This window comes from Miscanthus floridulus, chromosome 4 (assembly GCF_019320115.1).
Source record: "Miscanthus floridulus cultivar M001 chromosome 4, ASM1932011v1, whole genome shotgun sequence".
NCBI classification, from domain to species: Eukaryota; Viridiplantae; Streptophyta; class Magnoliopsida; order Poales; family Poaceae; genus Miscanthus; species Miscanthus floridulus.
The window spans coordinates 4,710,057-4,782,145 of NC_089583.1; the positions used below are offsets into that span (position 1 = coordinate 4,710,057).

General features: G+C 43.4%; 6 non-coding genes and 1 pseudogene across 6 annotated transcripts; 4 read left to right on the forward strand and 3 right to left on the reverse strand.

The window, feature by feature from the left end:
* The first annotated feature begins 26,701 nt into the window (after positions 1–26,701).
* Positions 26,702–26,773, forward strand: TRNAN-GUU (transfer RNA asparagine (anticodon GUU)). Its single transcript has one exon. It is a non-coding gene; the product is annotated as a tRNA-Asn (tRNA).
* Positions 26,774–27,412: 639 nt separating this feature from the next.
* Positions 27,413–27,486, reverse strand: TRNAD-GUC (transfer RNA aspartic acid (anticodon GUC)). Its single transcript has one exon. It is a non-coding gene; the product is annotated as a tRNA-Asp (tRNA).
* Positions 27,487–28,217: 731 nt separating this feature from the next.
* On the forward strand, positions 28,218–28,291 carry TRNAM-CAU (transfer RNA methionine (anticodon CAU)). The gene has a single exon. It is a non-coding gene; the product is annotated as a tRNA-Met (tRNA).
* Positions 28,292–31,023: 2,732 nt separating this feature from the next.
* Positions 31,024–31,110, reverse strand: TRNAS-GGA (transfer RNA serine (anticodon GGA)). Its single transcript has one exon. It is a non-coding gene; the product is annotated as a tRNA-Ser (tRNA).
* A 10,550-nt stretch (positions 31,111–41,660) lies between these two features.
* Positions 41,661–41,735, forward strand: TRNAP-UGG (transfer RNA proline (anticodon UGG)). Its single transcript has one exon. It is a non-coding gene; the product is annotated as a tRNA-Pro (tRNA).
* Positions 41,736–58,056: 16,321 nt separating this feature from the next.
* LOC136549339 (uncharacterized) lies at positions 58,057–61,745 on the reverse strand (annotated as a pseudogene).
* On the forward strand, positions 58,174–58,260 carry TRNAS-UGA (transfer RNA serine (anticodon UGA)). Its single transcript has one exon. It is a non-coding gene; the product is annotated as a tRNA-Ser (tRNA).
* Positions 61,746–72,089: the final 10,344 nt, after the last annotated feature.

The following is a 72,089-nucleotide window of genomic DNA, read 5'->3' on the forward strand; positions in this document are numbered from 1 at the left end:
AGCTGAAAATGATCCAGCCCATCAACCGCCATATATTCATCACTATATGATATGCCATTATTCCAAGATGCAGTTTCAATAGAAGAATTTTTTCTATCTTCATAGATCAATGTTTGTTAACGAAATTTTATCCAAATATATTCATGTAGGGTCTTTTTTTTGAAGGATTTGTTGTAGGATATATAATGGTCAAATAGGAACTCAATTTTGATACCTAGTTTGTAAACTAAGCGTTTTTTAGTTTATCAAAAATATCACATGTGATGATGTTAGCAGTTTTGGTTGGACTTGCATGCATGGCTACAGACAAATGAAGGAAAACTTCAATGTTTCTTCATTTGTGAACTTTGAATATACAGATATAATATATTAATGTTGCTAAAGAAATATGAGCATTACATATTTTTTTCCGGGAAGACTATCTTCAAACTTTATATCATAGCATCAGAGATCGCCTGTAGAAGAAGAAAATAAATTCTTATCATTTCGGAAATAGTAATGGTTATATGAGCAATAAGACACATATACTTACATTTCATAATGACTTATACTTACATAGAATTCTCTCATATGATGAATGACTACATGGTTCACATGGTACATAGGATCACAACATCACGCACCGACACCGCCCCGGCCCGCCTCACGTCGTCGTCGTCGTCAGCACGCCGGCCCGCCTCACGTCATCGTCGTCAGCACACCGGCCACCGCGCCGACACGTATATATACGTCATTTGTATTCATATGCATTTCGTCCATGCGTTTCTATGTATACGGCGGAGCACCGCCGCCCTCGTTCACCCATGTGTACAGACATATATACGGCGGAGTGGAGCACCGCCACTCTTGTCACACCGCCCTATCTTGTGCCCTAATTCACCCTAGTACCGACATAGTTCGTCCTAGTGTGGCGAATTGCGTCCGTGACCGAGGGGCAAGATTTAATAATGCATATTGTTTGTAGATTTTACGCATGTAATAAGCAAAGATTTGATGTACTATATATTGGTTTTGTTTTTTGAAGCTAGATGGCCGACCCGAGAAATATGGATGAGGAGGAGTTGATGATGAATTTGATCAACACTGGCACTCAAGTTGCCGGCGATGATGGTGCTAAAAATAACGTGCAAGAGGATGCAGATGACGGGAGTCAGTACTTAGCTCTTGAACAAAATGAGCAACAACATATTGGCCAAGTATATATTTTTTATTATTAGCTATATATATTATAATATGTCTTATGTGTGCTCATGACATTAAAAATAATGTTTATGTTTTGTAGCCCTCTGGATCGACATCAACAACTACAACGAAGAGTAAAAATGTTCGAGGTCCCAAAAAGCCATTGGAGGGTCGCTTCATCATCTCGGAGTTCAATGTGGATACAGGAGAACCGGGGGGGCCGAATAAAATGAAATTTGTGCACCACTGTGGTTACCTTGTACGGGACTGGCTCCCGATTAGTACCCATGAATGGAAGAAGAAGACCAATGCTTCTCATATCAGTTTTGTCTCTGATCGTGACAAGGCGTTAATTTGGAATGATGTCTTGGTACATTTCACGCTCCAAACAGATGGTTATGATGATATAATAGATGGTGATGAATTGAAGGAGCGAGTTAGGGATTGGGCAATGAAGAAGATGGCCACCCAGTTTCAGACTTGGAAGAAACACCTATACACGACGTATGTCAAGAAGAACATAGCACCAGATTTTACTGTCCCAGGCCCGATCTCAAAGCAGAGGCCCTATTGGGATGAGTTTGTACAGTACAAGACTTCGGAAGAGGGTGTGAGTCGGGTGATAAAGAACCAACGTAATGCCCAACAGAAGACATACCACCATACCTTGGGATCAGGTGGCTACCCGACTGCCATTAAGAAGTGGAACAAAATGGAAGCAGACCTTCTTGCCAAGGGTATCAGACCAGAATCACTCGAGTGGAGAGAACGTGCAAAGAATTGGTTTTTCGCTCATGGGGGAACACTAGACCAGGAGACAGGGAAGTGCGTTTATGGCGCAAGACTGCAAGAAGCAGCAGAAAGATTGTTTTATGCTCAGAGAGCTACTGCTAGTGGTGCGTTCAGGCCCAACAGAGAGAAGGATGAGCTGACATACGCCATCGGGACTATTGAACATGGTGGCCGAACTAGAGGCAAAGGAAGTGTCTCGTGGGAGCATGGATTCCCTCAGGACAGACCTTCCTACAGAAGTCGCCAGAGAAAGAAGGAAGAAGAGGCACAGCGGCTCCAGAGGTTGGAGGAAGCGGTGCGTGAAGCACAGGAGCGGGAAAAAAAACCTTAAAGCGAGAATGCAGGAGGAAATCAAAAGGCAAGTGCAAATAGCAGTGAGTGCAAGCAAGCAGGCATCAGAGCCAGGAATCAACATTAGCCAATCTGTTCAGTTGAAAAGCAGCTGCGCTTCCACGGAGATACCAAATCAAGGGGACACAGGACTGCGCTTCCCTGTGGATGACGTCACTGAACCTTGTACAACGTGTGAGCTACACATTCCGAAGGAGAATTCCACAATCAAGGTGGCTATCGGTCTTGTTAATCCTATCGACCGAACCAAGACACCAAGGATTCATGGGAATATAATCCAAGAAGGATATGCTACCATCTCGGTAGATAAAGCTGAAAAAGGTTTTAGTGATTTGCCTCTTGACATTCCTGGAGGTGATGGCGAGAAGACTCTAAGAGAAGCAGAGAAGACATTCATTCTATGGCGCAAGCGCTACATCATCATTCCAGGGATGTCGGCTCCACCTCCTCCTGAACTACCTCACCATAGGTACGTGCGGATGAAAACACTACATCATTAATTTGTATTGGCTCAAATAATTAACAATCTGCTCATAATAATATGTCATTCCTTTTTTTGTAGCAGATCCTCCCCCAACCTAAATCCAATTGTTCAATCGCCAGATCATCATAGTGCTCTGTACGATGACATTGTGTTGGAAGACGAGGCTACATCCACACCATCTCCAAGGAGGTCTCCAACGCCGCAGCCGCCACCTCCAAGGAGGTCTCCAACGCCGCTGCCAACACCTCCAAGGAGGTCTCCAACGCCTCCCCCGCCCCCGCCTACCAAGAAGCCTAGCAAGAGGCCAGCCCCTCAAACGAAGAACCAGTCCCCGCCTGCAAAGAAAGCCACCGTGAAACCAAGGGCTATTCCCAAAATAATATCTGAAGAGAAGGAAGAAGGAACTGATGCATATAAAAAAGACATGTCTAGATTCTATGACAAACTTAAAATGAATCAAGAAGCAAGGAGAAACCCGGAGAAACCGTACTTCTTCGTAGCTCCGGATATTCTAAGAAAAAAGGTGACTTCTTACCAGCAACAACAGCGGGAATCTCGTAAGCCGTCCAAATCAACGTTATCAGACTATGACCGCACTCTCACCAAGTCAATTGAGGCGGTACAGAAAAAGAAGCGGGCAGGGAAAGGAGTTGCCCAACTCGGACAACAAGCGCACCAATCAATCCCCCCGCTAGTTGTTGGTAATGAATATGGTTCGAATTTAGGATTAATGCATCAGGCAAACATACCTCCGGATGTCGATTTGGATCACCTTGGTGAATTTCTTGATGAGACTGGTCTCGACCTTTACTAGATGTTTGGTGATGGAAACATTGAGAGTGCGGCGGAGGTTGATATTTGGAAGAAAAAATTTGTACTAGGCCAGAGTCTATACAACCCTCAAGCCTTATCTGATCTGGGGACGCAAATGTACCTGCTAAACAAGTGGTACATGCAGGCGTCTACCAGTGGAGACTTCTGCGTTGGTGTCAGAATTAGAGATGAACATTGGTTCAGTGGCGATGATGTTATGTATGTTGACTTTGCAGAATTTCATCAACTATGCCACCTGACCTCTCTGGACAAAGTTATCATTAGCTGCTATTGCCTGTAAGTAATAATTCTTTCGATCTATTATTAAACTCATCATATGTGTGTATATGCATATAAATTATCCTAACAAGTACTATATATATGCAGATTTACAATGACAGAGCTCAGAAAGGAAGGCTGCAATGAAATTGGTTTTGTTGATCCCCATATAGTATTCAAAGACCCAATTACTCCAAAGACTAATCGGAAGTCTGAGTCAGAGAGTAACATCATGAACTTCTTAGTGAACCAACGCCACAAGAAGGATATACTCTTTCCCTATAACTTCAAGTGAGTGTTAATCATGTCGATCATAGCCTTAATGGCTCATATGTTGATTCTAGTTAATTAATGAGTGTTATGCGTTATATCCTATAAACACATGCAGCAATCACTGGATATTGATGGACATCGATCTGGTGAAAAGTCACTTGATAATCTATGACTCGATGAGAAAACCACAACAAGACTACCAAGATATGGTAGATATTATCCAGAGGTAATTTCGGGATCTCTAGCAACTATATATACACACAAACATGATGATTAACTATATCTGATGACGTGGCAAATTTTTTATTGGGCAGTGTTTGGAAAACCTTTATTGAGAAGCAACACATGGAAAAATGCAAAGCGCCACTTAATATAATCCCTTTGAAAGTAAGTCCCCTGAATTGCATCATCTTTATTAATTAAACATATAGCTTTCACCGGATCACCAGATTGGATGACAAATCTTTTTCTCGTAAAGTGGTGTCTGAGGCAGGAACAGGGGAACAACTACTGTGGTTACTATGTTTGCAAGTTTATCAAGGTGCTCTCCCAAAGAACTCCTACAGAGAGACTCAAAGTACGTTAAAAATACACTATATATTCATTTAATTATTATTATTGATTGTGTTACTATGTCTTTATATATATATATGTACATATATTAATTTATTTTCCTTTAATTCAAACCTGTAGACTCGATGGTTGGAGGAAAAGGTCATACGGCAAGACCAAATCAAAGCAATTCAAGAGTCTATAGCCGGATTTTTTAATGAGCAGGTCATCGATTCCAAGGGCGAGTTCTACTTCGACCCAACACTGCCATTGAAGCCAAGCTAGAGGATGAGAGGAAACTTGTTATGTCACAACAACTATAATGCAATCTTTTGTAATATATGCACATGAAATAATATAATGTAAAATACACATATGCATGCATGCATGTAAATATATATATATGATGCATGCATGCATATATATATATATATATATATATATATATATATATATATATATATATATATATATATATTTCTATGCTTGAATTGTGTGATTTAATATGTTCATTGTGCTTGAACCGAAACATACTATATGCGCGTATAAATGTATAATTAGCAGCGTACAATACGACTTCGAAAACCTATTTTGAAAAGAAAACAAAAAAATGAAAAGAAAAGAAAAAAAGAAAAAAACCTTTAGTCCCGGTTCGTATTACCAACCGGGACTAAAGGTGCCGGCCATCGTGGCATGTCAGGAGGCACCTTTAGTCCCGGTTGGTGTTACCCACCGGGACTAAAGGTCCTCCTTTAGTCTCGGTTCCTGACCCGGGACTAAAGGACCCCCCTTTAGTCCCGGATGCTTGCTCCCGGGTGGGGAACCGGGACTAGTGGGGGTTTCCTACTGGGAGTAAAGCTCGGTTCTCTACCAGTGTTAGTCCTGCACATGCTGCCGTGTGGGCTACAAGTGTTGGAGTTGCAGGAACAGCTTTGCTGGCCTGGAAGGTTCTTGCTTCCTCTTTGCCTTCTATAGATGTATATTCTACTTTCTTTTGAAATTTACTAAGCTGTGAAGTAGATAGAAAGCTGACACTGGAACTAAACATGCAAAAAATTGGCAAGGTTTGTGCAGGCTAATGGCTTGGCAGCTGGGCTTGCAGCTTCTAATCTTGTTCTGTACGCATTTGTGTATATGCCGTTGAAGCAAATACACCCTGTTAATACATGGGTTGGGGCAGTCACTTTGTTTTAAGCACAGTGCACTTAATTACTCATTTTTTACTCTGTTTGCCCTGGTGGTGATTACCTTCTCTTTATTGTTCAACATGAAGTTCATTGGACTATCGCTGCAAACACTTGTCCTTTTTCCTGGATTGTATCACTTTGTAGAATTCCTCTTGTAAACATAAATTGGTCACAAGTTTTGAACCCTGCACCACTTTGACTAGTGCAGCAACCGAGAATCAAGTAGATTGTGCTAAACTTAGAGCCACCCTATGCTAGGATAAAAATATGCACAGACGTAACAACCTCATCTTTGTGAAAACTCTCGTACCTGTGAAAGTACTCCTTATTCATGTCATGTACTCATGTCTTTGTGAAAGTGCTAAGATGAATAACGTGTTAGACAATGATACATCTTTTTCATGTCTTTCATGTATTGCTCTGCACAACATATAAATCTGGTTAAAACATTGTTTTGGTTTTGATTTGCACAGTGCTGATGGATAGCCACAAGGAGAACGATGCAATAGCGGAGCTCAGCCGTGCGATATCCTTCAAAGCCGACCTGCACTTGCTGCATCGGCGAGCTTATTTCAATGTTTGAATTATTAGTTCTCGATGAAACAAGAAGAAACTTCTGACCTTCTTTGCCAATTTATTACATGTTAGACATATCTACTTGTACTACACATACTACCTCTATTTTTTGTTTTGTTAGCACTTGAGTGCTTGCTTGGTCTTTTTGTGATATAGATATATGTTTTGTTGTCATAATATGAGTATGTTTGTTATTATTGTGATTCTTGTACTATAGAAGATGTTTAGAAACTTTTGGCTAAACAATCTTGTTTGGGCCACAATATTACAGTCAAGTTTGCCAGGATACTTGATCATGTATTTTACTCGTCACAGGATGATTTGGGGAGCACGTGTTGGTAATTTGATATTTTTTTTGCGAAAAAAATATACTGTAGGGGCGGTTGGTACTATAGCCGCCCCTACAAATCGATTTGTAGGGGCGGCTGGTACTGTAGCCACCCCTACAAATTGATTTTATAGGGACGGCTGGTGTTACCAGCCCGGCTGATAACACCAGCCGTCTCTACAAATCGATTTGTAAGGGAGGTCTGGGAACCGCCCCTACAAATACTTGATTTGTAGAGACGGTATGATAGGGGCGGTTAACCGAGCCGCCTCTACAAATCATCGCCAGCCGCCCCTACAAAAGCTTTTTTAGTAGTGAGACCAGGGAGGCGCGCACGAGGCACGCGGGATCCTCCGGCGGGAAGCGGACCAGGATCTCACCGATGAGCTCAGGCATCAGATCCGGCAGCGCCGGCGGCGCCATGGCGCGCAGGTGGGTAATTGACCGAGCCGCTGCGAGAGTTTCAGTGGGTATATAACCTAGTTCTGCTCTGCAAACATTGAGAGAACGGATTAGAGAAAGAAACGCGGCTAGCTTTGTCATTGTCTTTGAGAAACCATATTGAAAAAAAGGAAAGAAACCATTTTTTTATTACGCAAGTATAGAACTGTTTCTCGATCGAGTTAGTTTTTGGCCACGTAAATCTAAATGAACGAATCTTTGAACATGAGACTATAAACACTGGTCAATTTGGCCATCTAGCACTACTGGATTCAGGTTTTTTGCCGAGTGCCTGAGGCACTCGGTAAAGGCCAGATTGCACTCGACAAAGCCTTTGTCGAGTGCGGCACTCGACAAATAACACACGGCAAAAAATTAATCGGCAAAACACTCTTTGCCGAGTGTCTTTTATCGGGCACTCGGCAAAGAAAAGCGACCGTCACGGCGCCGGTCCCGTTGACAGTCACTTTGCCGAGTGCCAACCCTGCAGGCACTCGGCAAAGATTTTTTATTTTTTTTTAATTTCTTTGCCGAGTGCCAACCCTTCGGGCACTCGACAAAGAGTTTTTATATTTTTTTTACAAAATTTCTTTGCCGAGTGCCAACCTTCAGGCACTCGGCAAAGATTTTTAATTTTTTTTAAATATCTTTGCCGAGTGCCCTCTGTACGGCACTCGAGAAAGATTTTTATTTTTTTTAATTTCTTTGCCGAGTGCCCTCTGTACGACACTCGGCAAAGATTTTAATTTTTTTAATTTCTTTGCCGAGTGCCATCTGTCCGGCACTCGGCAAAGTTTGAATTTTTTTTTTAAAAATAATTCTTTGCCGAGTGCCCTCTGTCCGGCACTCGGCAAAGTTTGAATTTTTTTTTAAATTGCTTTGCCGAGTGCCATGGTCACAGCACTCGGCAAAGCTGAAAAAATGGATTTCTGGACACCTATTTTTTCAGCTTTGCCGAGTGTTGTGACCATTGCACTCGGCAAATGGGTCCTTTGCCGAGTGCAACACTTGGCAAAGTGACCCAAAACTACAATTTTTTTTTTACATTCCATCATGACAAATAAATTCATACAAACATCTATCACATATATATCTCATCCATCCACACATCCATCCGCACATATCACATCCATCACAATATATATCACATATATAATAATAAGTGCTCAAGTTCATCCAAATAAATTCACAAATCCATCAAAGTCCACAAGTGCATCACAAGTATATCACAAAGTGAACAACAAATGAAAAAAATACAATGTGCACTCATCTCGGCCAAGGCGACTGTGGTGAAGGCCCAGCTCCATCATTCGGAGGTGCATGAGGTGGATTATTCGAGCCACCGCCAGATGGAGACTACACAAAGGAGAAAAAATTGCATATGAGACAAGATTATTTGGATAGCTAATCTAGGAAGGTAGAGGCCATAGAAGCAAAGCACAAGCGAAAGTAAAAAACTTTCACACTCAGTAACATGACTATCATTTTTTGAATCATTAAATTCCAGTATTCGTACCACATGCAGTTCAAAATTATATTTTTCGAAAAAATTCAAGTAAAAGAAATAAAGTAACTAAATATATAAAAAAGCCATAAAAAATCCCCAAATTCTAACTAGGAGTTCCTGGTGCCTTAAAAGGGCTGCACAAAAAATTTGGAGGCCAAAAATAAAACTTTGCCGAGTGCCGGGGCATGGCACTCTGCAAAGGGGGTCTTTGCCGAGTGCCACGAATAAGGCACTCGGCAAAGAGGGTTTTGAATTCTGTTTAAATTTCCTCTTTGCCAAGTGCCTTAACAGGGCACTCGGCAAAGACATTTTAAAAAAAATGTAAATCTTTGTCGAGTGCTAGAGCTGAGACACTCCGCAAAGAAATTAAAAAAAAATCTTTGCCGAGTGCCTAACAGCAGGCACTCGGCAAAGAAGGACATGGTCGAACACCGTTACGCGGGGCAGCCTTTGCCGAGTGTCGAGCTTTTGCCGAGAGTCTGACACTCGGCAAATAAGTCCTTTGCCGAGTGCCCTTCTTTGCCGAGTGCCCGGCACTCGGCAAAGAACTCTTTGCCGAGTGCGGCACTCGGCAAAGAAGGTCTTTGCCGAGTGCGGCACTCGGCAAAGAAGGTCTTTGCCGAGTGCCCGATTTTTGACACTCGACAAAGAATTTTGCACTCGGCAAAGCCTCTGTTTCTAGTAGTGTAGCTAATTTTAATGTGGTTTCTTATTTTAGTATAAAACATTATAAAAAACTAGCTTATTTTCTATGCATTCAAAATTAGTTTTATTTTAAATATGGAAATTACAAATCAAATTCCTATTTTTCTAAAAATACGATTGGTATTATATTTGAAGTTATTTGTATTTTACTAATTTGTATTCTTAGTGTTTTCAGGCCCAATACTCATGCTCGTTACTCATGTAAATCATCAATTTTATACTACTAGAATCATGCCCGTGCGTTGCACCGGAAAAATGATCACTACTACAGAAAAAGTTTACCGAGGCGGGCAAAAAGGATTAACCGAGGCAAGCATCGCAACCGCCTCGGTGCAAAGGTCATGGTAAATGGGACCTTTTCCGAGGCGGTTGGATGCCCGCCTCAATAAATCGAATAAAAAAACAAAAACAAGGAAAACCCGTGGATAAGCCCGCCGAGCCCTTCCATAAGCCGCCACCGCCGTAGCTAGCCAGATCTGCGTGTCGTTGATGATCCGGTCGCGCTCGACCTCGATGTACCGCCGGGGGACGCCACCGCCTGGATCCGTCGCCGGGGGACGCCACTGTATGGATCTACCGCCGGAGGATGGGCCCGCACTAGATCCGCCGCCCGGGGGCGCGGCTGACCTCGATCCACCGCTGGAGGAGCTCGCTGCGCCTTAGGATCACCGGATCCGCTCTGCCTTGGGCTCACCGGATCCGCTGCCGCCGTTGCCCTGGGAAAGACGACGCATCGCCACCGGATCTGGAGGGAGGAGGGCCACGCCACCGCCGCCACGAGGCACCGGATCTCCCACCTCGGATCCGGAGGGAAGAGGGCCACCGTTTCCATCGGATCCTGCCTCGAGTTCGCACCGGAGGGAGGAGGGGAGGGGAGGGGGCGCCGCCGGGAGGGGAAAGGGAGAGTGCGGCGGGATGGGGAGGGGGCGTCGCCAGGAGGGGAAGGGGAGAGGGAGAGGAGCCAGTGTGAGAGAGAGGGAGAGGGAGGCGCTATTCGTTGTGGGAGAGCGGCGCTCGGCGCGGCTGAGGGATGAGGCGCTATGTGAGAGAGAGAGAGGAGTGAATGAGAAAGCCTAACATCCTATATTTATATTGCTTCCAGCTATCGGGCCTCGCCTGGGCTTATTGGGCTCGGCCATATTAACTGAGACGGGCCTTATAAGAGGCCCGCCTTGGAAAATGGCCTGATTTTCCTAGGTGGGCCCCGCCTCGGTTAATAGATTTTAGGAGGAGGTTATTTTTAATCACCTCGGTTAATCCAGGCATTAACCGAGGCGGTTGAAATGTCTGCCTGCCTCCGAGACACTTTACCAAACGCTGCGCAAAAGAATTTGTGTAGTAGTGGATATCATTATAATTTATAGGTAACTGTGTGTTATACTATTATAAAAAACTACTCGCAACATTACTTTTGTAGCTAGATTCGTCCTTTTGATTCATGTTCAAATTAGAACATAATTCAAGTTTTGACATGATCACCTGAAATCAAATCAATCTAATTCGTAGTGTGACAACCGTGCTCATCACAACTACCTACGACTACAAGATCCTAAGGTGAACTTCTTTTAGTATGACATACTATTTGTCTGTGTGAGATAAAACAACTAAATAATCTGCTACGACAGTACAAAATTGAAAAGGAAACTATTTAACTAAATCCAATTTCACTACTAAAGCAATCTTAATGGAGGCGGGCGAAATGGGTTAATGGAGGCGGGCACTGCAGCCGCCTCCAATCAATGGTCACGGTTAATCGTGACATAACGGAGGCAGATGCCCTCCCCGCCACGGTTAATCGTTTAGCGGAGGCAGGCACTTTAAGGCAACCGCCTTCGTTAATGTTGATTAATGGAGGTTGTTGCCCAAAAATGCCCATCTCCGTTATTGTTTTAACCGAGGCGGTCGCTATAATGCGACCACCACAGATACAGGTTTAATGATGGCGGGCTATTTTTACTTTTCTGCCTCCGTTAATATTTTCCCATTTAAAAAAATAGCCTCGACAATTTAATTTGAATTTGAATTTGAATTTATTTTCACATATCAAACACATTAAAAGCAGAATCAAGACATATAAACACATACTACGCATATCAAGCACAAACATATAACACATTCATTGGTGTCCTCCATCGTCAACCAACATCATTCAAAGTTATTACACATATGCATGATGCCAAATGTTTACATGTGAAACTAAGATCACCCCGCTATCAACTTTTCTCGAAAAAGATGTCCGGCAAGATGTAATCCTTGATTTGTAACTTGGTGCTCCAGTTTCTGATCCTTTCGAACTTCAGATCCTGCGCTAAGTCGCTTTCCTCGTTGAAGAACATTAACCCTACATGCGCACTCTCTATGACCAACTTACATATGTCCTCTACTGTTTGTTTGAAGCGCTGGTCGACCTTCTCCTTTTTCCACCATCCTTGCGCTTTCTTGAGCTGCTGCCACCTACTACTGAATCTGTTGCACGTCCTCAGGTACTCGCAAGTGTAGAATCCACATAGAACTGATCCATAGGGTTGTTTGGCGCACTGCACGATATATAATACAAATCATTAGAGCATATATAGAGAGCAGTAGGAGGAGGACAATATAGTATAGTAGAAGGAGGAGGAGGAGGAGTATTAGTATAGGAGTAGAGTAGAGTATAGTAGTAGTTGTAGGAGTAGGAATAGGAGTAGTAGTTAGGAGTAATAGTAGTTGTGGTATAGGAGTAGAGTAGAGTAGTGGTATAGGAGTAGAGTAGAGTAGAGTAGAGTAGTAGGAGTAGTAGCAAAGAGCTGACAAGTAGTAGTAGTAGAGAGAATGCGCGATATAATAGCACAAACGACTTTTGATATACTTACCGGGAACTTGCGCCTAAGTTTCAGTTCCATGCCGTTCTTGATCTTCTTCTTCTTCTTAGATCTCCGATCATAGTAGTCGGGATCTTGCACATACTTCTTATAAGCGCTATACGAAAAAACACTAGTGTCTACGACAATTTGAACAAGTATGTTAACCGTAAATGAATAAGTTCCGTCACTTACTATCTCAATACGCTTTCAAAGTGCTTGTACCCTGCTCTGTTTGTTTCCCGCAGAGTCAAATATACAGGACTTTCCATCCTGAGGATAGATTATAAATATGCAATCCAGTGGCCCATGATGCCCTGGCTGCACCATTCACACAATACAGATTTGAAATGTTCAAATATGAGAAGTCATGATCCCAGTAGCTATATGTATGTTCCAAGTATCTTTTTTGACATACCCAAACTGGTGGGCTGCCATGACACACCCATTTCCCCGGACCTTCTTCATGGCTCTATAGTTGTACATTCCTGCCTGATACTTATATTCGATTTCCAAATCTTCCTGGAATTTCTTTCTCTCATCCAGGTTCAAGTTCACCAGGTCTTCATGAGAGTCTGGTATGTCGTAACCCGCGATAGTTCTCTCTTTAATAAGCATCGGAGAGAGATATATAATATCCTTGCCCAATTCTTGGCTTACATAGGCCTGCATCCTGCAAAGAAATTCATCATGGCATTGTTAGTTTGTTCCTAAAGTGCCTATAGCGATGCAGTGGTGTCAAAGTTGTAATTAACTTACAGGGCAAATAAGGTGACTTGGGTGACGTCGAGGTCCTTTTGCCGTAGTAGTCTATACATGTTGTGGAAATCTACAATGACTGCACCATCCATGGGTGTGTGGAAGTACTTCGCCGGAACCTTGACGACGAATGTTTGCAAACCCACTTTCGCCGCTTCCATGTACCAGAGATGGAACCTCCTTACCACCGACCGCTCTTCAAGGACGTTGCCCTAGGTCAACATGAACTTCCCATGCTCGCAGCTATCGGGGCAATCATCCGACAGGGGCCAAAATGATGGCGGTGTTTTCGGCCTACAACATCAGGGCTTAAGATGTTAGGGAGTGAAAAAAACATCTAGCATCTCCAAATAAATTATAGATTGACTATGCTTGCTAGTAGCATACCTTTCAAACATAGTTGAGTATGGGTGCTTGTCAGCTATTTGATAGGCCACCCAACTTGTCTTGGTGTGGTTCCAGGGTATGGCCTCCTCTTCATCAATAGGCTACCTCAGCGGGGCAGGACATTGGCTTGTGCCCTCGTTCGAACCACATGCAGGCGGTGGTGTCACATCGCCCGGTGCTGCCCCTGTGCCTCCCTATGGACTGTTGTTGCCGGGAGGCGGACTACCTCAAGGACTGCTACCTGGGCCGCTAGCACTGTCATTGTCGTCGCCGTTGTCATCGTCGTTGTTGTCGTCGTCACTCGGGGGAGACGGCTGTGAGCGAGCTGACACCGGCGTCGACACCTCCAAGATAATGTTGTAGCTAAGGTCAAGTGCTGTGTGAGCTGCTAAGGTCACCGAACAGGTTCATCCCATCGGTACTCAACGCGAACTTAACGTTCCGTGCCTCTTGCCAAACTCTGAGAACATGGCGTTCAAATCCTTCCATTGCTTGCCATCGGAAGGGTGCCGTAGCTTGCCATCATCCTTCATGCAATCACTAGATGCATGCCAGGACATCAGCTTGGCATCCTTGGGGTTCCCGAATATAGCCCGTAGACAATCAATGACAGGCAGGTACCACATCGATAGTGCAGGACTTTTCCTCTACATGTAACCCTCTTCTTCCTCGTCCTGTTGAGACGAGATCTGCTTCTTCTTCACCCCCTTCTTCTTGGCTCCCTTCTTCTTTGGCCCACCCAAGGAACCATCGTCTTTCGCATCCATACGACAACCAGCGTTCCTCTTATATTGACTCGCGCCGCAGTGCGGACAATTCTCCAACTTCTCATACTGCTAGCCCTGATAAAAGATACAGTGGTTAGGGCCGGCGTCGAACTTTCTAAGTTTCATCGCCACTGGACGGATCAACTTCTTCGCCCGATAGGTATTGGCGGGCACCTTGTTATCCATTGCGTATGTGTCAGCAAGGACACTTAAGAGCTCATTGAAGCTAGTGTCGAACCAGCCATGCCGAGCCTTCAACATCAGCATCTAGAGGTTAAAACACAGTGCTGTCCAATGCTTTAGATAGTCCTTATAGAGTGGGTCAATTGCTGCCTGCTTCATGTCTCTAAAATTCTCCAGGAACCTCAGGCTCCCAAACAAAATGTCATCTTCGTCGAGGCGATTAGCTATTTCCTCCAAAAGCTCTACACCCTCTGGGTCCCTCACAATAGCCTCCTCATCACCATCCCCACCACCGTTGTCATCAGCATCCATGTCTTGGAATAAATCCTGATCAAGTGAGATTGCACTTGCTGTCTGCGTGGGATCTCATGTTCATACAGTGAGAACATGGACATGTGGTTGTTGTCCGATTCAGACTCTCACGGTGAGCTTTCGCAGCCGTAACAAACTTCCTCACATGAACTAGGTACTGCAGTTCCATTCTCTTCATCCGGTACATCCATTCGGACCTGTTGTCCATACCTGCAAACCTTATTCCATAAGCAGTGACAAAAAGCATTATTACAAAGAAATAGCCGTAGAGAAGAGAATAGATCTAGAGTTAAAGAAATAGCAGTTTTCTCTCTTCTCCATGAAAAGATGGATCTAGATCTGGAGCCCCAAATGACAATGAAGAGCGAGAAATGAGGTTTGGAGAGCGTGTGTATCTACCTTTAGCGGTGTCCTCCTTCAACAAAACAAGAGTAAAACTTCTCCCCCTAGATTTTGCACCATTTTTAGGGTTTTGCAGCTCAAAACCCTAAAAATTATATGAGGAACCGTGAGGAAGAAGAAAGGGGGTGGCGGCTGGGTGCATTTATGCCACAACAATAGCAGAGGAGGGCACTGTAAGGAAAACCGCCTTAGTTAATCACATATTAACGGAGGCGGTTATTTTACAACGGCCACCTCGGTTAATGGATTAACGGAGGCGGTCGCTGTAAAACAACCGCCTCGGTTAATAGCCATTAACCCAAGCGGTTACACAACGTTGACCGCCTCTGTTAATGGTTAATGGATAACGGAGGTGGGCAAAAAGGGTGCCCGCCTCCAATCAAAAAAGCCCACTGCCACCTAAAAGAAATCCTGTTGTCGTGTTTATTTGTTTTTAGGAGCTTGATTTATTTTTTACGGAGGGAGTTTACCCCTCTCATTTTTTCTAATTTTAATTTCATTCTTTTTTATAAATTATATTTATATCATTATAGATGCTTAATTTGAAAATCGTCTACAAAAGTAAAGAAGAGTCACGTAAAATCTAGTTTGGGTAACAAAGGTGTTTCCTTTATTTCCCATGTCACGTACTCCTAGCCGGACAGGGACAAATTTCTGTGGACGACGTGTCCAAGCTATTGCTCGTGCGCCGTAGTCCAGACGTCTGCAGAGGAGTTGCGCGAACACAGGGTATGAGACTTGGTTTTAGTGCGCGCGTACTTATCGGAGTTTTTCGGCGCGTGCACGGTTAGACGAAATAATAACATATTTGCACGCGTGGACACAACGATGTTGAAATCGGACGAGGAAAGAGTTCATGTTGGATCGAGTCTTCATAGGAAGGAGTTTGTGTCAGATCTGGACTTCGTATCCGTTGCTTTGAAACGTTGAAGGGGAGCCGAAGTGGAGTAGGGATGTATTTGGTATCACCGGTAGATGATTACTTTAGAATCATTTTAGGTGTAGAGACTAACAAATATGCCCGTGCATTGCAGCGGAAGAAACACAACTATCAAACGTTACTGGGAAACAAAGATAAGAATAATACTCCCTCAGTTCCAAATTATAAGTTGCTTTGACTTTTTCGGTACATTCATTTTGCTATGCATCTGGATATAATGTATTTCATTATACATAGCAAATTATATGTACAAAAAAAAATCAAAGCAACTTATAATTTGGAAGAGAGGGAGTGCATATTTATTTATATTTTATCCTTTCTATAAAATTTAAATCTATAATTTATTTTATAACGTCCATGACATCCATCATATAAGTTAATGTTGACAATCTCTACTTAATATTAAAGACTGAAGGGTTTCTTCTAATAATCCATTTTTATTCATAAAATACCCCATGTTTTTCGTGTCCATTATGTAGGGATGAAAACGGTACGGATATTTTCCGACCGTATTCGAAACCGAATCCGTTTAGAGGGGTTGAGATTTGTCCGTATCCGAGTCCGGATATCCAACATCCAATACCGTATCCGTATCCGAATACTCAAATCGTATATTTTTTATGTCAATATCCAATCGTATCCTATCCGACATAGTTGACACTATCCGTATTCGAATCCGAATCCGGACAGAAATATGAAAACAAATGTAATATCGGTGATATCCGTCCGTATCCGATCCATTTTCATCCCTACCATTATGTGATCTGAACTCACGATCAGTGCTCATATAAGTTAGAACAACTCACATCTAATGCTGGTATAAAGTCCTATTCTATGCCATCGTATTAGGTTGCACAACAGGGCACGGGCACACTTGCTAGATGAAAGGGGGAAAAAGGTTGTCGTCAGGTTTCTAATCTACAGTCAAACATGGTTGTCGTTTCTAGTATTATGACAATGTCTTATTAAACCTGTATCCATTTAAAATACAATCTTGATAATTTTTTTCTCCTATTGCAAAGCACATAAACATTTACACTAAATATATGAAAACTTTAATTTTGATAATATCCACATGTTCTTATAGTTAAATATGGAACTCCATGACTTTATTAGAGAACCCATAAAAATATGTAATTCTAATATTTGATTAAAGTTGATGATTATGACCGGAGACCTCTCGATTTTCTACATGACAGCTCTCGTCGTGGATTGTAGAATACATTTATTTAGACTGCTCAAGATTGCATTTCATGGTTTGATTAGTTGGACCATCAGTTGATCTGGATTTTATAAGAATAAGTTTTCTTTCTAATCAAAACTACATCAACATTTTAGTGGTGAACATCTTTATTTCTTCATAAAGGATTAGTGGTTCGAAGGTTTATTATTTGCTTTTTACGCTTATATATAGAAGAAAAAACCAACCGAGCATTGAGATAGAAAAAAATCAGGCCATAAACCGAACGCAAAAAATTTTGAATCCAAACTGAGCGTATAACAACAGAAGAAGAAAAAACAGAGACAAAAAATCAGAACCAACGGAAGAGAAAGAAAAATCAGAACCAAATAGGACCGAGGAAGTAACGAAAGAGGAAACAAAGTAACGCAGGTGAAAAAAACGAAACCAAATCAGACACGCGTACAGAAAAAAGTCAACCAAATTGGACCAGGAACAAAGCTACGCGGAGGGAACCAAATCTGACCAGGAACAAAGCTACGCGGAGGGAACCGGAGCGAATAAAAATAATGCCGGCAGATCAATATAGGTTGCACGAAAATTTAAAAGTGGCGGAAATTTTGCCTCTTTATATGATGATGAAGATATATATATAATAAAGAGAAATTCTAAAAATTTGTCCCTATTTTTTTTGTATGACCTCTCCTAACTAACTTTGTGAACGATACTACAACTTGTACACTAGGAGTCTAGGCTCAAAAAAAAAAAGTTGCCTCTCTATTAGTCTACAGTCTTCCTATTTTATATATGACATGAGGAAACCTAGATTGTTAAGAATTCTAATTCTAATAAAAAAACTCGACCGCCGGGGGTAAGACAGTCCCCGGACATTGTGTTTAAGAAGAAGACATCACGCAGGTCGAGAAAACACCCGAACCTCAACCCTGCCCATACAGCGGCACCGCACCTCCCGTGAGACTCGGCTGGCCTTAGACCTGTGCATTGGCGTGGTACAGACGATGATATTTTTTTCAACGCGCAGATAAACTACGTCTCCTCCGGCCAACAAATCCACCCCCGAGAGGGTTGGAACTCTGGCTGGCAGGGTGCAAAGCACATAGCCAGACCAACTGGTCTAGCGTTCGCTTGCAGAATTCTAATTCTAATAGATCTCTCATGTCACAAGTAACTTGAACAGGAATTCTAACCCAAATAGTAATTCTGATCTATCTATATATATGTATCTGTCGAGTAACTCGAACAGGAATTCTAACTCAAATAGGAACTCTGATCTATATCTGTACCTATCGGTATCCATGTGCCCGACAGATTAATCCGATTAGCTAGCGATCAATCAATTCTGTCGCCCGCGTTCACAACTCAATTAGTCAGCAGTCAACATACGGTTGGCTGCTCTCGGAGAGTCGGAGCGACGGAGGCTACTAGGCTAGAGTCCTGCTGCGCTGAGGTATTGACGATTTATTTATGTTTCAACTTCCATGTTCTGTAATATTTAATTCTTCATTAAAAATTTCAGATCATGCATGCTGCCTGCATCTACCATCGCATGAATGTTAGTATTGTTCTTTTTCATACATCATCATGTTACAAGCACTATGAAATACATTACATATGTCCAGAAACTGATTTTCATCTACATTGTACCCATGCATATTTGTTATTAATTGTTTTGACACAACAGTGCTCCTACTAATGCATAAAAAAAATTCTATAATTGTTGCTGAGAATCTACAGAGTTAACACAAGGCTCGGGATACATTGTTTATTTTGTTTGTAATAATCTATAACTACTATTAAAGAGTCAAAAACTCTAATACTAAACCACCTGGTCATATTTCTTTTTTTTAACGAGTACTGCATGTTTTTTAATAAATATTTTCACCACTAATTTGTTGCATCCATTATATCCTTTGCTCGAGATACATTCGTGTGTCCGCTTCCTAATCCATGTGTTTGTCACTGGTTTCGTCTTCATGTTAGACGCAGAGGTAACATTGTTTTGCTCTCTCTCTCTCTCTCTCTCTAAGGTCCTAACCCATTCAACCTCTAGAGTCTCATAAACATGTGCGCAATGGATTGTCGTAGACCTATGGCCCTATAATGATCGGAGCAGAGGACACATAAAGCATATTGAAATTATGACGACCTGTTGTTGGAAAGACTGACAGTGGAGCAATCGACTAACCCTCACATGATCCAACTACTCCTTGCTAGGTTGGCCTCCACCAATTCTTGCATTTTCGCGTGCACCAATGGCACAGATAGGGCTCCCATGCACTCCGCTCTTCTGGGGCACTCTAAGGGTTGCGTGCTGGCTCAACCGCAGCCGTCAGGCCATGCCTATGCTGCCACAGGCAGCCATGTCCACTCAGCCACTACCAAAGCCAGGCCCCACGCCTGCACAGGTGCCGTGCTGCCCCTTCGTGCCGTTGCACAGTGCTAGCCCATGTCATGTCGGTGGCTGGCGCACCGCCGTCCTAGGTTGCCTGATGGTGACACTAGACGTGCGTGATGTCGTGGTCGTTGTGCCCACATATGGCTTTACTGTGCAGCCACGCTTGTGCCACCGACAACGCAATAAATTGTTCTCCCGTTGCAACGCACGAGCACGTTTACTAGTTATAACAAGGATTGACCAAAAGAATTTATCGTAGATAGACTAGAAGACACAGACCTCACGGGTGTCGTGTGCTTCACCACATATAAGTCATATTTAGGATTGTGTATGTCTGTCTTTGCTACAGCCACTGCCTTCTCCGTAGAAGCCAATGTTGATGTGCCTGGTGACAACCTCCTTTGAGTCCCCTCCTCCCCAACGTGGAGGAGTGCACGAGACTCCTAGTACATGGTGGTAGTGACCGAGGAAGGCGGGGGCCGGGAGATAGTGCAGATGCAATATATAAATTCAATATCAGGAAGAAAGAATTGAATACAGTAATAATACTAATCAGATAAAAAAGTACCATCAGTTCCAAGTCGAGTTGTCGCAAATCTTCAATATAACAATAACAAAAGTAAAAGATCGATTATAAACTAGAACATAGTCTCACAGAGATGATCATATCCATGTTGGAAGAACATAAGTTCTCTAACTCGCCATGGTGGTTCACACTCACATAAGAAACTACCCGACAGAATGCAAGATATTTAAAAGCATCATCCATGCTAGCTGCCGATGTCTGCACAATCAGCTTGATGTCCAGATGCTACTCCGCCTTGCTCAACAGTGATTTGTGTGGCCCCATTGGCAGTCGAAATTTGCTTTAGAACCATCTGAAATGCATACAAGTTAAAAATGTTTCACAACTGAGCTGTTTAAGATGAAGAAGCGGAGTGCCTATTGTGTACTTGTACCTAAAAGTAGAATAATGTTCAAGCTAAAAAGACATTAATCATGAGCTTAAGATTCGTTGATTCAATTCCAATCCTGTAACACCCTAAAATTTACCTCTTTTGAAAATAGAGTTAAAATGATTTATTTGTGAATTTTTGTGCACATGAAAACATAGGAAAATAAAAAATTTTATTAATTTAAAATTTATCATATGGTAGAAACGTGTTTGTTGCATTCATGCCGGTTGCACCTCGTGTTTCTATGTGCAAAATGTGTGTTTTTTTATACGTTTAGGAGACAAATATCTATCTCTAGGAATTTTGCAGCTTCTTTCTGGAATTTAATTCCTACCTCCTTCACCTTAATCTTTATGTTCTAAATTCCCAGCAATCTTTTTATGAGCTCCAAATACTTTATTTGGGTTCATCATGTTCCAAAGTGTCTCTGGAAAATTTTCCCAAATTTTCGGAGATCTCAGAGTATTTTTCGTGGCTTAAATATCAATTTTGGACTTTTCTAGATTTATTTTATTCACGAAATTAATTAATTCCGAGAATAATAAATCTCTCATTTTTTCCAACGCTCAAAGCCCATGTGCAATAATCCTAATAAATCCTAGAGGCACATGTCTTTATTTACTAATGGGCTTTGATGTTTATTTAGGCCTATTAGTGCAGGCGGATGGTGCAACGTCAATTAGTACTATATCGCTAGTTGACGTTGATGTGGGAAGTTTTTCTTCCTATATATATCTACCAACCCCTTGGGCAAAGCACAACAAAACTACCGTAAGGGGAGCCCCTAGTTTGGTCCCTTGTGTAGTAAATTTGATTTTTCTCCTCCCTCGTCGTCGCCGCCGCGCTGCCCGATGCCGCCTGTCGAGCTGTACGTCATCAATCTTCGGTTCTCATCTAGTTGAGCACACCAGTCATCTGTCAACACCGTCTGCAACTGACTAATGCCGCGAGCCTCGAACCATGGTATGAAACTGCTCATCCTCTCAATTGTTTGTCTGGTGTCATCTACTAGTTCATCAACTGGAGCTGTTGTGCCCGACGCTGCCCATTGGTGGCCAGCGGACCAGGGCCATGAAGATCATGAATATGTGCAGAACGTCCAGGGGCCCTGCCGGCTGCCGCGGGACCGCTGACAGAGGGGCACGACCAGGCGAAGCTCTCGCCGCTGGCTCTTCTCATCGTCTGAGGCGAGCACGCTGTCATCTGTGCCTCTTCGTTCGTCTTCAGCCATGTTCAAGCAAGCAAGCAGCTGCCTCCTGCCTGTTCTGCGAGCTGTCCTGTTTGCCATCACCAGCAGCAATCAGAGGCCAAACTGGCTGTCAGCTAATCAAATAGCACTTCCCTGCAAGCACGTGACCGGCCAAAGGAACAACTGATATGTCCAAGCACAGTACGTTCTACCTTTCTTCGAATCCTCTGCTTCCCTTGATAACCTGTTATCCAAAGCTAATTCCATCAAAAACAATCATTCATCGTTTGTTCGTTTTAGCTCAGAATTTGTATGTTATGCTCTTGTCAATATAATCTACGTGTTAGTTTTCGACATTTATCATTCTACATATTTATATGTTTATGATTAAATGTTAATTTGGTTAATATGTATGCACCTAGTTTTATAATTAAAAGCAACACAGTAAACATTGATCTTTCGCAAATAAACACTAATTTTATTCATGATAACTTGTATATTTCTAATTATTATAACTTGGTTAGTTTAAACTTGTTTCATATACAAAGATGATCACATGTTTTCTCTTTTATGCTGTTATAAAGTTTAAATGGATTAAATAATATATGCATGTTCATAATTAAAATCTGATTAGTTTAACTTGGCTTTTAAAATAAATGTGATTTATTTGCTTCATATGATTTTGCTCAATTAAAATGAGAAGGGATCTACATCTGCTTAAGTGCTTTTGGCGTACATGTTGCTCTTCTAATTCTCGTTTTCATTCTAAAAGATTAAAGCCTTCGGATTTTCCTATCAGCATAAGGTACATTACGCCATACAATCTAAATATAAAAGGGGTATGGGGCAATTAATGACTTTGAAAACGCGAAATAGCTGATGAGAGAAGTTGTTGTTGAGAAATAGGAAAGTGGAATGAAATCCAGTCTTAGTCAAATATTTCATATCTCTTCTTGTCCAAACAGAAGGAAAAGGAGACAATTTGAGCTGAGCGGAAAATCCATACCTCTCTTATCCATTTAGAGCATATGGATCGATTTATAAGAATCGAATGTTTTGTTTTTATGTTATTTTGTGATAGAATGAAAAGAATTCTATATAGAATGGGTTGGGAATTATGCCTAGATCCCGTATAAATGGAAATTTCATTGATAAGACCTCCTCGATTGTAGCCAATATTTTATTGCAAATAATTCCGACAACCTCCAGGGAAAAAAGGGCATTTACTTATTATAGAGATGGTGCGATTTGACTCTTTTTTTTTAGCCCTACCTATATCTCATTCTTACGAGAAAGAGAGAGGGTTCGCATAGAGAGAACAAAATTAGTAAAGGAAACCCGCGCTTGGGGAAGGTGAGGTGAACTAACAATTCCTTCTGTCGTGTATCCTCGATTGATGTGGCCTCAGATGCTTCAATTGTAGATTTGAGTATTGAGCGAAAGGTTACACCTACAGGATAGGTTCTGTATTACAGGCCAATCCGACTCTACTAGTACCAATAGGCAGCATAGGGGAGAAAAGCACTACACCACGAAATAGGAATCAACAAGAGAAAAACTTTGTTAGAAATTAGCCCTTTCCTGATTGGTATCAGGGTTGTTCTGAAAGCAAGTCAATTGGTGCTTTGGAAAGTGAGTGCCAGAGGCTAGTCACTGCTTGGTTTACAGAAGGGAAGGAAGAAAGAGATACCGAAGCAGATTCAGTATAGAAAAGAAGAAATTGATACCATTCATTCCAGCTTATTTGATACCCACTTAAAGTTTCTATCAAACCATGTCTTTTTCTTGTCAATCTCATAGGAATTTCGATTGGAAGTGTGGTATTGAAGGGCGAAGCCTTTACTCTTTGACTTGTTTCTTTGAATATAACATAGTATTGACTACGCACTTCGAAAGATAATGGTGTATTCCGAGGATCAGTCCGTTTTTTATTGAATTCGCAAATTGATAGATCTGGATGATTCAAAGAATGATTCTTCCCTGGGTATTTCCCCGCTACCATTATGGAAATTGGAGCTTTTCAATTCCATTTTGGAGATTGAGAAGACCGCTCGTAACGATTTTTTTCTTTTTATGGCTGGGTGGGCAAGAAAAGGATTTGACTCTTGAAGATATCAACTCATACGCCTGCTCCATACATTAAAAAACATTTTGGGTACTTTCTATGAGAATGGATAAATAGAAATGGGTACATTCCTCTTTCTCTTTCCTGGCCAAACTACCAAAAAAAAAGAAGAGAGAGAGCTGTAAGAGCGGTAAAAGCAAGCTCGGTGGCCCGGTTCACTACAGGTTGATGTATCCTTTTGAAAGAAAAGTAAATCTCTCTAAAAAATAAGCACTTCAACAAGTCAGGGCCCTTTTTTATACAACTCCTATGCGTAATTGATAGCTTTTTGGTATTCTCCATATATATATACTACTAGGTACGAAATAACAGGAAAGATAGAAATAGTGACTTTGGCTTCAAATAGAGAGCAGCTTAAAGGGAACTCGCACTGGAGGACAGCTCTGAAAAAATAACTGAACACTGGCTAGGAACTGGGCTGCACTAAGCCCGGCACTTTTTGGGCTTCTTCATGAATCTAGTTTTCAGGTAAGGTCAGATCATCTTATTGAATATATATCTGAAAGAAAGCAAAGGAATGAATCGTTTTTCCAATTACCTTCTCTCGAAAACCATAGATCTTCTGGTTACCATTGACTATCCGGCACTTTCGTCTGTAGAGCGAAGCAAGAAATTGCATGGAAGGGCTTGCCCTGCTAATATCAGCCTTGTTTGGAACAATAGATGCAATCCATTTCAGTGTATGTCACTGAGTTCACCATTGCAGTTGAGACGTCAGGCAATTGAGCGTTCCCTAGAGTTTGGTTCAAAGGCTAAGGACTCCCCGCCGCCTTCATAAGGGCACTAAGGCGGAGCACGGAAAAGAAAATGGGGCACCCATGTTTTACCAGTCCCGGATCTCAGGGCCGTTTTGCCAACCGCCGACATGAACGAAATCGAATTTCATTGCGGGAAATTTGGATTTCATGAGGGAGGAAAAGGCGAGGCGGAGGGTGGAGAGTCGTACAATGCATTGGTGGGATGAAGGTGCTAGCTTGGCTGAGATAGGAAGTTTCGATGTGTATGTAGATTTGGTTCTAGTGCCCCCACCCTTTTCGAGATCTGTCAGGATTAGCAAGATGTTATAGTGTAAACTATAGAGAAATGGAATGAATGAAATGTATCTAAGAAGAAAGGAAGCCATGCTCCATCCTGTTTATAAAAAGAACATCACCTCCCTTTTTGGTTAGATACCGCTCCGTTAGGTACTAATGCTTCTACCTATCACCCTCCGGGTGAGTTTGAGAGCTGTGTTTTTTCCAACGTTAATAGCATTCCGCGAGAAAAGAGAAAAGTCATCTACTGATGTTGTCAGCGGAGTCCCTCGTCCATCCATGTATGAATAGCGGTATCCCCCATTTTGGACAGTGATGAGGTAGTCGACGCAATTTGCATGTGTATTTGCGTTCGGCTTTGCTACTTTCCTTCTAGACTATAAAAGAATGTCCGCGGAAGGGAATAGTCTACGTGGCCCGGGGTAGTCTTTCAATTCCTTTATCGGGTGGGAGAGTTTAGAACCTGTTAAGCCAATAGCTGCAGCTTTAGTCACACTAGCTACATCAGTTGATCATGGATTTAGCATACCACCTCAGAATAGTCTACGTGGCCCCTACTTTTATTTTACTACTTTTTTTTTCCAGTAATGCAGACAGCCCTTTTTAAAAGCGCTAGGCCGGGCTTGCCCCTGACTCTCAAAAAGAGCAGGAGGCCTCAACTCATTCCATTAATGTTGTTTCATTCCCCACGCGGCTGAATCCAACTCAGTCTTTATCCTGCCTTGGAGTTCTCTCTCATAACTGAAAGGAGGTATTTGATTTATCGGATTTCGAGCTAGCTGCCCTTTTCTTGCTCCTTGCCATTAGCGCAGCCTTTTTCTTTTTCTTAGCTTTATTTGAAGCGTAGTTTTTCACCTTCAAAAGAAGGCGCCAGCGCTTTTGTAGTGACCCCGGAGGGGTCCCGGGTTGCTTTGGCGCGCCCCACCCCGTCAGTCCTGTGTTGTACTTGACTTGACTCTCCCCCGCTTGCTGCTTGCTGATCGCAGTGTTCAAAAATGACACGAAGCTGGATATGAGTAGATGTTGTTGGTCGAAAACGTCTTTCATTCACAATGAAACAGAATGGTCTCGCTCGATGCGTCATTTTATGATGTGTATTTTCATATTAAGAGTTCTTAAAAGAACTCAACTCAAAGCCCAACCGTCAAAAGGATGCTACAATGTTCGAAATTCTCAACTTAACACGCCCCCTTACTTCCTTCGTGACCTCCCACTACTTCATCTACCGAAATGATTAGGCAGATCTCCTTTTTTCTAGCATTAAACCTGCTCATGATCCTTAGGCTATAGAGCATGGAGCAGACAGAGAGATGAAAGGACCACCTTCTCCTGCTTGCTTGATCGGAATCTATTTACATTTAGAATAGCTGAACTTCTTAAGAGCTACACTTAGTAGTTGAAACTCGGAGAGACAGAGAGAGTCCTCTCTCATACTTGCCAATTCCCTTGCTGATCAGCAAGGGAATTGGCAGGAACCAACCTTAGTTGCCCCTCGGTAGAGTGAGTCTACTTAGCGAACTGGCAGGACGCAGAGATCGATTGATCAATATGCATATCGAGAGTTGATGGTTGACCGCCGCCCCCCTTGTCCTGTCCTAGGGGCTCCCCGGCCGGGGAGGCAAAGGGGATTGCTATCGTCACCCTTTCTCCCGGTGTATGTGAAAGAGAAAAAGTGACGAACTTTTTTTCTTTTCGGTTGGTTGGTCCAAAGAACGAGAGTCAGCTTCCTTAAGTCCGTTCTTCCTCAGTAGCTCAGTGGTAGAGCGGTCGGCTGTTAACTGACTGGTCGTAGGTTCGAATCCTACTTGGGGAGATTTGATTCATTCTGAATTCGAATTGATAGTTATAGCTTTTCTGACTAGCGACCCCTGTCCTTCTCCTTTTTCTTTTCTAAAGACGCAGCAGAATCGTCAAACGGGACATCAAAAGTGGGAAGTTGATTGTAGGATTTCTATTCCTCACTCTCGTATAGGTGAACTTGGTTCATTCAATGAAAAGGGATAAGAAGGATCCACTGGGAATGAATGGGAAGACTGGGGTAGTATCTTCATTAGCCGGAAGGAATTAGTCTCCACTAGCGTAATTCGAAGAACGAACAAGAAAATGCGTCACTGTTTAGGTAGGAGGATGGATGGATGTGGTCCAATGGCTAAAGCTCTGCCAGCTTCTTGTAGACTGGCAGTCTCCGAGAGGAACCTTAACCCCCCGGGGGGAGGCCGGGTGGGATGGTATACTTTTTTTTCGCCACAAGTGGGAACTCAGTCCTTGGTAAGACACAAGGGGGGAAGGAAGATCTTCACTCATTCATTAAGTGCCTGCGGTGAGACGCGACCCACAACAAACGAAGGGGGTGGAGGGAGACCGAAGAAGGAACAATTGTCTTGAATGCTACGCTGGGATCAGCAGCTTCCAGTGAAGACAAAATGAGTCGGGCAGGAAGAGGAAGATCGTGCGGGGAAAACGGGGTTCGAACCCGCGACTTCTGGCGTGACAGACCAGCACTCTAACCAACTGAGCTATTTCCCCCTTTCGTAACTACTGTCGATTCAACAGTCACCTACCGGTTACCTTTGTAACTATACCAAAACCAAAGTAGCTGTACAACAGAATGCCCTTCGCCTTTAGTACTTTTTTTTTCTTTTGACGACAGTAGAAAGAAATGGCTCTGCTCGCTTAGACTCGGGGCTCCGCGCTCTATCAGCTATCAGTTAGTTGGCGCTACGCGCGACTTCAGTTGACAAAAGCGAACAAGATAGCGCTAGCGCCCGCGGTTTCGTTTGTTCGCCTTCTAAAAGGCCTACTGACCTGCCGGTGAAAAGCCGGTTACAAAATAAATAATAAGACGTAGGTAGTGCAAAAGTACCAAAACAACTGAAGCCTACATCCCACTACGTCTGGGTTCCCCCTTCCTATGAACCTTGAGTTAGAGGTCTTACCTTGAGTCAATAGGTAGGGTCAACTATACCAAAGTGGAAGGGCCACTATCTAAGCTATTAGTGGGCTGGTTTGAACTATTGATTTACTGAATCGAGTGAAGCTGTGTTGCGTAACAAGACTATAGGTCGCCAAGGCCTAGAAGTACAAGTGGTCGCCCTAACGGCCACTCTCAAACTCACTACTTGAGTGACGAAAGTCACTTAGCTTCTTTAATAGGGCTTTCCTTTCAGTTACTCCGGGGCCCCGGGAAGAGGAAGAAGGAGATAGAGCAAAGGGTCTCCTCTTTCTGTCCGCTCTTCCCGGCATGTAGAGATCTGATTGGGCTTATAGTTTAATTGGTTGAAACGTACCGCTCATAACGGTGATATTGTAGGTTCGAGCCCTACTAAGCCCATCTGACCTGCTTAATCAATGACTCCGGTAGTCACCTGAACCACTCTCTCGGATAGCCCACAGCCTCTCTTCTGGATGCGAAAGAAGATTCGATCAACGTACAAGGTTTGCCTTCTTGTGAGAAGGAGGGAATTGTGTTCTCAGTGCAAAAGGAGTCTTTGAGAAGGTTCAGTGAGTCTGAAGAGAGAGAAGATCAGTAGAGCAGTCCGGCAGCAGTTCGGGGGTCAGCTTTGGGATTTGCCTGATCGACCCCTACCAGTGTATTAATATACAAAAATGAAGATTGACATTCGTATGTACAATTTACTGGTTCTTCCTCCCGAATTGAGACCCATTGTTTATAGGTCTGGGGATAAAGTAGTGACTTCGGATATTAATGAACTTTATAAGAGAGTTATCCGTCGGAACAACAACCTTGCCTATCTATTAAAAAGAAGTGAATTAGCACCAGCAGATTTAGTAATGTGCCAGGAAAAATTGGTACAAGAAGCCGTGGATACACTTCTTGATAGTGGGTCCCGCGGGCAACCGATGAGGGATGGTCACAATAAAGTATACAAATCACTTTCAGATGTAATTGAGGGTAAAGAGGGGAGGTTTCGCGAGACTCTGCTTGGGAAACGGGTCGATTACTCGGGGCGTTCTGTCATTGTTGTGGGTCCTTCGCTTTCATTACATCAATGTGGATTACCTCTAGAGATAGCAATAAAGCTTTTTCAGCTATTTGTAATTCGCGATTTAATCACGAAACGTGCTACTTCTAATGTCAGGATTGCTAAAAGGCAAATTTGGGAAAAGGAACCCATTGTATGGGAAATACTTCAAGAAGTTATGCGGGGACATCCTGTTGAACAGAGCACCTACCCTGCATAGATTAGGCATACAGGCCTTCCAACCCACTTTAGTAGAGGGACGTACTATTTGTTTACATCCATTAGTGTGTAAGGGTTTCAATGCGGACTTTGATGGGGATCAAATGGCTGTTCACCTACCTTTATCCTTGGAAGCTCAGGCGGAAGCCCGTTTACTTATGTTTTCTCATACTCCTGTCTCCCGCTATTGGAGATCCTATTTGCGTGCCAACCCAAGACATGCTTATCGGACTTTATGTATTAACGATTGGAAACCGTCGAGGTATTTGTGCAAATAGATATAATAGTTGCGGAAACTCTCCAAATAAAAAAATAAACTACAATAATAACAATTATTATAAGTATACAAAAGATAAAGAACCCCATTTTTCTAGTTCCTATGATGCACTGGGAGCTTATAGACAGAAACGAATCGGTTTAAGCAGTCCCTTGTGGCTCCGATGGAAACTAGATCAACGCATCGTTGGGTCAAGAGAAGTTCCGATTGAAGTTCAATATGAATCTTTTGGGACTTATCATGAGATTTATGCCCACTATCTAGTAGTGGGAAATAGAAAAAAAGAAATCCGTTCTATATACATTCGAACCACTCTTGGTCATATTTCTTTTTATAGAGAAATAGAGGAAGCCGTACAAGGATTTAGTCGGGCCTATTCATACACTATCTAAACAAGGAAGTTAAATTCGGCGATGCCCCTTTCGGGGGGCATTCCGATTTCGCTAGTACCATCTTTTTTGCCGCGCAAATCCAGATTGAGATTGAGGAAAGGGAGTAAATTAAGTTTTCGAATCACTGACTCAGGCCCATTGTCGAATCCTACTCAGCAATTGTCGAATCCTACTCAGCCAAAAAAGGGGGTACTTATGTATGGCAGAACGGGCCAACCTGGTCTTTCATAATAAAGAGATAGACGGAACTGCTATGAAACGGCTTATTAGCAGATTAATAGATCATTTCGGAATGGGATATACATCCCATATACTGGATCAAATAAAGACTCTGGGCTTCCATCAAGCCACTACTACATCGATTTCTTTAGGAATCGAGCGGAACAACAGAGTTTTCTTTTGGAGAAACACTATTATTATGGAGCTGTACACGCGGTAGAAAAATTACGCCAATCCGTTGAGATATGGTATGCTACAAGTGAATATTTGAAACAAGAAATGAATTCGAATTTTCGAATAACGGATCCTTCTAATCCAGTCTATCTAATGTCTTTTTCAGGAGCCAGAGGAAATGCATCTCAGGTACACCAATTAGTAGGTATGAGAGGGTTAATGGCGGATCCTCAAGGACAAATGATTGATTTACCTATTCAAAGCAATTTACGCGAGGGACTTTCTTTGACAGAATATATAATTTCCTGCTACGGAGCCCGAAAAGGGGTTGTAGATACTGCTGTACGAACAGCGGATGCTGGCTATCTTACACGTAGACTTGTTGAAGTAGTTCAACATATTATTGTGCGTAGAAGAGATTGTGGTACTATCCAAGGTATTTCTGTGAGTCCTCAAAATGGGATGACGGAAAAACTTTTTGTCCAAACACTAATTGGTCGTGTATTAGCAGACGATATATATATTGGTTCACGATGCATTGCTTCTCGAAATCAAGATATTGGAATTGGATTAGTCAATCGATTCATAACTGCCTTTCGAGCACAACCGTTTCGAGCACAACCAATATATATTAGAACCCCCTTTACTTGCCGGAGCACATCTTGGATCTGTCAATTATGTTATGGGCGGAGTCCCACTCATGGGGATCTGGTCGAATTGGGGGAAGCTGTAGGTATTATTGCGGAAATCTATTTGATTTGATACATTGTGGTCGGTAACGTTGGTGAATTAACAGAAACGGAAAGAGAGGGATTCGAACCCTCGGTAAACAAAAGCCTACATAGCAGTTCCAATGCTACGCCTTGAACCACTCGGCCATCTCTCCTACATAATCTTATTATTGACCAGAAACTGAGTGAATAGCGAGTTTTCGTATCCCTGCAAGTACAGGTACAACCGATCACAGGTTCCATAGGGAGTTTGACTTCCTTTCCAATTTCATATTTCTCAACAACAACTTCTCTCATCCCCACGGATCTATTCCAAATTCTGGAATCGTCCCATGTTTCTATTTCGATTGTATGGCGTATACACGTTCTGCAAACAGAACGTATGGTTACTTTACTCTATTTTCTCATGGCTTGTTAAACCTTTCTTTTTTCTCTTTGGATCATAACCAAATCAAAACTTCTCGAGTTATCAGAATCCATAGTCAAATTCAGTCCTTGGTTATTCAAGTTAGATGAAATAGTAATAGTTTGGCTCATTGGTATACTACGAAATCCAATCTGATTCAAATATTTCATATCTCTCCTTGTCGGGACAATTTGAGCAGAAAGCCCATATCTATTATCTATTTTTTAGAATCGAATTAGTCTGTTTTTTTGCTATTTCGTACTGTATAATTCCATTGTTTATGGGATCATTTTCCCCGAGGGTTTCCAATCAATGGGGGCGTAGTATAGGTAGTTAGAGAGGCTCCCCTAGCTTGAATTCTTTTTACCCATTCTTAGAGAGTGATAGGTTTGATTTTTCCGTACCGTAATAGAAGAGCTCAGAAGAAAGACCTAATTATGTAAAAACACGACCATTCAAGCTAAAGATCAGAGGATCCGTAATAGGACTCTCATAGACTTGCCAGGAAATATAAAATTTGGAATCGGCTTTTGCGCTAGGCTCAAACTTGAGGGACGGAGCCTTTTATTTTGTTCGGGGAGTGGATTAAGAACGTTTTAGCCCCTCCCCTCATCTTTGATGTAGGAATGTCGCTATAAGACGAATAACCTTATTCCATGGTGAGTTTAGCTACCTCCAGAAAGTCAGTGTCTGAGTTATAGTCCGCGCGATCCATTCAAAGTCTGAGTTTCTAGAAAATTCCTTCCTCACCAAGTAGTCTTCTTGGCCCTCAAAAGGAGACAGCCGAGCTAAATGATCCATACGAGTCACTAGCTTGGAAGCCATTTGCCTTCAATGCAGTTTTAGAACTTTAAGTGTAAATATTTTCCCTTACAGGTTACTTGAAATAGACCTCATCTTCATAAACTTATTTTATAGCCGGCTGTCCAAAGAACTCCAATTGAAGATCGAAACTCGCTAGGACATTTCTCTGGCATGGTTCATATAGAAAAAGAGATATTCATGTTCCTCTGTAAGTAGAAAAAAGTTTTATGGTGTTTTGGGTATACAGAATCTCTTAGAAATGAACAGGGCATTGATTGCTAAGTGGTGCTTTCGTTTCAAGGACCCCACTGTCACAGGTCTTTGGAAGCAAATAATAAGAAAAATGTATAAAAGAAAAAAAGATGTATTCACCATTATAAAATGGTGTTGTCTCTGAGAAACACAACATTGAGTTAGGCTGTAAATACTTCGTTGGAAATGTTTGGATATATTTTTATGGAATGATAGATGTTTATGTGACTGTACACTGGCACACCTATATCCAACTTTGTTTGCAGCTTGCTATGAACAGGAGATTACTGTGGCTAAAGCTCTGGAACATGATAGTTTGCATTTTCCTATTTGAGTACAGGATGTTGTTCAGAGTGTTGGGCAGCATTGTGGAGAGATCACCCACAATTTGATTGTGATGTAGCTTTATGATATCTCCTCAAGGTATAGGGGCTTGCTTCTTACTAAAGGAATGGGGGAAAACTGATTTCTTGAAAAAGCATAGAAAAAGAGTGATCCGCAGACTTACTAATGTTCTCTGGCCAGGCCCGGGATTCATCTCCCCCAATCCCAATACATGCTACTTCTGATAAGTCATGGTGCCGTGGTGGGTGAACAACTCTCCAAACATTCAGGAGCTCCTCTTACAACCAAGCCAGGCCTATGTGAACTATCCGGGTACAGCTTTCTTCGTATTCCATGAGTGTCTCCCATGGGGTAACTCTATAATTTTCCAAGGTAAAAGAGCACCTGACCAATTCGAAACAAAAATAAAAAGGAACATAGTTCCAATAAAGGGAACCCAGGGACCATATTCTTCTCCAATCTGAGTTTTGCTCAAGTCTCGAATAAACTCAAGAACATATTCGAAGAAATTCTGACCATCGGTCGGGATGGTTTGTGGATTCCGAACAGCTATGATAACTGAACCTAGCAAAATAGTAATTACGACCCAAGAAGTGATGAGTACTTGGGCATGAATTTGGAAACCTCCTATTTGCCAATAGAAGTGTTGGCCTACTTCTACACCCGATATATCATATAACCCCTTGAGTGTTTTAATGGAACATGGTGTAATATTCATATTGTCCTCTGATAAAAATGGAACTTCAAAAAAGGAATTCTTTTGATTCAAGCATCTCTTTCTCAACTCAGCAACTTGAAGTATTAATCTTATATTTAATATACCAAGAAATCACATCTGATCATAATATATATCAATACCCTCTAATATATATCAATATTCCCCTTCTTTTATCTATGCAAAACTAAAAATAATAGTAATTAATCCTATAAATCTACGCAGTTGCTCAAGAATTAACTATTCTTCTTAATCAACGATTTCTTATATAGAGAGAACGGCCCTCAGAAATTGCAAATACTAATTTGTTAAGAATTAATCGAATTGAAGTCATAGTGTCATCGTTGGCAGGAATCGATATATTCGCAAGATCTGGGTCACAATTTGTATCGACTAAAGAAATAGTAGGAATCCCCAAAATGGCACATTCCCGAAGAGCTATATACTCTTTTTGCTGATCAAGGACGATCACAATGTCAGGCAACCTCGTCATATATTTGATCCCGCCGAGATATCTTTGCAAGGTAGATAATTTTCTCTTTAAGATTGCCGCATCTCTTTTTGGGAGATGGTGGAATTTTCCCATTTTTTCTTCTGCTCTTAAGTCTCTAAATTGAGAAAGTCTAGTTTTGGTAATCGACCAATTCGTTAACATACCGCTGAACCACTTTTTATTAACATAATGACAACGAGACCTTATTGCAGCTGATGCTACTAAATCCGCTGCTCTTTTTTTGGTACCAACAATTAAGAAGCTTTTTCCCTGACTTGCTGCATCAAAAACTAAATCACAAGCTTCTGATAAAAAACGAGCTGTTCTAGCAAGATTTGTAATATGAGTACCTTTACGCTTTGCCGAGATGTAAGGGGCCATTTTGGGATTCCATTTCTTAATACCATGACCAAAATGAACTCCCGCTTCTATCATCTCTTTCAAATTGATGTTCCAATATCTTCTTGTCATTTTTTCCACACTTCCTTTTTATTTTTTCTTTTTTCGTCTTACCATTACGGAATTAATTTCTTTTTGAAGATTAAGAAAGAGCCGAAATAGCTTGAAATAAATAATAATTGTTCCGATGGAACCTTCTACTCATAATTGACCATTGATACACGGTATAAACATAGCCTTAATGAATTAACTGACTTCTTTTACTTATTCAAATACAATTCAAATTCAAATACAAAATCGAAAATCAGACCTGTTAGCATTCTAAGGTCAAAAGTATAGTTTAAATTAAAGTAAAAAAATTGCTTTATGTATACTTAAATCGTATAAATAGGGGTAAACGGGGTCTCTGATGTTTCATAGAAATTGTTTGTTACGTCAGAATCAGAAGAAACTAATTCTGTATGGAGAAACAAAATATCTCTCATTTCCGACGCGAATAGATTTTTTTTTTAATTTCGAAATAAAGGTTCTTGTCTTGTGGGGAACGATGCACAAATTTTTGGAATCCGGTACCAACAGGTATAATCCCCCCCAGAACTACGTTTTCTTTCAGGCCTTTCAACCAATCAATACGACCTCGTAGGGCAGCTTTTGCTAAAACTCGAGCAGTTTCTTGAAAACTTGCTTCAGATATGAAACTTTGGGTATTCAGGGAAGCCCTTGTTATTCCCAATAAGATTGCCCGATAATAGATCGATTCATCTAAAGCCCGCCCTGCTTGTTCCGCTCGCAATAGTCCTATTAATTCCCCAGGTAAAAAAACATTAGACATTCCATCTTCGGAAACCCTTACTTTTGATGTTACTTGGCGTATAATAATTTCTATATGTCTATTATGGATCTGTACCCCTTGGGATCGATAAACCTTTTGGATCTTATTAACCAAAGAGATACGACTTTGGGCTATGGTTAGCTCAGCTCCAATCAAGAATCCCCAGGGAACCCCAAGAATTCTTGGTATACGTTCATTCCAATCCTCAATTCTCCTTTCGAGATTCGGCGATAGTGAATCAATTGAACGCGCTTCGAAGATTTGTTCTACTTTTGGAAGACCTTGCGTTATATCACTGGATCTCGATTTTTCATATATAAACGTAACTAACCTATCTCCTTTGTAAAGGATTTTTCCATAATGACCATGAACAGTTGCTCCTATAGTGGCCAAATAAGGCTTAGCTGCTCTTAGAACAAAGGAGTCCATATTAATAATGAAAATTTGACCAGATTTTTTTATGTGTGATTTAAATAGACATAAATTTTCACAAATAAATTGTCCAAGGTGAATTATTGCCAATGTCTCTTCCCATGAGTCATGATGGAGAAAGTGCCAATTCAAATGGAATGGCTCCAACATAGGCGTAGTTGCTTCTTTCATCCAGCCCAGCACGCCATATAATCCCTTTTCCATGCCCGTGCTTTTACCTCTTTCTACGCCTAAGTTAATGTCGATCCAAAGGAAGCCATTTAGATCTGAGTTAAGGAAGGAAGTGAATTTAAGCAAGAGAGCGATAGGATAGATATAAAGCTTAGACCAATAGGCATCTTAGGAAAGCCGGTTTTTAGGAAAAAAAGTATATTAGTATACTACCTCTTGGAGTTTCAGTTGCTATCCATTCTGTTTGAGTGCCATATAGCTTTTCCTATTCAGTTCTAGAACTAGTGGTTACAGCGAATGAGCAATCTTGTGTATATCCAAGGTAAAGGGCAAGAGACTCTGTCAATTCATCCAATGAGTAAGCAGGACAGTGAAGTTAGAAATCCTTTAAGTCCCTCTTGAATTTAAGTAAACTCCGGCCCTCAAAAGTAAACAAGTTTTCAAGGGTAGGGGTAGCGTTTACTAGCCAGCAAGTAAGATAACAAAGCTCTTTTTTTCAATAAGAAAAAGTAGTAGTTTTCCACGGCGGTGGGGTCTCAATGGAGGAGAACTTTCCTGTTCATCCTACACTACAGCATAGGCAAGATCTCATCCTTCGGCGAATCTAGGGGCTCAGAAGAGTGTCACCAACGACGGTAAATCGGTGGGCCAAACCAAAGAAAGACTGTCTCTTTAACGACGTGGTCACGGGGATACGATCCGACAAGAGAGATGCTGAAGAATATGCCCTCCTCAAGGGGTCAAGCACTCGATCAGAACTAAATCATCCTGCGGCACTCACAGCATGAGCACATAGGGCAAGATAAAGAGAAGGATAAACGCTAAAGAGATCGTCAACTTCACCTTGGCATGCTTCCATCAGTGCCTCAAAACATTTGCTATTCTTATCTCTAGAAGGGTGCTTCTATTGTTGTAGTGTTTCTAGCGAAAGAGGATTTACAGTCCCACGCCAGCAGCCTGCCAGAACCATTAATACAGGGTTTGATCCACTGAACACTTGTTTTTATCTACGAAGAGTTGAGTTGCTACCTCGAGGTGTCGACTTAGCTATTTGCCGAGAAATAAGCACAGCCTGCCTTCTTCCCATTATGTCGACAATTAGGTAGAGCTCTTATGGGGGCTAGGTTACTAGGATATGACCGCTCCGCAATAGAACATGGCACTAATGTATCCCCTAAGGTCCCAGCACCTTTTGATCAATACCAAAATCATAACATTTCTGTATGATAATTTTAGATTGCTCTACCAGGCCTGACTACCAAGATTGACCTCTCCATGCTCGTCATTTCTAGTGCTTACACAACCTCCTGGCGCCTTATTTACTAACAATTCCCCGGGTGTAAGCCAACACATGCAAATGTCTTTTATTTCATTTAAAAACTCCGCTTTGTCGACATCGTCTTTTCCAAACATTCAAGGTCTTAGTTGCAAGTATGAGAAATGTTGGTTTTGGTTAATAAAAATGAAACATTCAGGACTGGATATTATTTGACAAATAAGCCTTTACTTAATTCACGCTCCGCCCTCAAAGTGCCAATTTAAAAGCGAACAGCTAGAAGCTCCCGCATTAGAAGCTAGAATTGACGCCATGGCATAAGGCATCGCCTCCATGCTATGTGCACACGGCCCCAAAGTGGAATGGCTAATTTGCACAATCTGGGAAGCCCGGCCTTCTCCCTCTCAGTTCCTCCGCAATCGACTTACCAGAAATCGTCGTGGCAACTCCACTTCAACCCCCCACTCTTTCCCGGTGCCTATACTTAGCCCTTTGAAAAGTCTTCCAGTACCTCCCGCGTGGCAGCCCGTCAGAAGCATGCCTCATAAGAATCTTTGTGGCGACGGTCGAAGCCTCCTCACTCAACTTCTGAATCAAACCACCTTCTGGCTTCGTACTACTACTACCTCCTAGGTCGTCGTTCTTTCCATTGCTTCGGGTTCCTTCCTCTGCTTCGGCGCTGCCAAACTCCTTCGTATTTACGTACACAAATTTGCTCTCTGGACCCATCTCCTGGTTCATCTTTTCGACCATCCTCTTCAATTTCTTGTTGTAACCTTCAGTGACTCGATTCGCGGATGCTGAACACTCCCCTGTAGGCATGAACTCCAGAGCACGAACGTACGGTATACAACCGAGTGGCCCGACGTCGGACACAACAAACTTTCGAGCACCCAGTTCATTTAGCCTCTTAATCGAGGGAAAGAAAATAGAGGTCAGCAGCAAACAAGAGCAAGCGACACAAAACTACAGTAGGGATAAATTGGCAGAACCTTCTGATAAAATGTCAGATTGGAAACCAACACGTCCAGAAAGTATGAAGGATAAGGCTTCTCTCGTCCAAAGAACGGTACTGAAGGTGAAAGATACTCCAAAATGTCATTGGATCCTGCAGCTACAATGAAGAGCGCCGTCTTGAAGAAATCACTTGCTGCTTCCTCCTCCATGTTCTCCAGTATCTGAGCTCTGGTCTTTTCGAAGTAGCTGATTTGCTGTCCTAGTGGAACTCTTCCAATCTACAAAGATGTTTCATAAGCAAGAAAGATTGGGGAAATATCCATAACTGCTACGCAATCAAGGAATTTGCATACATAAAAAGAACGGGTCTCATCAAATATGCCAGAAGAACCAGAGGTATAGTTGAAGAGGTATAGTTGATCCCACTGTTCGTCATTGCAGCACTTGAATTTGGAGTGGGTGGAGGAAATGATCTCTGCCCCAAGGCTTCACCTGAAAGCGTACTGACTGGAAATGTGAAATCCGCTATGCAATCACAGTAACTCATGAAATCCGCACTTGACAGTACCAAGGATATCAGCAATTCTCATCCCATTTGCTTCCAGTTGGCTTGCCGCCAGAGAATGCGAATAGAAAGCATACCCTTTTTCCTCAATCGTCAAGGTCGTGGATTTGGATCGATTTCGGTTTTACGGGCTTCATACATTGTGAAGAAAAGTACTCGGCATTGGAAAGCATCACGTTCTGGCCACACACAAAAGAAGTCGGTGGAAGGTATGGAATTTCTCGGCTGAAGGTCTGAAAGAAAGTAATCGCTAGTGCTCTCGGTTCCAGCAACGAGTCTTCTCTCTGAGAATTAAGGAAAACAAACTAACCTTGTCTGTCTATGTTCACCTTGACATGAAAGAGTCTTTTCCTAACCTTACTGTTCTACCTGGCTAGTTCACTTCACTTTTTTCGAGGGATCCTGCATCTGCTTCAGTTGATTAGGTGCCTTTTTCTTTACTATTTCTAAGATAAGGAAGATTTCCGCTGAGGCGGGCAAGGAAGGAGGAGGCAGGTCGTCAGTTACGAAAGAGCACCATCCATCCGCTTCTGTTTCTGAAATAGTCGGCATCGAAAGCCGGGGCAATTTCCTAAGCTAGGGCTAAGTACCAAAAGCAGGCAGCTATTGAGTATTCACTAAATGAACAAGACAAAGGCCGCCCTTCCTATCATGATCTGAACTAGTAGCTTACAAAGAGAAAGACTCTGATTCGATAAACAACCTAGTAAGAAAAAGAAAGAATGACACGGACTTTTCACTAAAAAAAGAAACTATCTATACTATAGGTTCCTAGACTCATCAAATAAATAGAAAATCTTCACTGAACAATAGCAAAAGTTCCCACCTAAGTTCGGTATCCCGGCCAAGTGCAGAGTAGAGAGAATCGGGTGCTTCCAGTGATTAGTTATCAGAAAGCCCAGTTTTCCCGAGCCTCCTAATAAAGAAAGGTTAGAATCGGCGCTTCTGCCTAAGTATTTTTTTTCATTTCTTTGATTGAACATTCCAAGCTTCCTTTCTATTATACCTAATGCCCATAGCTAGTTTGATTTTGGATTTGTCTATTCTTTTCTTTTTGAAAAAGCTTTATTCGCCCCGCGCGAGAGAGTTGAACAAATAGCATAGCCTCTGGGATGTTGGCCCTAGTGAAGGGGAGCTCTTCGCAGCTGTCAGTGGAAAGATGGAAATTGGTTCTAAAAGAGCCAAGCTTGGGATAAGAGATATGGTTGGTTGGCAGAATGGAAGGAATGCTATTCTAATGGGAACCGGGAAAAGAATGGTTCCCAATACAGGGCCCAAAGAAGAGAGACGAAAGGAAGTAGTGAAAGAAGAAATCAAGTACGCGGATCAAAGTGAAAAATCACATAGCTACTAAGTCAAAACGTCCAATGAGAATGGAGATCAAGAAGGACATGAAATCCATTAGCAGCTCTATCAGTTATTTCATTATTGGCATTCCTTAACCAATAGAAAAAGAAAGAGATCACAAGCGTTATCAGTCTCCAGACGCATCTATCTATAAAAAGGAGTAACGCACCTGATATGAGATACATACTGGAGTCAAGGATTGAGACCACTAGTGAGAAGGCAAAGAAATCGTTTTTATGTATCGGAAGGGAAAGAAGGACCATCCATTGGCAAGCACTTAAGGACAATGGCTGGATTAATGAACTCCGACAACTGCTTTCCCTTGCAGCACGTTGCCAACTAAGCTCTCTTACGTACCAACTGAGCCACTTATTTACAACGGAAAGGTAAGTCCGTTAGGCACAACTGCAAATGGAGTTTATTACCTTAGCATTCCCAACTGTAAGGGATTACCTTAGGACAACTGGAAATGGGACGGGAGAGGCTTTATCAACTAATCTTTCAGCTTCATATGCCGCCGATCCTTGACAGGCAAAAGAAAACCTCTATTCCGAGGCTAGCTTTCTTCCTTGTTTGGTGGGGCTCTCCGCCTTTACCTGCCCGTTCTTTCCTTGCCACCATTGTGGTGCCGGTCTCACCCCCTCTGCTGAGGAAGGGCTTTCCTCTTCTTCCTGTGTACCTCTAGTGACTCGACTCGTGTCTTGGAGGTCCTAATGTTCCTATTTGCCTTTGCGTTTTTGCGCCTCTAGAAGCCTCATCGCTTTTTCACGGTCAAAGTTCAAGAAATAGGGTTTCTGATCAGCAGAAAGAATGAACTGTAGACCCGCTAAACAGCTGCACCAAGAAAAATGGCTCTTTCAGCACCCTCAAGAATAGCTTGCGCGTTGGCCCAAAGAATCCCATTTCTTTCTTGGTTGGACTAACCCAACCGGCAATTTCCGTCTTTCTGAATTGGGATAGTCAGATTCAGTCTTTCTTTCGTATCAAAGTAAGTTCTTTCCTTGATTCTTTCTTTTCGTGCATGACCTTTCTCGAACTTTCGAAAAATGATAGAATTTACTTTTCCGCAGCCACTATTTGGACTTCTCCTTTTAAGCTAAGCAATTATGAACGGAACGGGCAAGAGTGATCTTCAAAAGCCCAGGTTGGCTTTCCCACTTCCAAATCCGTAATAGTAAAGTAAGAGTAAGGTGCGGATAGCGGACAATTTCCATAATAGATAGCTAAAGTGCTTAATCCTGAGAAGATGGGAGACGTCGATTGTTAGAGTACTCTTGACAAGTGCATTTCTCAAATTCTAGCCAACAGATTGAAAGCATGCCTGCCTGTTTGTTCTTTTCAGTTCCAATCAACCTTCTTTTTCTTTTTGAATCCAAGCAAGAGGATGCGCTAACGCGCAACGGCTTTCGCGCTAGTTGCTCAAAAAATCGTATAAAAATCAAGCAAGAAAAAGGTTCTGGCAGGCTGCTGGCGTGGGACTGTAAATCCTCTTTCGCTGGCTGGGCCCAATCCAAACGGAGTGAGTGGTTCGATTCCACTCTCAGAACGAGACTGAACGAAAGAAAATGCAAGTGAAACGAGACGAGAATCAAATTGTAGGCTTATTTCCTAAAAGCGGTGGTTCTCGCCTCCCTGTGCCGCGGGGTGGGCGACTGCGGTTCGAGTCTTTTTCGATCGGGTAGATCCATACCATATGTTCCGGGGGGGGAGACGAGGTGTAGCGCAGTCTGGTCAGCGCATCTGTTTTGGGTACAGAGGGCCATAGGTTCGAATCCTGTCACCTTGATGTGGTATTCACAGGGGCCGAAGTGCAAAGCCCCGTAGCCTATCCGTGGTCGGGAAGGCAGGCGAAAAGCACGCACAAAAAAAAAAGAAAGCTAGAATTTTGTTTTTTCTTTTCTTCTTTTGAAACCCATTATCAGGCTTTTGCTTTTGATATTCTATATCTATCTAATATTAGAAAGCTATTTCACTGGTTTGATTTACATACCTCAGTCATGTTATTTGTCTAGCCTTCAATCAGAATAGCCTCTCCACCGGTTCCGAAGATTCTTTCGGCATCAATGTGCTTTTGGAATCTTCCTATGAAACAAATAACATTCAGGAACTGTTTAGGACAGAACAGGCCTCAGTAGAAAGCGAGCTTTTTTCGCGTATAGCCAACCTCGAAGCCCAATTAGCGCACGGGCTGCCCCCTCAACTCAACCCTGGCGAGTACGCTAACTTGGTCAGGGAGCATTTAGACGGTGCAGTTAGTATTGACCACTACCGCCAAGTCCATAATTCCTAAATTGATGAAGTACACATAATGGAGCTCAAAAGCCGATTACAAAATATACTTTTTGAGCATCTTGAAACCGCACATAATAAATATTATGAATGAATCACCTTACAATAACATACGAGAGACTGCTTTCGATTTTTTCGAACAACAAGTCGAACCCAATGAACAATTCCATTCAAAGGAATGTTCTAGAGGGGGCCCTTTTCCGCTATATTCGCGATATTGAACAAAATGGAAGAAATTCTTCACGATTTCTAGAGTTCCGGGATTACTTCACTGATATCGATTTTTTCCTAAGCACGGCCTCTACTCTAGGTTAGTTCAAAGTGTAGTACAACGAACTATCGATACACCGAAAACGAGTAAAGATGGGTACATAAAATGAAGACATCGTGGATTACCCAAATTGGGACGACGATAGGACATTTCACTTTCTTTCGCAATATTTCTGATCATGACTCAACCACTAGGAAAGGGGATTGCTTACTCTCAGCCACGTTTTTCGCTTATGCTTAGTCAAGTGAGGATTCCATTCGAAGTAACGTAACAGGAGCACCATCTTCAAAACTTCTCGGGATCCGGAGTTTCTCGAGAAAAGGTCCCATCCTTCAATATCATGATTGGGTCAACCAGGCCAGATCATAAGTGAAATAGTTTGATCGGGTCGACCATTAAGAGATCATGAGTGAATAGAAAATCGAAAACGTACATAGCTGTTCCAGCGGAAATACTTTGTTTAATTCTACCACTTCTACTAGGAGTAGCCTTTTTAGTGCTAGCTGAACGTAAAGTAATGGCTTTTGTGCAACGTCGAAAGGGTCCTGATGTAGTGGGATCGTTCGGATTGTTACAACCTCTAGCAGATGGTTTTAAATTGATTCTAAAAGAACCTATTTCACCAAGTAGTGCTAATTTCTCCCTTTTTAGAATGGCTCCAGTGGCTACATTTATGTTAAGTCTGGTCGCTTGGGCCGTTGTACCTTTTGATTATGGTATGGTATTGTCAGATCCGAACATAGGGCTACTTTATTTGTTTGCCATATCTTCGCTAGGTGTTTATGGAATAATTATAGCAGGTTGGTCTAGTAAGACTATACTCGCGGGGAAGGAAAAACGAGCAGTTTACGCTTTAGTAGCAACCGTTTTACTGGCTCTAGTATCCACTGGCTTTCAAGGAATGGAATATTACCAAGCACCCTCCACTATTGGTGACGGTAATTTTATTTTGCCTAAGCTAGCAGGGGATCCGGCTCAACCTGCAGACACACCGCCAGTTCTGCCAGATCCAGCAGGGGATCCGGCTCAACCCGCGGGTGCACCCCTTGTTCCTGCAGTGCTGCAGGCCCCTGCCATTTCTCAACCGCCCCAGGTTTCATCGATACCGTCATCCCAGAATCAAGGGAGAATGACAGAGGATCGAGTACGAGACGTAGCTGAGGAAGCAGCCAAGGGCTCGGTTAAGGGCTGCTGCTCGTCTCTTTTCGAGTGCCTATGTTCTTGCGGATGCGAGAACTTTTGCTTTTAGCGGGCGTCGAGGCCAACAATTGCCGTTGGTACAACCAAGACCTATGGTCAGTGCAGTGAGATTTGTGGAACTAATCATGCCTTTACGCCTATCATCGTAGAAGCAGTGACTTTGAAAGATTATGCGGATTGGGTATCCAATCAATCTTTATACCTACTATTCCGTCTGGTTTTTGGTTTCTAGTTTGATTTTATTAGTAGCTATGATTGGGGCTATAGTACTGACTATGCATAGGACTACAAAGGTGAAAAGACAGGATGTATTCCGACGAAATGCCTTGGATTTTAGGAGGACTATAATGAGGAGGCCGAGAGCTAGCACGAAAACAGTGATTCTTGAACGGCCAAGAATCACAGCAAAGAACAGAACACCTCGTTCCCATTTCTCTTTTTGTACGGGGAAGTCCGTGGGGACCCACTCCCGAAGTGTCTCCTCCTGGGCCGAATTTAGCGAGCTCCTACCCGTAGTGGCCCCCTACGTTGAAACTGTAGTTGAAACTGCGGGGAGTGTACCGATGCCACAAAGGCCTTAGGTTTGATTCGACTTCTTTTCCAATTGTCTTTATCTAAAGGCTGAATTCGCTTGTTTATAGGTTGTTCCTGTCCTGTAGTTCAATACACTATTCTAAGGCCTGTTGCCTATACAGGATCTCAAGTTTCTAGTACAGTCAGCTTTGGTTATCGCTATACCCTCTCTAGACAAACGATTTGATTCAACCCACTCTACTACTGGTACAGTAGCACCCTGCCTTAATAATCGCATAGGCACCCGGGAACCTTACTCAGTAAAGAAGGAGACTCCCTAAACAAGACTGCTAGCTGGTATGGAGGGACTAGCTTTGCTTGCTTCCTAGTCAAATATGCCCTATCCGTCTTACTTTAATATGGAATGGTATATATATAAATATCCTTCCTGCAGAACTGAGAAGGTCTTAAGGTCTACACGTGATAAATACGTCTAATACTACGATAGGAGAACTACTAACTTCCGCCATCTGCATTAGTTACGTTAGCGTAGGTAGGCGGTTCTCATGCCAAAGGGGAAGATCTCGCTCAGCCAAGTGCACAACCTGAGTAAGTACACTTATCGAGGAGTGATAGGGCAGCAGAGTTTGAGGCAAAAAAAAGATTTGGGTGGCTATGGGTGATATGGGGAATCTAACAATTAATTGACAATGATTTCACCGTGGTGTGCATTGGTAGCTTCAAGACGAAGGCATTTTCCATATGTAAGCCACAATTTCAGTATCTTATTCTTCTGAACCAGGAAAAGCGTTCTGGTAAGGAGTATGAAAGAAGAGTACGAAAAAGGAAGTCAAAAGTGGTAGATCCAGGACATGCCAATTTCTTTCTCATCTTTCGCATCGCCGCGCATGGTTTTCTCAAGATCGTATTTAATTAAAGAAGAACGGAGATTGAGAAGAAGATAAAATGAACTTAAGTCCTCGTCTCAAGAGAGGGACGAGTCGAAATTCGTTCTGGACTTGTGCACGTAAAAAGGCTTTCACGTTTGTAAAGAGAAGAAATGGGTAGAGCAAAAAAAGAACATAGAAAAAGAATAGGCCTGATTTGATTCGTCTGCTCGTGGGATTGCCGATACTGCTACCCGGCTACACTGAAAGAGGGAAGCGAATAGCCTGAAGATTCTTTCCTTTGTTGTCTCACTATCAGAGCTTGCGAGAGAGACCAAAAATACTCTCTTCGGCGACTTAGACTTACTCATTTTGGCGATGTCTGGCACCCGCGCAGGAAGGGTTGAATTGTCTGAATTTCACTCTGTGAGATAATGGATCTAACGTTAGGGCTTAGTTACTCCATCTCTCTAGCCGGAACTACTTGAACCCGAGTAATTAGCTTCCTTAAGCCATGTCCATGTCCATATTTATGGAGCTAAATCGGATGGTAACTAGATTCATTCCGTAGCATGGGATTCTGTAAGAGCATCTCTAAATAATAGCTACGCATCAGTTTGAGTTCGAGATTGAAAAGTCCTCTCAAGTTGACTATTTTTGGATAAATGGGTCCTGTCAAACTGTTGTGACTGGCATCAAAATACGAAAGGCTTGTTAGATTACCAATACTATGTTAGCATTATCAAGACTGCAATCTATCACAATTTTGAGATGCTCTATAATTATAGATACCAAGAAAACATGATTATCTGTAAATTGAGGACTTGGTCCAGAAGTGAGAAAATAGGTGTGAAATTCCAGGCTAGGGTTAGCAAGGAATTGTTTGGGCTGATTGAGGATATAGAGCTGATGGAGCTACCTTTGCAAGGGCGCAAATTCACTTGGAACAATGCTGTGTCAGCTGCTAAGTTAGACAGATTCCTTTTTACAATAGACTGGGATTAAATGTTGTATACCCATGCTGTGGCGACAGCCCCTTCCTAGATATGGTTCAGACCATGTTCCTTTGTTGCTGGAGTGTGAGACTGAACTGTTCAAAGGGTTTTTCAAGTTTGAAAGATCATGGTTTCAACAAGAAGACTTTATTCAGAGGATGGAGGTGGCATGCACTGTTGTTAAAAGGAGAATTGGGGAAGCCTTTTGAGTACATTTACAACAGATGAGAAAGTGTTTTAGGGGTGGAGTGCAAATGTGAATAGAGAGATTAGGAGAACAAAGGAAGAATTGTTGACCAGTCTGGATAAGTTGGAGCTTTAGCAGGAAGAGAGGGAATTGGAGCAAGAGGAGTGGGAGTGCGTTGATTACTGATTTCACTGGGGTTCCCCTACCGTCCAGAGAGAGTTGTCGCCAGGTCCTCGAAAAAAGAATCTGCCATAAAAGAGATGGAGATTGACCGGCCACCCTTAAATAAAAAACGATTATTTGTAGGCAGGAACATCTATAGAAGCGAACCTTGGCGTGTATGTTTTCTTTGACCTTAGCGGCCTTCTTCGTTGGAAAGAACATTTCTCCCTTTTTCCGCTGCGCATTTCTCCGCCAGAATCCTCGTAGTACTTGTTTTGGAGAATATCCTAATAAGTTTAGCTTATTTCCGCCAGAATCCTCGTAGTACTTGTTTTGGAGAATATCCTAATAAGTCGTGGCTTACAAGCTAGCCCCTACTCCTTGCCCCAAACAAAAGTACTTGTTTTGACCGACCTATTACGAGCCAAAAGTAGTACACACAAGAGTGAAGTCAGGGCAAAAACCCTACTAGATGGTATTTGGAGAATATCCTAATAAGTTTAGCTTATTTCCTTGCTTTGTCAAAATACCCTATTTTACATGGATTGACCTGGTAACCTACCTCTACTGGTTTGTAATTTCCATATCTTTAGGAAAGACCGGATCAGAACATGAATTTCTGGGCTTACTTAGAAGATGTTGATCGAAGTACTCTATATCCCTCTTATGGGGCTAAGCCCGCTATCAGGCTGTGAGCTGGAATCAATATTTTCAATTGTATCTAATAGAATTTATTTGAAGGCTTTCCTTGGAAAAACCTACGCCCACCATAAAAAAAAGTATCCCTTTCTCTTTCTCTTTTCGGGAGCAGAGCTGAAAAAATAAAATCAAATAAAATAGTTACTCTATGATGATGACTAGATTGAGTTCAACGGATATGAAGGATATAAATATGCTATTTGCTGCTATTCCATCTATTTGTGCATCAAGTCCGAAGAAGATCTCAATCTATAATGAAGAAATGATAGTAGCTCGTTGTTTTATAGGCTTTCTCATATTCAGTCGGAAGAGTTTAGGTAAGACTTTCAAAGAAACTCTCGACGGGAGAATCGAGTCTATTCAGGAAGAATTGCAGCAATTCTTCAATCCTAACGAAGTCATTCCGGAGGAATCCAATGAACAACAACGGTTACTTAGGGTCAGCTTGCGAATTTGCAGCACCGTAGTAGAATCATTACCAACGGCACGCTGTGCGCCTAAGTGCGAAAAGACAGTGCAAGCTTTGTTATGCCGAAACCTAAATGTCAAGTCAGCAACACTTCTAAATGCCACTTCTTCCCGTCGCATCCGTCTTCAGGAAGATATAATCACTGGTTTTCACTTTTCAGTGAGTGAAAGATTTGTATCCGGGTCTACGGTAGAAGCTTCTACCGTAGAACAAATTCGAGGAGAGGCCTTCGTACCCATAGACCTAATTCGAGAAGGCTTGATAGTCCTAAGAAAGGTGAGGGTGGGGGGTTCTATTTTTGAAGAATAAGGAAGAGGAATAGAATCTCATTCATGTGTTCATGCTAACAGAAGAGCGGATCCAATACACATACATAAGGCATCGGTTGTTCTTAACAGCGATGGCTATTCATTTAAGTCTTCGGGTAGCACCACCAGATCTTCAACAAGGTGGAAATTCTCGTATAGTATAATCGTGATCCTGGTATCGCTCGAGCATCTCTTTCTGATGAAACCTTTGCCCTTGCTTTCTCCACTACACCTGGTAACACACATATCTTGGTAGGAATTCTTCGATCTATCCAAGGGAGGCTTATTCCTTTAAGCAGAGTATCCAGTTCGGCATTCCCCTTTTCTTTCTGATCGTGGTCCTTCTCCTTTATCCGAATCAGAGGTGCGAGATGGCACCCGAGAGCCGAGAGCCTTATCCCTATCTGAGTGAAGGGTTGATTGAAATTCTAGTTTACTCTTATGCGCATTTCAACAAATGAATTGATTGAATACATTTCCTTGATTGAAATGATTGAAAATTCATCATTGCCCTTTTGAGAGTTAGGAGTTAATAAAGTGGGCATCCCTCACTGAAAAGAGAATCAAGCAGGAAAACCCTAGGACGAGGGATAGTGATATTCCTTTAACCGAGCAAGAAACCATCTCTTTCTTTCACATATATATATCTATTTCAAGAAGTCCAATCCACCACTATCAATGGAGCACTCTACTCTATACTATTACCGAGTGAAGATTTCATCGGATCCGGGTCTGCTTGCTTTCATTGAAGGACAAGAGCTGATAGTTCCCTTCCCTTTCTTCGATGAACCCTTATCTTTCGATAGAGAAGTACAGCGAACAAAGCGAGATGAACGATAAGTCGAACGATAGAACAACCTGATGTTACTGCATAAAGTAATTCAGATTGTCATATTGAGATTTTGTCCTTCCTTTTTTGTACTTATTATTCCAAGCCAAAAGGCTATGTTCTCTCCCATACAGCTCGCAAGGCTCATAACCTAACTGCTCTACTTACTTAATTCAGAAATTCAACAACCCTTGCCCGAAGAGAAACTCCCTTGAAGGGCCAAAACAACAGCAGAGTAGCAGGTCAAAAGAGAGAGAGAACTGAAACCGAAGATACTTGGGTTGGGAGAACTCTTCTACAGTACTCCATTAACAGAATCAAAGTATAGACCAATCAGCCTTCCTTATTGTCCAAGATCATTACTAAAGTGTTGGCCAACAGACTAGTACCAGTGGTGGATAGGAGAGTAAGTCCTAGACAGCTAAGAGAAACTCCCGGGTAGTGTTGTCACTGCACAAGAGGTGCGTAACAGGTGTAAGCAAAGAAGAGAGCATAACACTGGATTTCGAAAACGAGCATATGATATGGTGAGACAACTTTCTCTTTTTTGAGGTGAGATGCTAGCCAGCCCTCTATTCATGGGTGAGATATCGACTTTACAGCGTTACCACGTACCAAATCGTTCACTCTATCAGGCAGTCAATCAATCCGCATACGGACCCACCGACGTGATCTCACTTCTGCAGCCTGCACCAGACCCGTATTATGTATTTTATGGCATAATCCTTATCTATTCAGGAGCGATAGCGAAGCCGCCTATAGGAGTCGAAGGACGAAAGTCCGTTAGACCTCCAAGCCATAGCAACCTCTTGGGGAAATTACGAGCACCGCGTTGCAAATGCACGAGATCAAAGAAATCCAAAAGACAAGCCAGCTCTACTCAATTCATCAGCTAACCCTCTTCTGGAACTACCGCCTAAACTCTGGTCTGCTTATTCTATTAGTAAGCTGCTTCTTCTATTCCCTAGCTTGAGTGTATTAGTAGTAGCTCCGATTTTGATTCGAATGCAAACAACTCACAATGCCCGCTTTTGTTAAGCGTTACAGTCTCAATGTCGATAGCTTGCTTTGGACTACCGAAACGACTATATTGAGGAGGAAACGAGAATTCTCATAGATGATACGAAAAGCAATGTACTAAAAGCAGGAAAGTAGTAGTTCTGGGAAAGTGAGAAAGCAAAGAGAGGCACGTTTGTTAACAAAGCAGAACCAAAGACTTCTGCCTACAGCCAAACAAAACTTTCAACTATATTCAATTCCAAACTAAATCACAGTAGAAGTTATGGCAACTCAGGCTGGACCAAAACAGCAAGCGGAAGGTCTCCGAAAGTCCTACATTAGCACCAAGCCATCCCCCAAGGGAGGGTATAACGGAGTGTGGGAAAATCCAGTTGCTAACGCTCCCGGCTGTGGGTTCTTCACAATTAGCATAACATTCTAGTACAGAGATCACCACTTGTTATGCCAGGGTCTCCTTTTTCGAGTTGGTTACTGAGATCTTCTTGTTGAGCAACGTTTTCCCGGCAATCTCTGCTTATTAGGGTGGCCTTAACCGTCTCACAATGGCAAACTTCCTCAAGCTACTCAATGAACACGTTGAGGCCTACCTACGCACTTCTTTCCAATATCCTCTATCTAAAAATAAAGTCGTTACGCATTTCTCGCTTCCGTTAAAAACAAGGAAATGCAACAAAAAAATAGGACGATTACGGAACTTTTTCTGTCCCCAACTTTTCCCGCATTTATTCGTTTACTTTTTCGTATCACTAATTCAGGAAAGTCCCTCTATGGAGTGCCTGACTGATGTTCTCCGTTTTACGGATCCAAAAGTGGGTAACGCATTGCGATCTCTAGATTTTATGGTGGATGCTTATAATATGCCCGCTGCAGAAGCAAAACCTGTTGCCATTGTCATTTCAATCACAATTAAGGGAGACCGAACGGGTTCAAGGCATTGGGCAGAATGAACGCTTTTTCCTCTCCTTTATCCGAAGCTATTGGATTTCTACCCTTAACCAGTACGACGATAGGAAAGATAAGTTGATAAGCGAACTCAGAAAAGGATCAATTCCAGAAGAAGAGACCTCGACTCTTAGTTTAGTAGAGTATAGTCCACGGTGAACGAACGAGTCTCAAAAGATATGATCGAGACTACATACATAATAAACAGTCTTCTGTTGGTACAGCTAAAGGTCTGGCGGAAGTTCTTTTGGAACCTATAAATAGAATCAAAAGTTGGAATTTCACGGATATACTTGTAAGGGGTTATACTCATGACTTTCGTATCATTATTTACCTGTTATTAAGCATAGGGTTTACACTCTGGTTTAACTCACACCCGGTTCATATCCCTCAGATCGAATTATGTCGAGAGATCGTTCAACAACCATACGTCTATATAATAACTCATTCAATATTGAGTTCTAGTCAACATATGAGAATAGAACCAACAAAGTGTATTCTGAAGAAAATACCGTCAATTCTCCATCTCTCTAGCCGGAACTACTTGAACCCGAGTAATTAGCTTCCTTAAGCCATGTCCATGTCCATATTTATGGAGCTAAATCGGATGGTAACTAGATTCATTCCGTAGCATGGGATTCTGTAAGAGCATCTCTAAATAATAGCTACGCATCAGTTTGAGTTCGAGATTGAAAAGTCCTCTCAAGTTGACTATTTTTGGATAAATGGGTCCTGTCAAACTGTTGTGACTGGCATCAAAATACGAAAGGCTTGTTAGATTACCAATACTATGTTAGCATTATCAAGACTGCAATCTATCACAATTTTGAGATGCTCTATAATTATAGATACCAAGAAAACATGATTATCTGTAAATTGAGGACTTGGTCCAGAAGTGAGAAAATAGGTGTGAAATTCCAGGCTAGGGTTAGCAAGGAATTGTTTGGGCTGATTGAGGATATAGAGCTGATGGAGCTACCTTTGCAAGGGCGCAAATTCACTTGGAACAATGCTGTGTCAGCTGCTAAGTTAGACAGATTCCTTTTTACAATAGACTGGGATTAAATGTTGTATACCCATGCTGTGGCGACAGCCCCTTCCTAGATATGGTTCAGACCATGTTCCTTTGTTGCTGGAGTGTGAGACTGAACTGTTCAAAGGGTTTTTCAAGTTTGAAAGATCATGGTTTCAACAAGAAGACTTTATTCAGAGGATGGAGGTGGCATGCACTGTTGTTAAAAGGAGAATTGGGGAAGCCTTTTGAGTACATTTACAACAGATGAGAAAGTGTTTTAGGGGTGGAGTGCAAATGTGAATAGAGAGATTAGGAGAACAAAGGAAGAATTGTTGACCAGTCTGGATAAGTTGGAGCTTTAGCAGGAAGAGAGGGAATTGGAGCAAGAGGAGTGGGAGTGCGTTGATTACTGATTTCACTGGGGTTCCCCTACCGTCCAGAGAGAGTTGTCGCCAGGTCCTCGAAAAAAGAATCTGCCATAAAAGAGATGGAGATTGACCGGCCACCCTTAAATAAAAAACGATTATTTGTAGGCAGGAACATCTATAGAAGCGAACCTTGGCGTGTATGTTTTCTTTGACCTTAGCGGCCTTCTTCATTGGAAAGAACATTTCTCCCTTTTTCCGCTGCGCATTTCTCCGCCAGAATCCTCGTAGTACTAAGTCATGGCTTACAAGCTAGCCCCTACTCCTTGCCCCAAACAAAAGTACTTGTTTTGACCGACCTATTACGAGCCAAAAGTAGTACACACAAGAGTGAAGTCAGGGCAAAAACCCTACTAGATGGTATTTGGAGAATATCCTAATAAGTTTAGCTTATTTCCTTGCTTTGTCAAAATACCCTATTTTACATGGATTGACCTGGTAACCTACCTCTACTGGTTTGTAATTTCCATATCTTTAGGGAAGACCGGATCAGAACATGAATTTCTGGGCTTACTTAGAAGATGTTGATCGAAGTACTCTATATCCCTCTTATGGGGCTAAGCCCGCTATCAGGCTGTGAGCTGGAATCAATATTTTCAATTGTATCTAATAGAATTTATTTGAAGGCTTTCCTTGGAAAAACCTACGCCCACCATAAAAAAAAGTATCCCTTTCTCTTTCTCTTTTCGGGAGCAGAGCTTCAAAAGATGGACAGTAACGATCGCGTAATATCAATTTATCGGCCTCGTCATCGAAAGCGGCTTCCAATTGCTCGGAAATTCTCAGCTATATGGGGGACTTTGATGGTGAGCAAAAAGAATTGATCAAGAAATTGGTAAACTTTCGCATGATCGATGGTAAAAGAACGAGAGTTCGTGCTATTGTTTATAAAACTTTTCACCGCCTAGCTCGAACTGAACGCGATGTAATCAAACTTATGGTTGACGCCGTAGATAATATAAAGCCAATATGCGAAGTGGTCAAAGTAGGAGTCGCAGGTACTATTTATGATGTTCCTGGGATTGTAGCCAGGGATCGTCAACAAACCTTAGCTATTCGTTGGATCCTTGGAGCAGCTTTCAAACGACGTATAAGCTACAGGATAAGCTTAGAGAAATGTTCATTTGCTGAGATACTGGATGCTTACCGAAAGAGGGGAATTTCACGTAAGAGAAGGGAGAATCTTCATGGACTGGCTTCCACCAATCGGAGTTTCGCGCATTTCAGATGGTGGTAAAGTGATACCACATAAGGAGCTCTTCCTCATTCAGTCATACTCAACAAAAGTCAGAAATGTTTGACCCTGATCCTTTTTTCATCTTCATATAGAAAGAAAATCGGCCTTCCTCATACTCCCCCCTTCATTCATGGAGTTGGAGGAATCCACAAGAGGCCTGCCCGTTCATAATTGCATAAAAGAACCATTCTTTTTATGAAAACTCTTGTTCCAAACAAGCAACGGATTGAGCAACTAGCGCGAAAGCCGTTGCGCCCACGCGCATACGTTTTCTTGCTCGGTTAAAGGAATATGCACAGGAAATCAAGCAAATCAAAAGCAAGTGTCTTACAAATAGAGTAGTGAATCGGGTACATCTGCGCTAGGGTCAATCTTCTTGAGCCTTGAGTCATTCTACTACTATCAGGAAGGAGAAGGGTAAATAAGTTTTGGAGCTTGGCGCTTGGGAATTCATTGTAGAAGAAAGTCAATGACAAAGTACTCTACGAAACTCCGTGAACCTAACTCAATTCTGAATAATGAAGAAGAACCACTTTATTGACTCCAGCCGACTGAGACAGTCAAAGCGTAAACTCATGGGGAAGTAAACTTCTACTACTAGAGAAAAGAGGATAGCCATCTGAAACACTCTTCTTTGTTCAGTGCTTGACTTGAAACTACTGCCTCTTGGGAAGATATTCAACTATTGGTTGTTCTACACTGCTTGACCAGAGAGGGTGAGTCCTTCAGGCAGAATTGTCCCCGTCAAACTCTTATCAATATTGGCTGTCAACTAGACTATATAGCAATAGCAGGATTTTATTGTTCTTACTCATTGTCTACAGAACTGATCTTTCTCATCATAGGACATCTAGAGCATCAGAACCAAGTCATACCAACTTGAAGGAGGGATTCTTTTTACTGCACATAGGCGACGTAGCCATAGATGCTAAGCATTTCTTCTCCTATATGTCTACAAAATAGACAACTTCTACTTGATCAGATAGAAAGCACCCGCTTCCACAACCAGCTTGCACCAGATCATCCTATCAACTAGACACAAGGAAGATTCAGACTAGGGCTTGTGACTAAGGCTTGCTTATGCTTAGGTAGTTTTCATTGTTTAGGATTAGTATGTTTTTTCAAAGGAGTTCTTATAGGTGTACAGTAGGACTGTAGGAATTGGGAGTATTAAGTAGTGAAGCTTAGGAATAGGTTATTGCTTTGATCTAATGATGTAGTAAAGTAGAAAAGAATTACTAGGTAAAGCAGCTACCTTACCTTAGGTGTAAAGTAAGGGTTGGTAAAGTCTCACCAAACAGCGATAAGAGGAAATTTCCAATAGGTCATTGGGCAAGCAATGTATTGGCATTTTTTACAGTTGTGAAAGCATAACTTCATTTTTCGGCGGGGAGAAGAGTTGGCCATGGCACAGGTAAAGAAAAACAATACTATTATCTATTGAATGAGAGTCTATAATTGCTATTAACTGATCAATTAGAGTACTGAACCGTGGAACCTTATTGATTCACTCCTCGCATACTTAACTACACGTTTTTTCTTTGCAACCAAGGGGAGCTACACCACGCTGCTCCCCTGCCACTGAGCTTGCTACCCCTTTGATTTCTACCAATGAACCTTCCCTAAATACATGTATTTATCTTTCCAAAAGAAAGTGGATCTCATAGCCTCTGACAATTCGAAAAGGTAGGTCTCAGTCTCATTTTGAAGATGACATTTTCCACCGGATTTTCAAGATGATATTCTTTAAGCCAAGCTGCCTGCCAATCCTATGGTCAATGCGGAACTGGAAACCATTGCTATTTGAGCAGTTAGAGAATCGAAATTCCACTCATTTAGAAATCGATCAGCAAATGCCAGAAGAAGGATAAGGGGAGCCCACACCAACGTAGTCTTAGCCCTAGAACACATGGAGCTTGGAGCACTGATAATAAGTCTGTATGATTAGAATGGAGGAACAATCACCACATCCATATTGAGGAGAAAGCTCACTCTGGCTACTGAACTTGTAAATACAGTTGCGCTCATGATAGGGAATTCCATTTATGGCGTGAGGTTAAGTTAGTAAAGATCTTAAGTTCTGGTAAATAATAGGCAGGAACTGAAGAATGAGAAGAATAAAGTACCTCTCAGAATAGCTACTTTCTTACTTATGTTTCTGATCAATAGAAAAAGAGTTGCTGTCCTCAAGTTCAAGGCCTTAGAATTATAAGGGAATTACGTGGAACCTCTCTTTTCAATAAGCATTCTACCACTAACTATGGTTTCTCAACTCTTACCTTTTGGTACGAGAACGGATGGTCAGAGGTTTAAGGATACACAGGTAGTGCCAGACTTCTCAGATTTCACTGGTAGAGGATTTTTGCTTATTAACGTACAAAGACTATGTTAAGATTAGTATAAAGAACAGGATGCTGTTAAGCACACCACTTCGGTAAAAGTGGAATGGAACAGTGTTAAACCATATGCCTTTCACGGAACTCGAAATTGACTATTTATTAAGAGAAGAGGGTGTGTAACTAAATCAATGACTCACCTTATATATCATAATGGGCTACCTCGTCTCAATAGGTGAAAATCAAGGTCTCGCCCCTTTCTCCTATAAATGTATCGGAGAGTCAGAGCTCTTTCGCTGATCCAAAGGCGCTCACAAATGGGTACAGGTACCTGAGGAGGCATGAGCAGCTAATGGAATTTCTTTTCTCACAGGGTTACCTAAATTGGAGGGTAAGGGGGTAATATTGGTAATAGAGGAAAGATTAACCAAGTATTGCCATCTCTTTGCCCTAGCTCACCCCTACACTAAGGCGTAGCACAAGTATTTTGAGATGGTGTTTAAAGGCTGCATGGCTTACACCCACTATGGTGACCAAAAAGATACCCAATAAACCGTACTCCCAGCACAGGCTTAACTCATTCCCTTACCCCCAAGAAAACTTTGTCGAAAAAGGTTGTCATCGTAATAGGGATTGCACATCAACATGGCAGCCCTCAATTCTTCCAATTGTGACTTGTACTCTTCTAGGCTTCCTCTTTGCCTCAAGTGATTAAACTCATCAACTACACCAACCACATTTCTGACCTCAAACCTCTCTACAATCTCTTGAATTCACTCTTGCCAAGATACTTGTCCCCTATTCACTAAGAAACTGTTGTACCAGCTTTCAGCTCTCTTTTTCTTCATCAACAAGCTCAGCATTGAGGGGATCCATTTGGATCAAGTCTTGCTTGAATAGAATTTCATTTACTTTATTTCCGCATATCCTCACTCTGTCTCCAGTTTTTCCGAAAGATTGCTTATCCCATGCTTTGAGCGCTAGTTTGGTGTTCTTCAGTTTATTCTTTTTTGAAGAAACATTGGATTTCTCGTGACCGGGAGCTTTCTTCACTACATCAATAGGGGTGGGATTCCCACATGCGAAAGTACTTTCATGGCTTTGGTCCAGAGCTGACAGCCGGAATAAGACGAGGATCGGGGCATGATCACTGCAGCCCGGCGTAAGATATTCCGCACAGGAAGCATGAAGCTTTTGGATCCACTCAGGATTAACTAAGGCTCGATCTAGTCTGCCGATGATGCGTCTGGCCCCACCGGATTGATTGCTCCAATAGAGTATGTGCCCCGAGGAACGAAGATCGGTCAGGTTCGCATTCTGCAGACAGTCAAGAAAAAAAAAAAAGGCTGGGCTCCTGTTAAAAAAGGAACTCTACCTCCCATTTTCGACGGTTCTGACAGTATGAAAATCACCCGCTGCGAGCCATGGTCCTTGTATGCTAAGGCGGAGATTAATTAATTGCTGCCACAGCAGGCGCCTATCTGTAGACAGATTGGATCGATAAATCTAAAAAAAACTTGTCAAGCTTTGCAAGGTCCGTCCCCTTCTCAGAACAGCAGCAAGTCAGCACCAGGTCAAATTCTCCAATTACGGTAATATACCATAAACAATCATCCTTTAGGAGCTATATTATCCCTCTAGGGGAGCTAGTATAGTTGGCCATAAGGTCACACCCCTTCTTCATTCATCCATTTAGGTCAGAATGGATCCAGGGAACCTGGCTCGGGAACAGCCCTGAAAAAACACAGTAAGAGAGTCCAATCTCTGAAATATAGCATTTTATCTCCTAACCTAAGTAGTAAACCTAAGTAGTAGTAGTAGTAGAAGGCTTAGTATCTGACTTGATCCAATAGAGTAAGAACACACAGTAGATCCAGATTCCACACCTTGCTGTGGACTGGGGAGAGAGCAGCTCTGCGAAGCTGGGCGTTCTGTGTGATTATGGAGGAACTGTAGTACTCGCCCCAAAATGCAAGCCGGGATAGATACTTAAAGAAAGGGGGAGCGGTGGGCCTTCAAAAAGGAGCGAGGGAGTGATGGGCAACCTTAGTCTATATGTTGCTCGTGAGCCGCCAAGTACCAGTCTCGCAACAGTACTGGCGTTAAAGGATCGGTCCTTCACTTGCGGATCGTTCGCGAGTCGAACTCGCTCTCTTGCCACGCCTTTGACTCACGAACTCGAGTCGGACTCATTCACTGCTTACTTTTGAGTTTTGAGGATCGTTCGTTCTTCACTCTCTTGCTATTACCCGCAGGGAGCGCAGCAACCGACGGTGCATATTATCATATAGAAAGAAGCGAAGCGTAGCGATTCGTACTACCGGAAAAGTGTGCTAGGCAATAGAGTCAGCTTACGGGGTGGGGCGCAAGTAAGCGTAGCGAATCACATAGAGTTGCCCCTACCTGCCAGCGCGCAGATAGATAGGGCGGGCGAGCGCAGGGATGGATGTCTGAGCGGTTGAAAGAGTCGGTCTTGAAAACCGAAGTATTGATAGGAATACCGGGGGTTCGAATCCCTCTCCATCCGCGAGGGCATAAGTTCTCTCTTGCCTTATCTATAGATAAGACTCCTCGACTCGACGGATATGATGGATGGAATGGGTAGAAGGTTTAGGTTATTGTGTGTTGATTTAGTTAGGACTTTTTGTCTCCCTTTCGTTATCTTCCGCCCCGGGGGGATGACCTGTGGGAGGGAGCTAAGTCGAAGATCTCGGTGTCGCCGTGAGTGGTTGATAAACAGCGATTGCTGTTTGATTTAGGGAGTCCTAACCCTGTGAAGCTTAACAGACAAAGAAAACGATAGAGACTTCCGGGTATAGGGTGACGACCTTAATGAATCAAGTATTCAGGTGGCAGAGTTATTAGCTACATAAGCGCTAAAATTCCTGAATACTTATTGCCCTGGCTTCTATGATCAACCCCTGGCACATTTAGGTTTTGATCTGAGGCTATCCTGGTCTGCAGGACCCAACACAAGTATTCATCCTTTCCAATCTGAAAAAGGTGTTGCCGAAAGCTTACCCTCTTCCACACGGATGCTACAGCCGCTATCACTTTTGCAGGAGGGGAATTACAGAGTTCGCCTCTCGACATCTTGTTTGGTAAACGGAATTTTGACCCAGGCGCCCTAGTGTTGCCTAACCGTTCGGCCGGAGATGTCGGATGCGAGATCTTTAGCTACTTGTATCAATTTGCCACAGTGTGCTTAGATACAATGCGCTGGCAGCTGAGGCTTGGCAGGATGGGAGTGAATTAAGGTCGAGGGAGCAGGAAAGAGTTTGTTATTCGCTATTGGCTTAGTACGGCCTATACATAATAGGGCCATGACGGTTTTGGCAAGGCCTTGAACTTCATATATCCCTTTTTTACTCAATCCAGAATACCGATAAAGTCAGATTGAATCATTTTATCGACCTTTCCTTTGGATTTATTATCATAGGTAGTGTTCGAGATCGCCTCTGTGCGGTGAACGCTCGAATGTAGCTAACATCAGTTTTGTCCTCGCGTGGTTGAAGGAGATGCTGCTGCTGGATGGAATGCTTCCGGGGCGCCATGATCCTTCTATCAGGAATAATCGAGGGCACTGACTGACTGCATCAATCATCGCTCAGTGAGCTATTAATTGCCGCCAATAGCGCTTCGCTTGCATGCAAGGCGGCTAATAAAAGCGCCAGGTAGACGCGCGGAGATGCATTTTGAGTACAGGTGGTACTGGACAAGCTCTAGGGGAATAATCTCTTTCTTATTTCTTTCTTATTTCTTTCCCATGACGACTAGGAACGGGCAAATCAAGAATTTCACTTCGAATTCCGGACCTCAACATCCTGCTGCTCATGGTGTTTCACGATCAGTATTGGAAATGAACGGAGAAGTGGTGGAACGTGCGGAACCACATATTGGATCACTCCAGTGCGGCACGAAGCCGCTGACGCTGAGTAGGCTCCTATGCCGCTAGCACGGTGGAGTAGCGCGTCATGAGCACCGGGCAAAGGGACGGTTGAGCAACTCAAGCGAACCGCTCTACCTGACTTTGGATAAAGATAGAAGGGAGAAGGTTGTGAAGGTGGCCTCGTTATCCACACATCTGGTCGGAGGACCGACCTGGGTTTTCACGAGCGTAGGCGGGTCCTGGAGTGCCCGTCAAGGGCGCTAGCGCATACCCCGGGGTGATCATCACCACCTGCACCTCACATCTCGGCACAGTGGAACGTGTAACCCGCCTGCTGTCCAAGTCAACCACTTAATTTCCTGTAATTCATAGCGCCTAACAGAACGTAGCAGCAAGGGACAACCCACCCATACAGACAGCCTGCGGGGAGGATGGCACTACTGGCAAAGACCGTCTGGCGAAAACGCCGCAGGCGCGAAGCGTGGTGGGCCTGCGCCGGGGGAGCATAGGGAGGAAAGGGAGCCCGGACGGTGGAAGAGCCAGGGGAAGCCGGGTCATTTGACGGAAATGGAAGGTCCGAGCAGCTCATTCATTCTTGGAAAAAGAGGGGGGGAGCGAGCCAATGTATCAATGAATAGATACAGTCAACGGTAGACAGACAGCGCTGCCTACACGCGAATTAGCTTCCGAACAAGCAACGGATTGAGCAACTAGCGCGAAAGCCGTTGCGCTAACGCGCATCCTCTTGCTGGTCGAGCGGTCTCAATTTCACTACAGGATTTGCGAATGAATGCTGGGCTGGGCCACCTCAAATGGCGTGAGCCGCATGCGGGGAGACCCGCACGTACGGTTTTCAGGGGGATCCGGCCGGCCGGCGCCCACCCGACTAGAGGGACTGAGAAATTAATCGAGTACAAAACTTATCTTCAAGCTTTACCTTATTTTGATCGTTCAGAGGGCGATCGCGGAGTCACTGAATGAAGTCCTCCCTCCCTTTCTTTCGGGGGTGCTGACCCGCTGCGAGGCAGATATGACTAAGTGACATATTGAATATGGCGACGACTACAGCATGTCGTAGAAGGAGATAAGAGGTGGAGCCAACGACCCACTAAGACTCACGTATCTACAACTACATTCCCGAGCGGCAGTCAAACGGAGGCGTGAATGCAAGATGCCAGCGGAATGATCGACCGGACAGAGGCTAGGGCTGCTTTCTTCCCACCACGTCCTTCCTTGTGTGTCGGAGATATAAAGCGAGTGCACCGGAAAAGAAGGGGAACAGAGTCGATCTATTCCATGGCGAAGCATCCGAAGCATAACTGCACACTCACACGATCTTTGCCGAGAGATAGGAGCATTCGGTGGAACCGGTGAACTACACTTGCTTCTTGATAGATGTGTGGGACAGAGGGCTCGTGGTACCTGCTGCCCACCCTTCCTCCGCTTTGATAACCGTGTGAACGGAGAGTGGGCAGAGCAAAAGGGAAGGAGGTCCTCATACGGAGTCGCACACTTGAGCAGTGCGGGAGACTGGAGAATGGGTCGAGTAAACTCCCTTAGGGCCGATTAAATCACAGACGAGGTTCTTTATTTTTTCTTTTATATTTGGAGAAAAAAAGAAAGGCAGAGGTAAATACTTCGAAGAGGCGGCTCGGTAGGGATGGAATGGTCAATCGTCAAGTCAAGGATGACTTCTTTGTTGGCGAAACGATGGGGGAGAGAAAGCACGCCAGTGATTCTCTGAGCCGGTCTTCATTTCCAACGCCTCGGGAAACAGGTCGAGATAGATGACAGCACCTTTTTATCCTCTTCCTTACCGGGAAGGCGCACTTCTCTTCTTCTTCTGGCCTTCACCTCCTGCCCGGCCCGGAAATAGAACCCAGCCCCCTTTCTGATCCATTCATTTCTGCAAGCAGGCGGGATCCAGAGCTAAGCCCCCCTCCTATTCGAAGCCGGGTGTGGCCTCGCCCTTTTGCTCTTCCTTCGGTTTGGCTCCACGAAGGCGCCGCCTAGACTAGGAGCCCCACTCATATTCAAAAGGCGCCCAGCTTTCAAGACGATGATAATAAGTAGTTAGGCTGCCATTATTCCAATATCATGGAATAGCATGGCCCGGGGCTAAGGTAACTCCAGTGGGAGAGCCGTGTTATGGGTGACCTTATTGCACGGTTCAGAGAGCACTTGTGTATGTGATGCAAGTGAACGTGTACGAAAAAGCTGTCGTAAAGTTTCGTTGTTCGTTCCGTCGTTGACCCTATCTATGTTTCTACGATGGCCCAAGAACACGCTCATTCTTCAGCCGTAGAGAGACTTTTGAATTGTGAGGTACCATTACGAGCTCAATATATACGAGTGTTATTCTGTGAAATAACTCGAATTTCAAATCATTCACTTGCTTCAACTACTCATGCTATGGATGTGGGAGCATCAACTCCGTTCCTTTGGGCTTTTGAGGAGCGGGAGAAATTGTTGGAATTCTATGAAAGAGTCCCGGGAGCCAGGATGCATGCCAGTTTCATACGACCTGGTGGAGTGGCACAAGATCTGCCTCTTGGCTTATGTCGAGATATTGATTCCTCCACACAACAATTTGCTTCTCGTATCGACGAATTAGAAGAGATGTCAACCGGCAACCGTATCTGGAAACAACGATTAGTGGATATTGGTACTGTCACTGCACAGCAAGCAAAGGATTGGGGATTCAGTGGTGTAATGTTAAGAGGTCGTGCGACATGAAGACATTGATAGCAATATGGGGGAAGTTCCCATCAGGCAACAACGGTTCTGCCCGACCCTACAAAAGCATGCATATGTTGTCAGTGAAGATTTTGTGTGAAGCCTTGGAGACGACGTACCCGGGGCTAGGGTGAGCTGAGGGGGGACAGCGTAAGTGAGCGAATGTGTGTAAGCCCAGTCAAAGATTCCTATTCTAGGCGGGGCGGGCCATCAACCTTCGAATGGTGTTGGTCCTACGGACCGTGAACGGATTCGCCTCTGGCCTCTGGGCACGTCGGAACCGCATGAGTTCACCGGGGTGGAGCACGGTCCGCCAAAATCGGCATAGGTTAGGTGCTATTGATGGAACATGGTAAGCCCATCTTTCTCCATATGAAAGTGCTGCGGGCACATAGAGATGTGGGTAGAGGAAGTCTCAAAAAGCGAAGGCCGAGCTGTAGGTCACGTGACCTGCACCGAAAAGGTGGCTGACTGGGCTTTCTCCTGGATCAAAGCAGATCAGCTCGCCAAATTCGTTGATCGAATCGGGCGCCCCGGAACGTCGAATGAAAATACGTGGTCTTTCTACAACCCTATTTATATGATAGGCCCGGCCCCTTTCCCCCTATCCCTCCCTTATGTTTAGGAGCGGGATCTGCCCAAGAACGACCTGTGGTGGTACGGAAGGTACGGACTCCGCAAGCGTCCCGCACCCTCTGAGAAAGAAACTCCTCAACCATCACAAGATAAAGAAGTATGACGCTCTGTGTCTGACTCTATTGGTCATAGTTCCTTGCTGTTGCGGCCGGTGCTCGTTTGCGCGCGTGTGAACCACCAGATCATAAGGAAAGATGCCTCTCGGGGCATCTGAGAATGATTCGAGCCGTATGAAGGGAAACTCCCACGTACAGTTTGTTTTGGGGGGGAAGGAGCCCGACAGGGTCCCCCCACTGACTTGGCCCGGGCCTAAGTGAAAGTGAAAAAGTGAAGTGGTGGGCCTACCCATCCCAACCTGGGGTATGCTGGGATTCGCGAAGAGCAGCACCTTACGATGTTCATGACCAATCGGATCTTGACGTACCAGTAGGTACCAGAGGAGATCGCTATGATCGTTACTGTATTCGTATCGAAGAGATGCGACAAAGTGTTCGGATCATTGTGCAATGTCCTAATCAAATGCCTAGTGGCATGATCAAAGCCGATGATCGTAAGCTATGTCCTCCATCACGATCTCGAATGAAACTATCCATGGAATCGTGCGCCGTGTGAAACGTAGATCATCGCCGTTCTTAACCGAGACTCAGGTTAAGCTCCGTCTCGGAACCGTCGTGGGGTTAGGAGTAAAGCATCCCGAGGTTGGCGCATCTCGTTGGGCGTGGAGAAGCATTGGGAACCCCAATATCTTTCTTCGGAGCAGTTTCTTTTCCCGTCCCCTCGCCCCGGCATAGCGCTTCGCTTCCGGTTCTTCGGAAGAATCAACTGACTTCTCCCTTCTTCATTGATCCGGGGGAAAGGGAACCGTCTACCAGTTGGGAAGCTAGACATCAAGGTTGTGGCTTGATGAGGATAACTAAGCTGACACGCCGGAGTTGGCTGCTGGCACAACAGGGTGGTGCCTTACCGCACCGCAGGCGCACGCGCGGTAGCGTTCGTGGTGGTGCTTCAGGATTCCAATGTACTGCGTCCAAGATCAGAACGAGCTTGCCGGCGGACCACTGCCGTCCCATTCTTTAGTGAGCTGGAGCGCTGCCATCTTATCCACGGAAAACGCGTCAAGCTATCGCTTCGGGTCGAAGCACTAAAAAAAGAAAAGGACCGGGAAACGCGGCGGCATAGGAACCACGGGAACCCAGGAGGGAGAAAGACGATGTACGGGATACGGGATCCTCGTAGTAGGCTGGACCAAAATCCAGCCGAGAGAGGGCAGCCTTTAGAAGCAACAGGTTGGGAAACCAAGAGAAGGCTTCGCCTTTTCTTATCTTCTTCCCGGCACAAAAAGAGGGATTAGCATTATTGACCCCATGAGAAAGCACTAACACCTTCGGCTCCGCGCACTGGGAAAAGGCTTCCGCGACAGGAAACCGGCTACTAGTTAGGAAGTGAACATAAGGTATCAAGAGGTCCCTCACAGTCAGGTGCGATGCAATTGCCCCCTATTAGTCAAGTACCCCTCTTCCTATTTTGTTTAGGGGTTAAAATGGCTTGATGAACCCTTCCGTTCACACGCACCGGCCCCATTCACTTGCAACTCGTAGAGGCTGTAAGTAAACAGTGCCCCACTAAATTCAAAGTGACGGTGGGGTTGAAAGACGAGAGTGCCTACCCCCGAGCCGAGAGTGCCCGCCCTTTCTGTCAAGTAGGCTACTTTTTCCGGAACGCAGTCCGGAATAAGCGTTCCTGTGTATATAGATATCTTCGATGCTGTCATTTCGAAATGTCCGCTTCCTCTTTCACCTCCCAAAAAGCAAAGTTGGCTTGACGAGCGCAGATGAGGAAGCGGGAGCAATAAAACCAAGAATCTCTTTCTTTTCCAAATACTTACTTTATTAAGATTAAGTTAAGGGGCAAAGAGAAGCGCTTTCGCTACTGAGAAAGCGAATGGTCAGCGCGAGGGTTCGACGACTTAGCCGAGCGTTAGCGAAGCGTCATTCTCATAGCGAGGCGCTTCGAGTTAGCGAAGCGCTGTAGTAGCGTCGGAGACTATGTGCTATAATGCTGAACTAAGGACGTTCCGCCTTATCTATAGAAGCAGTCAACTGAGTTCTGAACGAATGGGATCCTTGGTGGGTAATGGCTCAATCAATCTATAGATGGAAAGCCTTATGATGGGAAACTACCACGTTAGGTTTGGAGAGAGATGGGACCTGTTATAGTTTAGGGGGAGCAGATGCAAGCTTTTTCTTTCCATAGCCGGCCAAATGACTACCGGATCATCGGTCTACTCTACCTCAATTCACCATTTCGAACTTTATACAGAAGGTTTTTCCGTACCAGCTCCTTCTACCTATACCGCAGTTGAAGCACCTAAAGGTGAATTTGGTGTCTTTCTTGTCAGTAATGGGAGTAATCGTCCCTACCGTTGTAAAATAAGAGCACCTGGCTTTGCCCATTCACAAGGACTCGATTCTATGTCCAAACATCACATGCCAGCAGATGTAGTCACCATCATAGGTACTCAAGATATTGTGTTTGGAGAGGTAGATAGATAGGACGTAGTCTTGCTCGATCAGGACCCTTGCTTTATTGCGAGCCAAAACAGCTGCGCTATTCAGTTCTACATCTTTTTTAAAAGAAATGTGAAAATGTAGTTACAGATGTGAAAAAAGTCAATATCTCTCTGTCTTTCTTAATTCATTTACAAAGTTCTTTAAAAGAAGAAAACCGATCGACCATTCTCCGCGGAAGATAGGTAAACATTTGACGAGCGAAAAAAAACACGTGAGAAAGACCGAAAAACCCATTCTCCCTAAATGGTTTACCTATACTGAATGGAAGGTTTATGACATGGGAAGATTTTCCAGAATATGAGCAAGGGTAAAGGATTCATCACTTGCTGGGCTTTCAGGGAGTAATAGGAGGGGTTGGGAATTGATCGTTGAAATCATCCCACCAGAGCATATGAACTTGAGGTGGGGGCTCAATCTCGTCAGTCTCCTGGATTCCAGTCATGTCTCTACCATCGGTTTCTCCCTTTTCTCCGGCTGGCGTAAGCATGTAGGCTTCTCTTTTATAATATATGAGATTCCGGAAAACGTTTCTTTCTAACGGTAGTTTCGTTTTCGGCGTTTCTTGCGTTCCCGTGACTGTAGCAATGAGCCATCGCTTTAGGACCCTTTTTATTATGATTGGTGTATTGTGCTTAGTTATTTATGTTTCTTTGTATGTTTCTATGTGCTTGGTGTTTGCTACGAGTAGAAGAGAACCGTATGTAAGCGCTGGAAACCAGAAGCCGCATAATGGAAGATAAAGTTGAAGCTTCTCTGAGCAAGTTGCTTTGGGTGTAAAGCAAGTTTAAGGCAAGTATAGCATGGGATCTTCCTTGTTGTCCTATACACCTTTAATCATTTAATTCATACTGTATGTGTCTACCTTGGCAACTGTAGTAATTTTCCTAGCTATTTGATATCCTGGATTCCTTGATACCTTTGGGGTATTGCATTGGGTAGTGTGATGCTAGTGTTTAATTAAAGACCGTGATCTTGTAACTTGACTAATGGAATATACAATAAACATTAAAATATACTTTTTAGCAACATGGAACAAGGGGGCTAGAGCATTGGGCTATTTATGGTGCTCTAGATTCCTCTCCCTAAGGACTTATCTGTAAGTGATCATCCGGGACTTACAGTACAACTGTGAGGGCTATATGGCTCTGGCTTTAGCTCAGTATGGGGACCTTTTCTAGCTTGTTAGTGGTTACCTTTATTGCGTAAGAATGGCTTGCCGAATCGGTTGTAGTGCGGCCTCTATCCCCATGTGTATAGGCTGCGTGTCAATGTGCCATCGGGAAGGGGGGGCTCTACATCTGTTTGCCGAGTGAATCTAATGGCCCTAACTTGTTAGACGAACCTTTGAAAGGCTTTATAGTGAACCCTGTCGACCTTCCTTGGTAGCGGGTCAAGAGGCTGATCACCTCGGGCGAAATGGTAAATCATGACTCACAGTGAAAGTGTACAACCTCTGTAGAGTGTAAAACTGGTATATCAGCCATGCTCACGGTCACGAGCGGCCTTGGAACCCTTACGGAATAGATGATGAACACTGATGATAAAGATGCTCACTAATGATTACTGTTTATGCTATTCATTATTCATGTTTACCTGATCATGTGTTTATGGGCTTGTGATAAACTTGTTGCCACCCAATGGCTAAAAGATGACTCATTAAAAGCTAATCGTAGTAAAACCAGTGTCAGCCTTTTGAACCTCATGAACCCTATGTTATATTTGTTGAGTACGACATGTACTTACGCTTGCGTTACTCTTTAAATCTTTGGAAAAATCCCGGATGGGTACTAGATTGCTAGAGTTTGGAGGAATTAGGCTTGTGATCAACCAGTCAGTTGTCCCTGTGGATTTGGAGTCTTCGCCTGAAGATCGGAGTTGTCTTTCCGCTGTCTATACTCTGAGGTTATAATCTTTATACTAATACGCTATGTATTTAAGCATTGTCTTTTTGATATTATCCTTATTTGTAGCTATATGTGAGATTTGACTTCCTGGGCTCACATATGATGCGTATCTGGTTTTATTCTTAAAACCGGGTGCTACAAATCTAAAGGTCAATTTAGGGGTGTGAACCACAAAAGAGCCACAGGAGGTCAAAATAATTGGTCATCAACATCTGGTTTGTGAAATAAAAGCAAAAAAGTTAATGATCCATGCCACTACTTCCTAACTAGCACATCTCACTGATTTTAAAGACAACTTTTAACAATTCAATGTACAAAAATTATGCGATCTTCGGACAATGTCACAAATACATACAGTTTGCTCTAGCGTCGACAAATTTCATTATGGATATATGTTTTTAAAATATGTGAACCTTATTTACATTCCACTATAGTCAGAAAGAACTAAACAAATGTATAGAATCTGTACAGTCCACGGTTATATACTACATATCTATAAAGAGAAGCGCTGGCTAGCATAATACCTGGAGTGTAGAAGTTCATGAAGGGGAACATGGCATAGTCTTCCCTTGGTTCATCTACCTTTGTCCCACGGCCGGATTTGGACATGAGGTCTAGTGAGAAGACACCAACATCTGAGACCACAAAGATGATGCCAGATCCCTCTTTAGAACCAACAACTTGTAGTCTGGGTTTAAAGGGGATCTTTGTCTGAAGCTCAATGAGCCTATATGGTGTCCATCCTCCTACTACCTCTGAATTCATGACATTCCTCGACCACAGGAAAAGTTTCGAACCCAGAATGGCGGCGAAACCCAGTGAGCCATCCTCCAGTGCCATGAGGACAACATTGTTCCCTTCGAAGTCTTGCGCCTCCTGCCCCGGGCAGTTGATGATGGATAAGTGATTTTGGCCCATGTCAAGCTTCAGAATTGTGACCGACGGGGAAGCTAGTATGAAGTAGATACCATCACCGATGAGCACGCTAGGCTTAATTTTACGGACTAGATGGAAACCAGGACCCAGATACGCAGATGAACTCCAGGTCCAGGTTGTAGCCTCCGATGGGTACAAGTGTGACTGCAGGACCCCTGCCTCAGGGTTGAGGCCCACCAAGACGATGAGGAATGGGCCACTGTGGCAGTCAAGGTGATCGCAGCCACGTACAGCACAGAGCACCGCCGCCAACTGGTCCATCCATGGTCGCAATGGGGGCTCCGGCAGCCGCTCCTGCTTGGTTTGATCCAAACCTCTTTCAGAGAGATCAGAAACGCGGCTTAAAGAAATCTTACTAAAAAAACCTTTTTTACAAAACTCTCTTCTAGTAACTCACTCACACGTTACACACGATTACATGCGCGTGCACCTATGTAAAAAAAGGAAAGAAATCATTTTTTGGCTATGCATGTATGCAACGAAATCATTTTTTGGCTATGCATGTATGCAACTTTTTCTCGATCGAGTTAGTTTTTTGCCATGTAAATCTAAATCTAACAATTTTTAACCATGAGACTAAAAATACAGGTTGTTTGGATCAGACATCTTATCAAAACTAGCCTCCATAAAACCAGCTTTACCGTAACTACCTCTAAACTTATGTTCGGATCTGGCAACAAACTCCTGTACAAGATAAACTCAATTTTCCACAAAACTAGAAAAGGTATTAGTAAAAACGGGTCTATGTCATTTTTAGTCGAATTGGTTTTCGATAACCACGATCTAGTATAGCCACCACGCGCAGGAAAATATGAAAATATGAATCCAATTCCTATTCATTGTTAAAATACGATTGGTATTGTATTTGAAGTTATTTGTACTTTATTTTATTAATTTCTATTCCTAGTGATTTACTGCTCTTGTCGTCATATTCCTTACTGATCTAAATCATAATTTTATTATACTATATTATAACCAGGATTGACCAATAGAATCCATAGTGGATAAACTAGAAGACACAAACTACACAATAGATCATATTTAGGAACTACAACTACTATGGCATTGATAATGGCCCTCCAAAAATAGTTTTCTTTATTCGGCTCTTTATATTATGGTGGAAACTACCCAACAATTTAAGCCCATGACCACATTTCATAGATTTATTTGAGAATTTAATACGGCAATTGTTTCAGTGTTAGGCGACTTGCTCGTTGACAATGAATCATCTGTGGTGGCTTTACTAAACTTGAGATCTACCAACTTAATCTTTCGGAGGTATTCATGGAGGTATGGGTGTGCGTGTGTGTTTTTATGGGCACTGTGTGTGTGTTTATGGGTTGAGTGTGCGTGCATATACATCTGTGTCTATACTGCAATTCAAAGAAATATGCTATTCACATGGTGGCTATTATTAACCTTGATGCAACATTCAATTCGTTGTTTTCAATGTTATGTACTCCCTCCCTCCCAAAGGGAATTGATGTTTATAGTTTTGTCATACGTCAAAATATCTTCAATTTGACCAAATCCATGGAGAATTTGCTAACATTTATGACACCAAATAACACTACTACCGAAAGGAGCTTCACAGGATGTCAAAATTGAACGTCAGAGGCGAACAACACATTCGACTCTCTATCTTGTTCTCTGTTAATCAACATTTTCTTAGGCGGGCACCACTAACCGACTCTCAAAATGTTTCTCTACAGACGGGCGTGCCATATCTGTAGAGGTCACTGACTCAACACACAACACACTCCAGCTACCGCAGCAGCGAGTCCACACTTGGCCTGCCATCGGCGCTCGCGCATCAGCATTGTTGTCAGCATTGTGGTAGCCCGTCACAGTCATCATCTTCACTACAGCCACTGGCTTCTCTGTGGAAGCCGTCGTTGAAGTGCCCAGTGACGACCACCTCCCAGCCTCCTCCTTCCTACCGTGGTGGAGCACACGAGACTCCTAGTACATGGTGGCATTGAGCACGGATGGTGGGGGCAGGGAGTTATTGCCCAGGGGCGCCTACCGACCCACCCGTGATGGTGTGTCATGTGGAGATGTTATAGGGGTAGAGGTGTTGAGGTCGATGAGGAGGAGGAAGAGCACGGCATGCCTGACGTAACTCTACATGTGCATGGCGTGCACGACATGCTTATGGTGGGCGAGCCACCATAGATGTCAAGCTCGGTGTGTCATGACGCCAGTCATCCTTCATTCAACTATGACTAGTTTTTTTCCATCTCAAGGGTGACCATCCTATCCTCGTTCACAGAGCTATAGATGTGCACGCGGTAGTGATGACCATGTTGACTGCGTCGATTTGAATCTCTTTGAGGTACCGCGCGCGCAGCACCACAATAGAATGCTCTCCACACTATTGTACAACATGGGGAACCGCAACGAACAACATGGCAGCACAAAGGTGATCCTCATCGTCTAATTTGACACCTCTAGGTGGATGAGGCCTTCGCAGGCCAAAAACTCCAAGGTCATCGACGACCACAACAATGGGGAGTCTAGATCCATCAGGTCTAAGGTGTACAATGCACCCAAACTCTACTATCTCCATGTATTCTTCATTGAAGGGCAGGAGTTGTTTCCGATAGACAAGGGACATATGGCAATTGGTCGATTCCCTTGGCTTTGCCTCCTATGCCATTGCCACCAAAGAAGGCTCCTTCTCCTACAGCACTGCCAGCTGTGCCATCACCGCCTAGGAAGGCTCCCCTATGGCACTGCCACTAACGAGATCCTAACATATGGGTATGTTAAGCCTCGGGTCCAATGATTCCCGAATGAAGAAGACCCCCTGACCGACCCCTCCAGGATTGCCCGGGGGCTATACCCATCAGGTACGCTAGCGCGTACCCTCTGAGAAGAAACTCTGCCGAGTCTGACTCTGCCGCGACCTCCGCCTAGGGCTCGGGGGCGTTGCCCAGGCCCCTAGACTCCCGATCTACGCCATCACTGGAGCAAGCAGCACCACCCCAAACAGCAGCGTCTGCTTCCCCGGTGAGTTCTCCATCATGTCCGATGCCTTCGCTCTAGGCCAGGTTCTCAACTTTGGGAGCTTGGCCTATGTCGTCGACTGCTATGGCGAGCTTCATCCACTCCATGGGGCTACACCGGTGGGCTCCGAGCTTCGGGCGTCGCCCACTCCGTCTGGACTTCTAGGAGCAGATCTTGAGGTCTTGGGCCAATAGATCTGGTGTGGTTTGGAAGCGAACCCCACCGTGTCGGACCACCGCCAGATGTTCTGCATGCTGGCCAAAGTCCACCACCTGATCGCCACCGGTGAGGTGCTTCAACCGCCTAACCTCTTCTGGTACTACCTCCCAGACCTGCCCTTTGGGATCTAGAACATGGCGGTGTCCTTCCAGATGGAGCTAGACCACCTCATCAGTCGCGAGGTGCCGCAAAGCACCATCCTCTTCGGCACGGTTGGGACCGACGTCCCATCACTACGCGCCTTCCTAAGGAACGACTCGGAGTACGACTTCGACTACATCGACTACCATGGCCCTCCACGCATGTGCTACCACATCGATAGCGAGGTTCTGCCTGAGGAGGCACCTGGGCTCACACCGCCGGACCAGAGTCCCCACAGCCGCATGGCCTACCTTCAGGAGAAGGTGGACCACTTGCGAGCTCGGCAGGTGGACTTGGAGGCGGCTAAGGCAGAGCT